At 45.6% G+C, this 72,089-nt stretch overlaps 1 protein-coding gene across 1 annotated transcript; it reads right to left on the reverse strand.

The window, feature by feature from the left end:
- Positions 1-19,760: 19,760 nt before the first annotated feature.
- VKORC1 (vitamin K epoxide reductase complex subunit 1) lies at positions 19,761-57,591 on the reverse strand. The gene is made up of 3 exons (XM_069651901.1): positions 57,340-57,591; positions 56,347-56,456; positions 19,761-22,353 (listed from the first exon to the last, which is right to left on the reverse strand). Exons 1-3 carry the CDS (start codon positions 57,507-57,509, stop codon positions 22,127-22,129), a joined length of 507 nt encoding a protein of 168 aa, XP_069508002.1. The 5' UTR covers positions 57,510-57,591; the 3' UTR covers positions 19,761-22,126.
- Between the last annotated feature and the right edge of the window lie 14,498 nt (positions 57,592-72,089).

The raw sequence follows: 72,089 nt of genomic DNA on the forward strand, positions 1-72,089 counted from the left end.
TTTGGTCTCAGTACCATACAACACAATTGGCATACATTTTTGCTTGTAGAAGGTTGAATTGAACATTTACAGAATCTGGCTTTCATAATCCTAGCTTGAGAGATAAGCATGTGTTGTTTAGTTTGCTTGTTCTCTTCAAAAGGAGCATCCATAGGGTGATTGCTTACTATCACACCCAAATAGACATAACTTGTAACGATGCTCAGATTACTGTTCTGCAGTATCCAGGAATGTGTACGGCATCTTTGCTTTGGGATGCCGAACTGCATAATCTGTGTCTTATTCACATTTATTGAAATGCAGTTTTTACTCGCATAATCATCTAGGGCCTTTAGCATGATTCTGAGACCTTAAGGTGTTTTTGATAGGAGGACCATGTCATCTGCATATGATAGCCACTTGATAGGAACACCCATGAGTCTTGGCGCATCCATAGTTAGACCCTCAAAACCATCTCCAAAATCCGAAATGAAAAAATTAAAAACGGCTGAGGCAAGCAGACAGAACTGTTTTAAACCACGCTCTGTCTTTATGTCAGTTGATAATAACCCATCTCTTCCTAATCGAATCTGGATGGTGATATTTGAATGAAACTAGATTACCCATTTTAGAATTGACCTGGGGCAACCTTGCTTCAAATGTCAGGTATAATAACTCACCGGGCACAGCATCAAATGCTGTGTGGAAGTCCACAAAGGCTACATAAATTGCTTGTTTCTTTTGTTTGCTTGCTTGAATAACAGCATTAAGAGCGAGTAAATTAATTGCAGTGCCTATGCCCGGAATAAATCATGTCTGGAACTCATCCCTTAGGTTCTTTTCCGATAGCCAGGTGTTAAAGGCCATTAATATTAACCTTGCGAAGATCTTTCCCGGGCAGTCTAATAGGGCAATAGGCCTATAAGATTTAGGGTCAGTCCTATCTCCTTTTTTATAAATTGGGACTAGTATAGATTTTGTTCAGGATTTAGGAATCATGCCTGTCTGAATTGAATGATTGAAGATTTTAAAAAGAATGGCTGCCCAAGCTGAGGGATTCTCTTTGAGCGTAAAATTACAAAGACCGTCCGGACCACACGCCCTGGATCGACTGAGTTTCGATATACAATACTCTATATCCTCTTTATCAAAGGAAATGTCATGTTTCATTTTCAACATTGACCAATCAAATTTTATTCCTGGGAAGGGGATGAGTAAACACCGGCATAATAATCAATCCATTTTTCTTGTAGAACTGGATTAGTTTGTAAACCTGTTTGACTCGATGAGTTATTTTCATTTAGCAAAGACCAAATGCCACCTGATGATTTTGCTATCAATTGATTCATCATTCTTTCTCCATCAAGTTGGTATTGAATGGATTTGTGACCTCTTTGCCAATTCTTATAAGTCATTTTCAAATGTTTTATTAATGCAATGTTGTTAGGACTTGGATTTTTGGCTAGGAGGCGAATGTCTTTTCTCAATTGTACTTTTCTAAGTTTTAGATACAAGTCAAACGCATGGATGTGTTTGATTTTATGCCGGTGATTGCTTCTCCCACTCTCTTTGAAAACTTGCATTGATTGTACATAACATGCTCCCTCCTTGAGTCTAGATCCTCCCAAATCAATTTGCTTACTCCATCTAATGCGATTTCCTGCTTGGTTTATTTCAATATGGGCCAATTCTTTCTGCGTAGGTAAAACCTCAGAGTTACTCGGCCATTTCCATAGCATGCATAATTGGTCATGGTCACTCATAGTCGTTTCTTTCACCACCAATGAAACAATCATATTTAAGAGTGACCTATCAACATAAATATAGTCTAAACAAGCAGATAAAATATTGCGATGCCAAGTTATTTTCGGAGGAATATCACCCTCTACGGAACCGTTTAACATAACAAAATTTCTCTCTCTCATCAACTCACACCACCAAAGTTCATCAGGTGAAAATTCCATGGTCTTACGCAGTAACATATGCAGATTTAAATCACCCATGGGAAGGGTGTGATCAACAGTTTTATCCAGAACCAATTAATTCAGAATCCCATTCATTTGCGCAAAGAATTTTCTAGATGTTAGCTGCTGTTTAGCCCAGTATATAATAATAATAGCAATTGAAAGGGAGCCTCTAGAGATTTTCACTACTTGAAAGTATGGTGAGGGAGAAAAGATTGAGGTTATTTTACAGTTCATAGATTTTCTAACTGTTGAGTAGACCTGCCATCGGCCGACCAAACAAATTCTTGATTGCTGGAACTGCTAAGATGTAATGTGAGTCCCAAGTTGGTTAATTTATGAGCCACGTTACCTGGAGTACAATGTCATAGGCAAATAACCCATCAATCGGTGCATTTATGAAGTGCCTATGACCCTGAGTATTCCATGAAAGAAGCCTCACGTTATCCTCGCTCTCGAGTTATGAATTATTTGATTTTGGCTGCCAGTTCGGTTGCAGATCTTTAGCTGACTGAGTATCATATTGGGCCTCTCTCATGTTTTGATACATTTGGGGCTGGTTCTGTGGCAGGGCAAGGTTCTCACTCGATGTTAAATCTTGGGTAATTAGAAAACCCAATTCAAAAAATTCTGACCTTGCCTGCCAAAGAGCATTTAAAGTAATACCCGATCTCATGAATAGTGTTACTTGGGATAGATCAGAATGATCTAAGAATTCAACCAGGTCAATATCAGAACTAGATAGATCTTGTAAGGTTGAAATTTCTCCACATATATTCAAGATGCTCATGCGATTCAGATCGTATTTTGGAAATGGATACTCACGGCATCTCATTACTAGACGGTGGCATTGTCTGAATTCTCTATCAGTACGAACTTGACCCTCCGGACCCAAAATGTCTTTAGGGCTTATTGTGTTTGTCACATGGGGGATCAAAGATGATTGAGTGAGACCATTGGTGATTCCCATTGGACCCTTCAATAATGAAGATATGTTTGGAAATGACATGGGGAGGGCCTGAGACGTCCCCATATCTTTGCTTTGTTCTTGGAACTGACCCATGTATTGAGCGATCGACTTCCTGATCTCATCACAAAGTTCCTGCACAGTCGGGCATAGTTGATTCACCATCTGGAGTTGTTTATTTATTAGCAGTGGCAACTGAGGCTCTTTTTCCTCTGTGGTGATTGATGTTTTCACCATGGCAAGGCCTTGGGCAATAGAGCCCCTGATTTAATTTTGTATTTCACTTATGATAGGATGCGTTAATTTCTCGTGTTGAATCTGATCAGATGTTAATTGTTTAGACTGCAACCCTTTTTCCGGCACCTTTGTGGAGGTATTCGGTGGTGAGATCATAGCTATCAAGTTATTCAAGGGTTCATGTTCCTGTGGGGGGGTGATTTCCCTAGATGCAAGGGGGTTAGAAGTTGTTATTTTTCTAACCGCTAATTTTTTTGTCTGAGGTATTTCCACCTTCTTCGACTTTGGGGTACCAATCTGCTTATTGCTAGAAAGCGATTGGTCCGTTATCACCTTCCCCATAAATGAGAAAGGATTTGTTTTGGAAAATTGAAAGGATAGAGTAGGCCCGGCATCTTTATTAGTTCCAGCAGATTGACTTACTACATTTTTTGTTGCTGGGACAAATTCACAGGCTCTTTCTGCATTAGGCCCTTTGCCAACAGCACCATTGGCCTCCTTTTCAACAATATTTGAGCAAGCCTTATTTGGAGTTGGCAGATTTGTTAATTCTGTATTAACACCACACTCGACGCCAATAATTGCCTCATTTGTGCTAGTACTAGAGGTGAGGCGAGCATCCATCTCCAACGGCATCTCATCAGCAGCCACTTGAGGAGAAATTAGGGGTGACAAGGGCTGTTTGCCTGAATGTTGACTATGTTTTATTAATTGTATCAACATTTCAGTTTGAGCATTCATCTTGCATTCAAGCACTTCATATAATTTAGCTATTGCCATTAGTGCGGTGTTCATGGCACTCAAAGTATTATTTAAAGCCGGGGCTTCAGGAAAAGATGGTCGACCGAACCGTTGACCATTTATAAAAAAACGTATTGTGCTCTTGTACCAATTCCCCCATACAACTGCCCCTAGGAGTAGGGGCTATAAAGGAAACAGAATTGTTTAATAAATGGTCCTGAGATGTATCAAACAAAATGGGGTATTTGGACAAACCATGGCTAGCAGTGATCACCTTGTTATCTACCGTCTGATGCCTAGGTTGAATTGTTTTTTCCATTGGAGAGGTTACATTTTCACACATGGATTGATTTAGGTCCCCAGTATTTGAGCATATATACATCACTTCTCCATTATCAGTTTCCATATTATTGCTTGTATTCATAAAACTTATCACGTCTTGATCAATTTCCCCTGTGGCCACTAAAAGATCATGAGCAACTCTAAGATTCTGTTGAGCCAATACTGAACGGGGTGGGGGAACCTCTAATAAAGGGGACATTCGGCTTCTAGAGGAATCAAACAGAATTGGAACTGATTGAGTTCCCTGTAATTCACCACTATTTAACGCACCTAGAATTGTCAAATCTGAAGCTTCCGGCACCTGCATCATCGCCGTATTCACTTCAGAAGGCATTTCATCAACTGGCCTCTGGCCAGCAGCCGCCACACTTGATGACTCCAAGTGTCCACTGGATGAATCCACCTGAGTTTGCTCCACATCGGACGGCATTTCTTTTGGTAACTCCGTCTGTTTGGTGGACAAAGCCTCGCTACTGATCGGGCTCACGAGGTTTTGAATCACCTGTGGGGCACACTCAGATGCATTGCCTTTTATTATAGTTGGTTCACACGCTATCCCCCCCCCCAACAAGGCATGTACCTCAATGACTTCCTTGCATGGTTCTACCACATCCGCATCATGGGTGCAAAATTGGCGTATGTCAGAGGCTAGTGACACTGACCGTTGTATTTTTATTTTTGGGAGGGAGGACCCAGTCTTACTTATTTTTGGAGTTGCTGATTTCTTTGTTAAGATAGGGGCCATAGGATTAGACTCCACTGTTGCTATATTACCAGGCATGCCTGTTTTCAATGTGTGCATGGACATAGAAAAAGCTCACAAACAATTATAAACTAAAAAAAGAAATGAAAAGAATATGAAGCGTTTGGCACACCACCACCTGCTGCCTACTACACAGCTAGACCACAAAACTTCCCTCTCAGAGACCAGCCTCTTAAGGCAGCACCGGAGTGGTACTTGCCTGAAAGCACTGTATGAATGGAGTATATCAACTTGATATGTATAACTAAAAGAGCGACTGGGATCAAAGGGACTAGCCCTACAGTCTCCCGCCGCTCGGTATTTGTAGGCGCAACACAGACCCCTGAGAAATATTATAAATTGCATAGATACTCAATTTTATGTTCTCGTTGTCAATTAATATCTTTGCTAGTAAGGGTGATGATACTATTGTGCCAAATCAAAGGATCTCCACAATCAGTACTTACGGGGAGCACGGCACCTCCCGTGACCTATTGCCTTCAATATGCGCTCCACCAGTGCCAAACAGCCGTAAAACAGTCAGCGCCCTTTACCCCGAAGGGCTTAACGCCGCAAGGGTGCTTCACGGCTGCTTAAAAAGGTCCAATGATGTCACGTGATAAGTCACGTGTCGTTGGTTCGCTCCGCCTCCTCCAGGAAGCAACGTGGACACAGCAAGAGCTATAGAGAGCTTGCAATGCTGTGAGAGACAGGTAAGCGTTCCTTGATCAAAACGTAACTTCAAGTAAAACAAAAACGCCTTTTAGTTTGGCCTCCATTTTGCAAACAACCAACCTGGAAAGAAGATTTATAGTGTAATCAGATGCCTCTTCCCGGCCCTTGGAGAAGTACTCAAACAACCCAATGACTCAGGAGTGGAATTCCTGGGTAGCTTATCTTGCTAAGACTGTGTTACCTTCAATATTCAACTACACTGTCTTGGAAAAATAACTTTTAGTGATCAAAAGGGCCTTCCAGGAATGGAGGCATCTACTCCTGGGGGCTAAATATCCAATCGAGGTTAGAACTGATCATCAAAACCTTAAGAGTCTTCAGTTTGCAGAGGTGTAAAACAGGCGTCAGGCCTACGTCTTCTATCCCTTTGACATAACATTCACTGTCATCCCAGGAAAAGTCCATTTGATGGCTGATGCTCTATCTAAGAAGTCAAATTCCTCTAATCCTCTGTTTCAAAAGGAGAGGATATTCCCTAAATCCGTGTTTATTCACGCGATTTTGGACTTCATGCAATCAGTCAGGGGAGCTACTAGTACACAAGAACCAATGCGTGGGACGATATCCAAGAAATACCCTCTGGTACGGTAGGACGGATGTTACTTTCTTGGTAAACAAGTGTTTATCGCTACAGCTACTGTGCAAAAGGAAGTTCTAAAGATGTGTCACGACAAATCGCTGGTCATAGGGGAATCAATTGTACTTTGGATCTTATAGAGGTATTTCTGGTGGCCGGATGTGGTCAGAGATGTTTGCGACTATCTCTCGTCTTGTGTGATCTGCTTACAGACCAAAGTCCCTAGACGACCTCCACTGGCCTTTTTGGTACAACCGCAACTGCCTTCTCATCCTTGGCAGATGATATCAACTGATTTCATTGTTGGCCAGCCGACGGAAAGACTGCAATCATGGTGACTATTGCTTATTTCACAAAATGTGCATAATTCCTTGCTTAACCCCAAGTCCCGACGGCTTCTCAGATATCTCAGCTGTTTGTAAACACCATCTTTTCCAGATATATTCTCCCAGAAACCATTGTATTGGACAGCAGTCCCCAATACATATCCCAATATTGGAAGCTGGTGTGTTCTTCATTAAACATAAAAAGATCCATCAGCTCAGGCTTTCATCCACAAACCAGTGGACAGACAGAGAGTAAAGCAGACTTTGGAAGGTTATCTGCGTTTCTTTATCACTGCAGCCCAAGACAATTGGGCAGACTTGTTACCCCTCACTGAATTTGCTTATAACAATGCCAAGCACTCAGCTTTGGGTTCCAGTCCTTTTTTCTGCTCGTATGGTTTCCACCCTACCAGTTACCCTTCTGCTTCTCCTACCTCCTTCCATTTCCCCGATGTGGATGCCCTGGTCTCTCAAATCCAACAGGGACATTAGTCTGGTTTGGCGTCCCTTACTGCGCCTAGGATCAGTGCACGTTGTCATCGCTCTTCAGCTCCGATTTTGGCTCCTGGTGACAAGGTGTGTTTGGCTTCACGTTTTCTGCCGAGACATATCATACCTTCAAAGTTGTCGCCCAAGTACTTTGGACCCTTTGAGATCCTGGAAGCTCGGGGACCTGCCGCTTTCTAGCTACGTCTTCCACCCGCCTGGTCTCGCATCCACCCAGTTTTTCATGTCTCGCAACTGATGTTTCCGGACCGTTTTTGGAGATTGACGGTCCCAAAACCACGTCTGATTCAGACTGACTTTGGACCGGAGTTTGAGGTTTCAGGCATCTGATTATTTTATTTATTTGCATCGCGCACTTGCAGCCCGGAGGCATCGAGGCGCTGTTACAAGAATATGTAAGAAGTTTTGAATTACAGGTTCATGAGCGACCATGGGCCTCTTAGTTACAGTTACAAATTACATGACATACAAAAGTGAACAACGTTGCAGACATAGAGAGAGTAATAGTAAGGCGTTTAAGGCTGTGAGTGTTGTACTAGATATTCACTTTCAGCTAAAGAGCTTAGTTTTGATGGCTTTGCAAAATAATTGGTGGGATTCGATCAGTCTTAGGTGAGAAGGGAGTGCGTTCCAGTGAGTGGTGGCCAGTGTAGGAAAGCTGGAGCCGCCTGCTCTGGCTTTTCGAGTTTTTGGCGTGAGAATCATGTTAGAGTAGCCTTTCCTAAGAGGCCTTGTGGCAGTGTGCCTCGTGATTCTTTGGGATAGGTATAGGGGTGCGAGCTAATGGAGGTATTTGTGGGTGAGGGCAAGGGTTTTAAAGACAATTCTTTCTTTGCCCGGGAGCCAGTGAACCTGTCTTCTTACTTCTGAGATGTGGTCTTTTCTAGAAGTTCCCGTGGCTGCCATGAGTGCGTTGTTTTGCACCAGCTGAAGTTTGTTGAGATTGTTTTGAGACGTTGCTATGAGGAGAGCATTGCAATAATCAAGCCTTGAGCCGATTATAGCCCTGGCAATGGTAAGGCAGTTCTGACGAGATAGGAAGGGTCTGGCTGCGTTAAGCACTTTAGAGTAGTACGCTGATGATGAGGCAATGGCATTGTCCTGTCTATCCATTGTCAAATCGGCGTCCAAGTAGACTCCTAGTGCCTTGACATTGTTAGAAACCTTGATAGGAATGTTATCAATGGTAAAGGATGAGTACTGCTCATCGAGGTTGCCCAGGGTGGTGGGTGACCCTATGAGCAGGAGCTCAGTTTTTTCACTATTGAGGCAGAGCCAATTGTCTGCCATCCAAGATTGGATAGTGCAGTAAATGGTGGCGAGTGTGTTCATATCTGCATCATAGTCCTCTGTGAGAGGGATGAGCACCTGCGTGTCGTCCGCATAGTTAGTATACGAAATGTGCATGGCGTCAAGGATGCCGAACAAAGGCCTTGTAAAAAGGTTGCAGAGGGTAGGTGCAATGCACAATCCCTGTGGAACGCCACATTTTATGTGGCTGGGGGTGGCACAGGCAGAATCAGAGAAGACTTTCATGACGCTGCTGAAGAAAGGAGGTGATCCAGTCACAAGCTTTGGGGGAGAAGTTGGCCTCAGTGGCTAGATGATGACACAGAGTGTTGTGATCGACCAAATCAAAGACTGTGGACAGGTCTAAGAGCAGAAGGAGCGCAGGTTTGCCTGTGTCTCCAATATCATCCATTTGGTTAAGTCTAAGAGGGTTGTCTCAGTGTTATGACGTGGGTGGAAACCAGATTGCCGTAGGCCAAGGAGACGATTCTCTTCCAGAAATACTTTGACTTGCAGGTAGGCTGCCTTGTCTAGAATTTAAGTAAAAATGGGACAGTGGTAATCGGCTTATAGTTCCCTGGAACCGTTGGGTCAAGGGATGGTTTCTTGAGGAGTGGGCAAACCCATGCTTCCTTGAGACCAGATGAGACGTATGCAGACTGGAAGGATGAGTTAATGAATGCAGTAAGGAAGGGCGCTAGGATTTGTGCAGAGTCTTTGACGAGTTGGTTGGACAGGCGTCTCCTTTGCAGTTTGAGGGTTTGATAGATTTGAGCAGAGTGATCACTTCCAGCTCGGTCATGTCTCTAAAATGGAAAGGTGGTGAGGATTTGGTCATGAAAGATTTAGGCGTATTCCTGTGTAAGTTAGTTATGGTGGCCTCAGATTTTGGTTTGGAGTGAGTTAAGTTTATCTAGCATGGCTGTTTGAATGCTGTTGCACCATTTCTCATCTTTGAGGAGAGAGGGAGGGGGCGTGGAAGGCTTTTCTAGTTCCCTAAAGATAGTGAAGTTTTCTTTGGGCCCTGATTTGGAGTTGTCAAACCTAGAGTTGAAAGATGAGGATTTGGCTAGGGTGATGTTGGCTTTGTAGGAAATGGAGATGGCTTCGAAGGCGTTTCTAGTGACTTCAGAGGGGTTAGCTTTGTAGGCGGAGAGCGCAGCCCTCTTCTGTGAGCGTTGATCAAGCAGTTCTTTTGAGAACAATGTATTAGAAGGTTTGACTTTTTAGCTTTTTTTTAGGGTGAGTGGTGCCATGGCGTCAACTATTTGGGTGACGATATCTTTAAAGGTGTTGGCTGGATCTTTGGAGAATGGGGCTTGAAGGTCTTGCACCTGTATGAACGGTGCTAGGTTTTTGGCAGTCAGTTGGCAGGAGCTCCTTGCGAGTGCTGCAGGAAAGGGGGTGATGGGTTGAGGAGGCCCTTTTTTCGTATTGATGTTGAATTGAAGATAGTGGTGTCAGACCAGGGGATGGGACTATTAGCGATGATTTGGATGGAGCAGTTATGTTGGCTAATCCAATCGAGACATGGGTAGGATCTGCGATAGATTGCGTGGAACCCAAGGTAGAGAGGGCATTCTTGAGGGATCTGGCATGGGAGCCCTAGGTTTAGATCGCCCAGGAGGATGACTTGGGATGTCTTTTTTGATGTTGTTGGACAGTGAGTGGATGAGGGTGTCCTGAAAGTCTGTGATTGGACCTGGAGATCTGTTACAATATGCATGTTAATGGTGCAATTGTGGGAGATATTGATTTTTAGTGGGAGGTAGTCAGAGTTGTGGACCAGTTTCCCTTCCACTTCTCTGATGCCCAAGGTTTCCCGGGCAATGAGGGCTACACCACCGCCTCTCTGGAGGGCACGATCTTTTCTGAAAATCGTGTACCCTGCCGGAAGGGCGAGAAATAGTGCTGGGCCTGAGCTTTTACTAAGCCAGGTTTCTGTAATTATTAGGAGGTCAAGGTTGTCATTGATTATGAGGTCATTAATGTCTAAGGCATGGGCAGGTACTGAGCGAGCGTTGACCAAGGTGCACCTGAGGGTCCTGTTTGTCATTGAAAGTGCGGATGCATCAGGCATAGGGGGCACCGGGGGCTTAGGCATAGTATGCAGTACATCATCACTATTAGGCATCACATCATCAGGCATAGGGGCCAAAAGGGGCTTGGGCATAGTATGCAGTACATCATCACTATTAGGCAACACATCATCAGGCATAGGGGCCACAGGGGGCTTGGACATAGTATGCAGTACATCATCACTATTAGGCAACACATCATCAGGCATAAGGGGCACTGTGGCTTAGGCATAGTATGCAATACATTATAACTACTGGGCATAGGGGCCACAGAGGGCTTGGGTGCCTTCATAGATGACCCAGTGTCTTTGTTTCTAGTGTTCCCATGTGCTTGGGTCTCTGAGTGAGGCGGTGTGACAGGCCGAGCCACGCTGCGATGTTGTTTGTTAGGTGGGCGTGGTGAGAACGGGGTGCATCTGAGATCTAGCCTTAGGTTACGATCAGCCAGGCTGAGGACGAGGTGGGAAGGCATATGGGGGCGGGTGCGTGACCGCAGCCGTGCGTTTCTGATACAAACAGGGGGAGGGGTTGGGCTTCTTGGTTGTCACTCCCTGGTTGGGGATACGTGGCTGACATGGTAGCTCTCATGCAGCAGCTAGGTGCCTTACCTTGTGACGGGGTGTTTGCCAGCGCCTCCTACGCCGTCGAGCAGCGGAGAGCTGCAGAGAGGAATCCAGGCCTTTTCCTACGGCCTTCCCCTAGCGGCTTCGCCTGCCGGTCTCCTCCACCTCCATTTATGCCAGGAGGGGAGGGGCTGGCAGGGTGCAGGGGCCAATGAACGCACTGTGCAAGTGCGGATGATTTTGCAGGCATTTTCCCGCTCACTGGGTTGTGTGACGCTTGTTAATTCAGAGTTTGCCTACAATTCTTGGTGGATTGGAAGGGGTACTCCCCAGCCAGTCGTTCTTGGGAACCTGCTTCTGCCGTTCATGCTACTCGCTTGATTCGTCTTTTATATCCCTTGCATCCTTACAAGCCAGGTTCCCCTCAACTGAGGAGGGGGCATACGGTCATGTCTCACCTCAGGAGCCCCTCTCTGTGGTGACGCTGGTGACATGGTTATTCTAGGAGGGTCGCTACCCTCAAGATGGCGATCATTACGCCAAGTGCAGGTCTAGTGGTTCGTGAAGGCGGATGCAGAAGAGACAGCTTCCCAGAACGATTTCCCAGAACACTTCAAGAAGGCTTGTCTCCACAGCAACGTTGCATTGCTACTGCTATCCAGAATACTGCGTAAGTTTTCTCGCTGTCTCCTCTTGCTTCTATCCTCCTTCACTTCCCTTGGCCTTGTTCCATCTACTTTCCACGCTAACCCTCCAATTCAATTTCCCTGATCTCAACGATTAGAACACCAACGTCTCCATTGGCACTGGGACGCTTCCATTGCTTCGCAAGCCTTGTGAGAAGGAGGAACTTTCATTCATCCTGCCACCCTGAAGTTGAATTCCTGTTCTCGCAGAGGTATTTGCCTCGGAAAACTCCACAACACTGACACAGGTCAAATCCTGTTCCTTATATGTATGCTTAAGTGGCCTCCTTCTCTCCTATACAACAGAACCAGAACGCAATTGATCTAGAACTGATTCACACAGGCACTGCCTCAGGAAAACACGCCTACAGACGTCGCTGTTGACTCCATTTGCAACCAGCACCTCAAAATTGGAGAATTAGGGTTTTTTCCCCACAGGGTTTCCCTAAGGTTCTTGTCCTTCCTCAAAACTTCATTTAGGAGGGATTAGGACTATCGGGCAATTCCTCGTTATCTTCTCTGCTCCTGCTGCCTACACAGGTTAGTGCAAAGTGGATCACACAGTATATTCTAACACTTGGTGAACAGTCAGTCTACTAAACAGAAGTTAATAATGGAGGCACACATTTCTCATGTAACCATGGGTCTAGGAGGATTGTCTCCCTAGCATCTAGCATTAAGCTCAACTAGAGCAGCAGGCTCCTCCATAAATTGATCAAGGGCCCATCCTCTAAATCATGCTTGAAGTGTATTCCTGGCCGGAATTCAGCAGGATTCCTCTAAAAGCCTTCTTTCACTGCACTGAGTGGGTCTTAGCTTAGCAATAAAGTCTCCCGCATTATAATATTTGGAGCCGATTCATAGATCGCTAATCCCTAGACCACATTCTTCAAACTGCAATTAATAAAACTATACTTTTTTGGGTGGAAATTATACATTGAAAAAGAATAGATCTTGAGTGCAAATAGAAGCTCTAGCAGATAATACTGTTATCTGTTCAGATTCAGCTGAAGTCCTTTCAATCTTAAATGGCAAAGATTGTCTCACCAATTTTGCAATTTCTCCACTGGCGAGTCCCCTTACATTTTTCTTTGTCCTGATTGAGAAACGAACAGCCGTATAAAATATACTCATCGTCCGCCCACGTTTTGTGCAAACAAATGATATAGTTCCTCCTGATATAGGTAGACCACTCCTAATCATTTACTTGTCTCTATGCCCAGCAATAGTCCACAAAATGAAACTCAATGATGTATGATGAATTGCTGTGTCTACAGATGTGAGGCCAGAGTTTTGATTCATGTACCCAAAAACGGTACCCCAAGCTTGTCTGCAGAGCTCTACAGTGCTTTGTCTTTGCTGTATGGGAACGACAAATGTTGGCAAGAAGTTTTTGTGTTCTCTGCACCCATGAGCCATCTATATATCGCTATCACGATTGATGGATCTGCTGCTGACTCTTGAGCGACAGCTTCAAATGTGAGTGCCGGGGGGATAGCGTTTGCTGTGACATAGCGAATCATCATACCATCATCATACCACCACCGTATCCTGCATTGGACGGACACACCGCTGTAAGATGCTCCGATTCCTCATGAGGAACAGAGCCTCAGGAACACTCCGCCTCACTGCCTGGCCTGGGTCCTACAAAGTCTGTCATAAATGTTCGTACTCCTGCTCTCCCTCGGCCCGTGCCTGCCATGCCAACAATCACCAACAGGCAGCACGGGCCGGGGCTTGACTTGAGCCGGCACACCCGCTCTCCTCCGGCCCAACTAGCACCAAGGATCATGGGAAATGTAGTCTTTTCCACATTTGTAGACAAAAACACTCTCCTGAGCAGCCTGCGCAGCCCTCTTTTCTTTACATTACCCCAGCCTTTAGGGGCCCTCCCAGGACCCGGCTTACCCGGATGGGACCGATGAAATAGTCTTACCAAATGGTCTGCATGCACTGCCTCTGCCGGTTCCCAAGATTCGTCCTCAGTGCCACAACCCACCGAAGACATCAGGTACAATAGTCTTGTACCCCGCCACTTGCAGTACAAGATACGCTGTACTTCAAATTCCTCTTGACCGTCCCCTTCATCACACCCGGAGCCTTTCTTGTCACCACACAACGTGCTATGGGTTTAACCAAAGAAACGTGAAACACTGGATGAATCCTCATATGAGAAGGCAATTGCAATCGTACTGCTGTATTAGACACATCGTACTATGGTATAAAGTCCAATGAATGGAGGCAGAAATTTACAGGACCCAAACAGCTTAGTGTGTTGAGTGGACAACCACACTCGACCCGCTTGCCTCTTGTAAGTTAACTTGGCCTTGTCCAGATATTGGCGTGCCTTCTCCGTATCTCCAGAAGCTCCCACATGTGCTCATGCACTGCCGGAATCTTAATAAACCTTGGAACCTCCTTGCGTAACATTTGACAATCTTGACCATACAGACAGAAATGAAGAGACATTTCCAAGGAATCGTGTTTGGCGTTATTATAACAAAACTCAGCCATCCAAAGAGACCAAGCTCACGAGGATCTGCCTTCGGCCAAAAAACATCTCAAATACTGTTCCACGGTCTGATTTACTCTCAGTTTGACCATCTGTTTGGGGATGGTAACTGGTGGATAGGAGATTCAGAGTAACTTGCAGAAAGCACACCAAAACCGAGAGGTGAATTGCGAACCCGGTCAGATACAATGGTTCTTGGCAAACCATGCAGTCTCGCCATATGCTGCAAGAATAAATCTGCCAGAACACTGGCGCTTGGAATTCCAAACGCATGGTATGAAATGAGCTTGTTTTGTCAAATAGTCCACTACCACCAACATTGTATCACAATTCTCATCTTGGGGCAACTCAGTAACAAAGTCCATAGGAACACATGCCCAAGGTTCCGTGGAAGTGGCCAATGGCTGCAACAACCCAGCCTTCTTCAAATGATCAGACTTCGATCGTACATAGGTCTCGCAACCTGCCACATACGCCTGTACCCGAGAGGCCCACCCCTCCCACCCAAAATACTGTTGCACCATGTCCTGCGTTTTCCTGACACTCACATTCCCCGCCATGGGGGAATTGTGGCACCAAAACAAGCCCTTCTTCCTCAACTATTCAGTTGGAAGAAACAACTTTCCCTTTTGATAAGGAAGACCTTCTCGTATGACTCAGGCCTCATCTTTTTGCACCCACTCTGCCCACCTTTCTTTTGGGAAAAGCAGATGCATCTCCCCAAGCACCACCTGTGTTACTGCACCCACAATCTTCTCCACTGGAATAACACTTTGTTCCACTTGAACCTGTCCATCCAGATTTCTCTGCCTGGACAATGCAGCTGCCTTTCTGTTGCTCCTGCCCGGCCTGTAACCACAAAATCAAACACTTCAAAAAACTGAGCCCATCTTAATTGTCTTGAACATAAAAGTGACTTGCTGACAGACATGAAAATTGACAAGAGCAAGCAGCACCAACTACTTGGCTTATCTCCATTTCCTTGCAAATGCCCCCAAATGTTCGTACGTTCAGGGAGCCAGGTTTCCACCGTTCAGCGAGCCAGGTTTCCACTTGCCACAGAATGCCTAGCAAGTTCATGAGATTCCTCTCTGAAGAGGGGAAGGCACATGTGCAGAATTACGACACCCGTGTTTGATATCAATGTGGGAAATGTTCTACGCACTACAAACTGTGCGAGTCGCACCCAAACAATGCCTGCATGTCTTCAAACTTACACACACACACACACTCCATGAACATTTAACCTGGGGGTGGGGGGCTCGCCGGCACAACCCCAGGCAACAGATTATCCCACGTTGGACAGACACATTGCCGTAAGCTGCTCTGATCCCCCAAGAGGGACAGAGCCTCAGGAACACACCGCCTGGCCTGGGTCCTACAAAAGCTGTCAAACGTCCGTATTCCTGCTCTCCCACGGCACGCGCCTGCCACACCAACAATCACGAACAGGCAGCACGGGCCGGGGAGTGTCTTAAGTAGCTTGACTTGAGCCGGCACACCTGCTCTCCTCCGGCCCAAATGTCACCAAGGATCATGGGAAATGAAGTATTTTCCCCATTTTCACACGGAAACACTCTCCTGAGATGCCTGTGCAGCCCTCTTTTCCTTAGAAGGCATTACGTTTTGCTAGCACAGGCCATTTTGAGTTGAAAGACACGGCTAAGACCGTTTTCTTTATTATTTGATGGTCAGGACGACTCACATCCTAATTATAGGGCAAAGTAGGTGGTTTTCCAAACCCCACGAAGTTAATGAATGTTTTACAAATTGTATCTTTTGTGTCAGTGTCATACTTGTGATACCATGCCTCCAATACAAAAGCCGATACATCTTGCTGACTGATGCCCACCTGTTCCTAGAGGGGCCGATCTGTCCTAAAAAGGGTGCTCACCTGTCCATGATACAGCCAAAAGAAATGTATATGCAAGTATAATATTAAGGGGAAATAATTCTGGAGGGGAGCGATACTCTAAAGGGGAATAGATTAAATCCCAACCTCTTCATTTTGTTAAAGTACAGAGGGGGCGAGGTATATAATTTGACTGTGCACTCTGGGAAATTAGTAAACATTTAAAAAGCGTATGTGCTTCTGGAATTATAGAGTTGATCAAATGGATCCCATGTTCAGCATATGACAAGATCCCCCCCCCCCCAATTCCTTTTCTGCACAGAATAATTAAGGTGAATCTGTGTGTGCACAACTAGAAAAATAATGTAATTTAAGTCATTCCTTGGCTAAACCATCAAGCAGATTTTTGTTATTAGTGCTCACGGAGTTAACTGCTACCCACTTTATGTTGCCCATTGAAAATGACAAATGTACACCCTTATATGGTAATGCAATAGAAACACCACTGAAGGGAATCTAGCCAACTTAAGTTATTTCATAAGTGAGTCACGTGCAGGAATGTTTAGTAGTTTGTCTTTCAATTGTGTTTTCTATAACGCTGTTGAAATTCTGACATGTCGATTGAGGGCTGCGGGGGTGTTTATTTTTCAATGAATAAGAAGAAGTAGAGAGACTTAGATAGGCAAGTATGTCTTGATTTAATTTGGTTTCCTATCAAATTACATTTTTAACCACGAGCCCTCAGACAGTGTTCAACGCATGGCAGATGCGTGCTGAGGATAAGCCAAATGTACATATGGTGAGGAGTGTGCTTTAAGAAAGTGACAGTAGAGGGATAATTCTTCATTGTAACCACCAACGACGTTGGAATTTCATAGATGTATAATTGGTTTATAAATTGATTTACTTATTTCTAATTTATGAATAAATCGACCTACTGTTCAATTTGGCGTGTTTGTCCCGAAAGGGGGAGAAGGCTGTAGGGAAACAATATTTTTAAATTGTGGGTCCCAGGTTCATGAAAAACGTTATTCAATAAAGAAAAATAGTGCACGCCTGGTTTGGGGTTGCTGGAAAATTCCCCCAAATTGGATGTCGCATGTTCGATTAAAATTTCCTACAATCCATACATATAGAAATGTTGGTATGAAAAGGTAAATTAAATAAGAAAACAGCAAAGGAAGGTGGGCGAAACAACCCCATTAAGAACAAATTAAATAAATAGAGACCAAAAATTGATTACAGAAAATTCAATTTTGTTTGTTTTCAGGGAGCTTGTGATAGTCAGAAGTCGGGAAACGACATACAACAAATAATGGCACTCTGAGAAAAAGGACAACTTCCAATATCCGCTTTGGCCCAAACCACCACAATAAAAGACAATTTAATGTATTGGGTTGTCTTCCTAATCATGGGAGAGCGCTCAAAAATGATTCAACTAATCCATGGTTTGCTCCAATACGTTTTGCTTGCATTGCCAAAGCAATCCGTTTACTTAGCTATACTCTACAACATATGAATCTTGACATCATTAACCTGCGTTTGTTCCCATTTTTCTCCATCTTGATTGATGAGACTTGGAGGACAGCTGTCATGCAGAAGTAAGCAAGAGCACCTTCCACAAACTGCCCCAACCAGTTCACCACTGTTAGGGAGATTATTCTACAGCCCTCAGTCGCAGGAGTGTAAAACTATTTAGCCTAAGGTCAAGATAGTGTTTCCAACCCAAGTTGACCAAACTCTCGAAAGTGTTGGCTACTGTAGAGCAGTCAGGCTTCACCCAAGGCAGGGTGGCAGGCAATTAAGTACGGTTAGTATCAATAGTTATCCATAGGTAACACACCACACTGGTTATTTCAGATGTCACTGAGCGTTTGTTCGCTCATTCAAATACTAATTCTTTGAAGACTCCATGAAGTGTCACTCCATTCTTTCCTGCTTGTTGACGAGGCTGCGGGAAACGTATTGAGCAGGCATCCACCCTTTTGGTTTTCATGTGTTCACATTTTTATCACACAGCAACCAGAGGATTGTAACCAGAGTTGTGTGTTGTGTTTTTGAAGGAGATGTCGGCTCCTGGAAATCTAGATTGGAGGTAGAAGATGGCTGAAGTCCATGTTTATTCTGATTAGGAGGCAATTAATTACTCTGTGACAAAATAAGGTAGGAAAGAGAGTTGTGGCAAATAACTGTTATAGATGGTCGGAATATTACAACATTCTTATGTGATTTTGTATTTTTAGAGCCAGTGAAGAATATTAGAGAATTTTCATGAGGCTCGAATCCATGTTTAAGAATATGGAGGCGGGCTGCCATCTGGCTACATAGGTCCTGAAGAAGACCGACAATGGTTACATTAGGATTAAATTCTGTTGAAACTAGTAACAGCGAAGGAATTCTACACGTTGTCTGGGGAAAACAATGGGAATATATGGTGTTGCGTTTCCTGTACCACCATCTAGTTGACCAGTTTCCACTACAAATGGTTTATTAGACTGTGTGCTGTACTGTAAGGTCCAACTAGATGATTGATACATTTAATGCTATTAAATGTGATGCTATATTTTGCACATGAATAATGTTTACATAGCTAGGGTGATATATGTTTGTTAGCACCTTTTATCTTTGCATAAGTTTGTAGTACGAGGTTTATGTACTATTGTAATGAACTCTGGGGTTTGTATTTGTTTTATAATAAATTAATTTGATGCGATTTAATTAAATGTTTCTATTGTTATTGGACCCATATACGTCAGTGAGGATTGATGTTTCTTACTGAGATGCATTTGCAAAACTATATTGAATTGTATATTGCACATTGTTCCCATGAGAAACCGGTTTGTTTGTTCTTATATTGGCCCCAGGTGTCTACAAGTTATGGGGTATACCATCCAATAGTTTTTTGCTCCGAGTACTCCAATCTGTCTTTATTGCTGCTAAGGCAGGAGTCTTATGCAATGGAGGGTGGGACTGATCTAACAGAAACATCAGCTACACAACCACAAAGGCTGCTTTCAATGTTGTGGGAAGCAAAACCTGAAGAAAGCCTACCTCTGGACAGCGCCCTGTGGGCCGCTCACCAGCTAGCCATGCACATTGATCCACTCAGACCTTGCAAATGCCTCCAGCAGCCACTACCTGCCGTTTGTCTACTGAATCAGTCGTTACATGCAGGCCAGCCAACGTGACCCCCAAAGAGCACACACACAGCCAACAGATAGGACATGACCAAGATGAGTGAGCTCCAGACGAAGTGGAGAAACATGATCTTCGATTTAGCCACAATGGTCCTATTGAGGAACATTTTTGAAAATCTCTTTGCAAAACGGACTGAGTTGAGAAGGGCAGCAGCCTTTGAAAAAACTCTTGCCAGCCAGGCAGTCTCAATGGCTCTAGAGCCGGCTCTCTGGGAAGTGTTTGCAAGATAAGCGTTGGGGGGGGCATATCATCCGACTTGGCATGGGTGTGTCGAATAGACCTAGTGGTTGGTCACCTATATTTACGTGGGTCTTATAAAAGGATGTCGTGGAGATCAGGAGTTTGGGTGGGGGGAAATGCAGAGTAGATTTGGAGACCCATAGCGTTCCCTCATTTTGTTTGTGGTGTCTTTTTATGAAATCACTTGATAAAATGGTTATAGAAAAAACAGGACTCAAAAGCCATTTGCTTTCATCTGTTTAATTAAAACGTGTATATGGTATCCACCTTTGTACCAAAAATGTTGCAATAAAATATAGAAAACACAATTGGCGTGTTAAGTCATACATTTCGGACAAACAACTTTGGTTCTACAAAACTCAGCAATGCATCTTTAATATCCCTCATTCATTCAATACTGTAAACTAAGGATTCAAGCCTGCACCCCTTTGGGCATCTAGAAGGTAACGAAAGAGAGGACTGTGGTCGCTGAACCGATTTCACATATAGAATACACCAACATTCGCTACAAATAAAAAGACAGTAAGGCATGACAAGGATTTGATTGAACTGGTGCAATTTGTATAATAATCAGAATGCCCTGTGCATCAACAATGTCAATGCCCAAACTACCATGGCAATTGGTTAAAAAAATTCACTCATTAAATCCATTGCTCTATGAAACATATATTCACTCTTTAAAAACAGATCATGAACAGTAACAATTCTAGTGAGCTCAAGAGTCTGTTGATACTTGTCCTCTGGTTAAAGTGCTTGCAGGTTAAGGCCCCAATGGAAGAGACGACGTTAAAATGGCACCTGTGCAATCAGGAGAACAGGGTTTTAGTAGGCATTGCCAATTTGACCTAATTGCAGGTTTCGAATGAACGGAGATCTAGCGATAAAGTGATTTGCTATGGATCACTCAATGTGGCCAACTGAGGAATCCAAGATACAATCTTAGGCTTCCGTGTTCCACATTTGAAAACTTCACCATTCAGCCACATCTCCACCATAATAAAGCATTCATCAACCTTCATAGGCTGAGGTAAGCAAATAAAACACAAGCAACGATTCCAAGTGTCTCTTTGTCAATGGTGATAACCGTTAGTCAATCATTGCTTTTTAGCCACCAGCACTTCACATTTCAGAGCCAGTAGTCCCGCTCATTTATAAATATGGGCATAAAAATACCCCTATGCAAACTGCCGTCCGCTAATCAGACAAGACTGGGTGAAGGGGGTCACATGACGTGAAGCCAGTTGGCAGGCAGCTGTGCACAAGGAGCTTGGGATTCCGAAATAGGTTGTCATGCTTCCTTCTTGATATGAATTACATTGCCTTGTTTTTACTCAATCTTGGCAACTTGTTATGTTATGATGTTAATTGTTAGCATAGGCACTGCCCTGAACACTGCGAACAGCACGCAGCCAGGTCCAATTGGAACTGGACAAAGGGTGTTTCTACAGGATTGACCCTTGATGAATTCTGCCAAAATTGACAAGCTACAGAACCTAGAGGTCCGACTTGCTAGAATAAGAAAGCTGCATTTTTCTTTAGATCACTTTAATGGGTGGTCACAATACAAGACTGAGTTTGGGTCCGATATAGGAAATATTGTTTTATGGCAATGTTCATGAATTAACAAAACCATCTCCAAAAATAAGTGGTGGTGAGAAAAACAGTATTGTTTAAAGGGAAAAAATTATGCGCAAGGAGCCGATGTGTGTGAACGTGTAACGTGAAGCATGGAAGTGGGTAGCCGAATGAGCCTTGCGGCATCGAATTCTGCATTTCTATGACATGCCTCTAGAATATAAAATTCCATTATGCTTGACCTGCATGAGCAAACACTGAGAATGCAGCGCTGTGAATTTTACTTGCCCAAAAGATTCCAAAACACGACTAACTGAAAGACAATAAAGCATAGAAAAGGAACAATTGAAGGAAGGCATAGACTTTCTCAAGACAAGACAAAAAAGGAATGGTGAATCATGCACAATTCGGTTTCAATCGCTTCACTTCCAGGCCATTCCTTCTGCTCCTCTTCCTTGGAAGAGGAGTTTTGCAGTGTTTCAGAAGTAGCATCCCGTCCATTTTGCACAACAAAATGGCAACACAACTCCCCGTTTCTTGTAGTCCACGAGGGTTGTGTAGATGCACGATTGAGGCGTGACTGGCAAGTCTTAAAATCGGGCATGTAGGTCACTTCATTAGGTCTCAAGAGGGAACGTTGAGCAAAAGCCCCAGAGGCTTTGTTCCCAGGCAGGACATAGGTGCCATCTTTGCTAGGGATGTGCAGCCTAGGAGATGGTGTATGTGTATTGGATTTACCTTTAGAGGCGAGAGGTGGGTAATTTGAGGTTACCAAAGAGGAGAGCTGGGGATTAATTCGATGTTATACCTGGCAGTGGAATCTGCAGGTCCATCCCCATCACCTTCACCAGAGATGCAAAGGACGCCTGGCAGTTCCATGGATTCAAGCATTCTGGGGTAACCGTGGTTTCCTGCAATGATTATGGGAAGGCACCAGTTTTCACTCACTTAGGTCAGTTTTTCAGTGTTTCTTGGGCAGATGAGGCAGCATTGGTGAATGTGCCTGATGACACTGTCACTTGCTTTTGTGTTTCTGATTCGGCTTGCCAGATGCTTTGAGGTATCCAAGTCGCTTATAGTTCAGTAAGAAGAGGGAGAAGTTCAGGGCGTAAGTGGTGACACAGATGACGCAGAAGTCACTAAGCACAAAGAAGAGAATGTAGGCCAGGTAGAGCGAGCCAATGAGGGACACCACGGAAGTACACACTAGGGTGATTGCTGCCCTTGCAGTCCCAGAGAACCCTATAAGAGAAGACAAGAGAAAGAACAGCTTCATTTTTCAGTTATTAGATGACATTGCTTTTTCAACAGCGGATTAAGGGACATTACAATCCAAAACAACATAAAAATATGAAAACCCAGTTCATCAGTGAGAAAACGAAACAAACAAGAAATGATTGCCCACCAATTGACTTATGCCCGTGGTACGCATGGGTTTAGACAAAGCGAACCAATCTGCTACAATTCATTCATTGGAAGGGATCTAAAAGGAGTCACTCCGCGGAAGGGCTCTTCTAGACAAGTGACTTGGAGAAGCACCCCAAGAAAAGAATTCTCCTGTACAAATGTTTAAAAGTAAACGGCACTATGTGAGTCTCTTTCAATCGTGCAACGTCCCTCTCAGAGTGATGCACATCTAGCACATTGTTAGATGATAAAACTTTGTGAATCTAAGGTCAATGAGCAGCTACCGGGGGTCTGCAACCTGTGGCTGACCAGATGTTTTGGACTACAAATCCCATGACCCTTAAAACAGACATGGCTTTCTATGAGGTTGAGAGTTGTAGCCCAAAACATCTGGAGATCCAAAGTGTGCAGACTGTCTTCAGTAGAAGGCCAAGTCACTGTGGGATCATTAATGACCACAAGAGTTATGGAGTATGTAACAACTGCGACAATCTATCATACAGTGATAGGAAGAAGTTATAATTGGGAGGGAATCATTTACAGAGTGAGAGGGGTTCTACCCAGTTGAAGATTAGAAAGAAAGTTCACTGCCACATTTACCCTATTCGCAAACGTTAGAACCTTCTGCCAGTGGGAAGATTAAAAACAGATTCTTCATTATTTTTGCATTTCTGAGGAGCTCACAACTCAACCGCTCTGGTAAAACACGAACAAACCACAATAAGGCAGGCTTAGAGGGGGAGCATCTGGATTACACTGAAGATGCAGGCTATCGATTGGGTTCTTACCAACTCTGAATAATAAACAGGGCCGCTGCAGATGCCTGGGGCCCCCCTTGTCGATAGCTGGGAAAATCCATCTGAGGAAGCTGTGTGGGGCATAGATTACAAATGGACAAGTTTCTGAATGCAAATTCCAACAATTGCTTTCCACGATTTAATCACTGAGGATACGTAACGTGAGCCCCACGTTGTACTTCATGAATCTCCAAGCATATTCACTGCCCCACACCAAAGAGCTGAAAGCGTGTAAAACTAGTCTGTGATAAAGTAACACCTTTTGCAGTGGTCCGTCTTTGGCCAGTAAGTACACTTTTAAAGTGACACAGGCTTTAAAGTTTGTGGAGACGGCTGCCACTTTAAAGAGTATGCCCATGCCATCAGCCCCACTTTTAAGCTTCCTTCTGTGGCAACATACTACATAAAGCAATGGAGACAAGGGGTGGGTGGGAGTTTGCTGATTACCATAGGGCAGGTTCATCAGCCTCCGTGTGGCGGAACAAAAAGCTTAACCACTTAAAAAAGCTTTCTGAGCAATTGTTTGAGTTTGCATTTGGAAACTTGTCCATTTGTAATCTATGTCCCATGTTACAAGTTATGTTGATATGCTTTTATACTGTGCCCATCGCCAACGCCGTAGTTTCAATAGCAGGTGTATTCAACATGGGTTCCAACCGTCCTCTGATGAAAGCCAATTTTATTTGAAAACTCTTTTTATTGAACTTTTCAGATTTTAACATCAAGGCAACAATAAAAGAAAGAACATTTCCCCCCCGTCACCCCTCCCCAGGACGACGAGCATTCAAAATCCCTCATATTCCCTCTCCCTGACAGTTCCCTCACTGTATTGTAGCTCACGAAGTCTCAATCGCTGAGGACACCATATCACTCTGTAGTCATCCTTGAGAAAAGACATAATCTCTCCCCATTCGGCAGCAAAGCTTTGCACTCTATTTTCCATGGCATATGTTGCCCACTCCAAGGCCACTATGTCCCAAACTTTCCGCAAGTCTTGTTCCCTTGGAATCTCAGGGCTCCTCCATCTTTGGGCTATCAACAAAAGGGCTGCCAGCGTCAAAATTGCTCTTGCTTTCTCCCTACCCCCCCCCCCCCCATCGTCCCCTCATCAGAAATCCCCCGGACGCCCAGGAGGATCTTCATCGGAGTCTGTGCGTCTCTTGGGCCAAAAAGCCTTTCCTGCGCCCTTTGTGTCTCGGCCCAAAAAGATGCAATCTTGGGACGTTGCCACCAAACATGTTCTGCCGTGCCTACCTGCCCACACCCCCTCCAGCACCCATCCGGTCTCGTGGGAAATATCTTATGCAGTTTGGGTGGGGTGTAGTGCCATCGGAATAGGAGCTTATACCATGCTTCTTGGAGCTTGGAGGCTCTGGCTAATTTGGGTATCTTCTTCCAAAGACTTTCCCACTCCTCTTTACTGATTTCCCTCACTAGGGCCTTTTCCCATTTCTGCATATATGGCCACTTAAGATCGGATTCAGAACTATTCAGGATCTTATAGATATTGGAGATAAGGCCTTTCGCACCGTCATTGGTCAGCAGAAACTTTTCAAATTTTGTCGGCTCCCTAGTTGCCGCTTTCCTAACTCCGGGATGTAGTACCCAATGTCTTATTTGAGCGTAGCGCAATCTTTCCTTCTCCTGTATTGCAAAAACCCTCTTACAGTCCTCGAATGATAACAATTCCCCCTCCCGGAACATGTCACATAACTTCCCACATCCCCCTTCCTGCCAACACTCAAAAGTCCCCCCTCTCCAAGCCCGGTGAAAAATCACCATTTGCAAATAGCGGCGTAAATGGAGACGGGAAAGAAGCAATTCCCTTGGCCCGTACCATGGCATCCCAGATGTCCACCATTAGTTTGGTGATAGTGCTTTCATATAGGTGCCGCGGCCTATGCTCCTTCGGGAGCCATAGGACCTCCGAGAGACAACGGTGGGCTACAGCTCTATCTATTCTCACCCAAATTTTCTCTCGCTGGCTCTCTTCTCCCTGCAGCCATTCCCTGACGATTCGTAACTGAGTGGCCTCATAATACCGCCGAAAATTTGGCAAAGCCATGCCCCCCTCCTGTCTAGATGCCATTAACAAACCGCGCGCACTCTCGGTCTTTTCCCTTCCCACACGAAATCCCTCGTCAGAGTCCCCAATTCCCTAAAGAAGCTAGGTGGAACAGGTTGCGGGATAGCCTGGAATAAATACAGCAGCCGTGGTAGCGGAACCATTTTCACTGCTGCGATCCGCCCTAGCCAGGACACTCTAAGGCTCCGCCATCTATGAAAGTCACTGCGAATTGCTCTAAGGAGCGGGGGAAAATTCGCCGAGTACCACCCTGAGATTGTTGCCGTAATCTTTACCCCAAGTATTTAATCCCACCCGGACTCCACAATAGGTGAGTACCTCCCCATATCTCCTCAAGTTCTAGTCCCCTAAGCGTTAGATTGAGGATTTCTGACTTGGTAGCGTTAACCTTGAGACCCGAGGCCTCCCCAAATTGTTCCAATAGGGATAGGCTAACCTGAAGCGACTCTTTGGGCACCGTCAACATCAGCAGCATGTCGTCAGCAAAAGCTGCGACCTTCTGTTGTTCCCCCCAAACGGGATGCCTCGTATATCCGGTTTTTCCCTAATCGCTTGCAGAAGGGGTTCCAGGTACAGCGCATAGAGAATAGGGGGTAGGGGGCAGCCTTGCTTAGCCCCCCTCTGTAAATTGACCCTTCTAGTAACTGACCCGTTAACCATTATTCTAACGGATGGTGCTTGATAATTGGCCTGGACCATCGTGAGAAATTCTCCCCTAATGCCCATCCTTTCCATTACGCGAAACAGAAAAGGCCACTCAACACGGTCAAAGGCCTTTTCCGCGTCAAGCGCCACCAAAACCGCTGGAGTAGATGTCCTTTGGACTTTTTCAACTAAATGAGCCACCCGTCTGATGTTATCTGCTGTCTGCCGGCCCTTGACAAAACCCGTCTGATCGGGATGCACGAGAGAGGGCAAAATGGTGTTCAACCTATTCGCCAAGATTTTAGTATAAATCTTGGCATCTATATTAATCAAAGCAATGGGGCGGTAAGCCGTTCTCTCTTCTGGATCCCTATGCGGCTTGAGGACGAGGGTCACCTTTGCTTCTTCCATCGACGGGGAAATTTTACCTGTCCGTCAAAACATGTTGAATAGGGAGGTCAATTGCAGGGCTAATTGTGTAATAAACATTTTTATAAAAGGCAGCGGTATAACCATCAGGGCCGGGGGCTTTATTTACTGGAAGAGCCATGACCACCCCCCTTACTTCCTCTTCCGTAATTACTCTGTTTAAGGCTTCCCTCGAGTCGCTATCTATTTCCCGCAGCTGGACGGATTGTATCTTGCGCCTCACTAAGGGGGTTCTAGGACGTATAAAGGGAGTCATAAAACTGCAATAGCCTCCTTCAATTCTTCCTTCTCAGTTACCCTCACCCCATTGCCCAGTTTCAAGGCTGTGATGGCATTTTTCGCCCTTGCTCCCCTAAGTAGCCGTGCCAGAAACGTACTCGCTTTATTCGCCTCTGCGTAATACTTTTGTCTCACGGCTAGGAGTGCCTCTTCCGCCTTCTTGGTATGTAGTAATGGCTTTCCGGGATGGAGTTGCTCCTGCTGCCTGCCTAGCTGCCTCAACCTCCGCCTCCAATTGTACCTCCAAAGCTCTTAACTGCTTCACTCGAAAAGCAGATGCAGCAATTAGATCCCCTCTGATCGTCACCTTAAAGGCGTCCCACCGTATCCCTTCTCCCGTGTCCTCTAGCCTATTTATAGCAAAGAAGGTCTTAATCTTCTACTCAATTTCTCCCCGAAATACCAGGTCTCTCAAAGGCGCACTAGGAAACTTCCAGCCCCACACACCCCTCCCCCTCCTACCCAAATCCATCACCACTGATACTACCTCATGATCGGCTATTCCAATCGGTCCTACCTGTACCTCCCGGATATAACCCACTAGCCCAACCCAGACCCATATATAATCTATTCTAGATTGAGATCCATGGACCCCAGATAGGAAGGTGTACCCCTCCGCATTTCCCTTTATCTCCCTCCACACATCCCGCATCCCCAGGTTCCTAATCTTATCCTTCAATTCTGCCGACAGCACTGCCCCTCCACCCCTGGATCCGTAACCACTTCTATCCCGTACCCCATCCCATGCGATATTCAGGTCTCCCAATAGGACAATTTGCCCCCAGGACTGTTCTTCCAACACTTTCAACACCGACAGTAGAAACTGCTCCTGACCAGAGTTGGGACTGTATACCACCACTATTGTGTAAGGGGCATCCTGGCATTCCCCTCTAACCACCAAGTATCTCCCCTCTTGATCTCTCGTGACTGCCTCCACTCTGAAATTAACTGTGCCCCGGATAGCCAGTGCTACCCCCTTCATTTTACTGTGACCTGAGGCATGCAATATCTGATCAAAGCCTCTCAGCTTCAAATCGACCCTGGTCTTTGGATAGCAAGTGCGTTTCTTGGAGTCCCATAATATCAGGTCTCTCCTTTCTCACAAAAAGTTCCAATTTCTTCCTTCTCAGGGGAGAGTTTAATCCACGCACATTATGCGTTATCCACTTAAGAGGTTAAGAGTTACGACTGAGATCTTCCTTTGAACAACTGTCTTCTCTCCTTTCTCCTCCTTGAATGACTCGCCTCCTTCCCACCTCCCCTTCCACCTTCCCTCACCAAACCCCTCCTCCCCCTTCCTGGAAGACCCTCCCCTTCCCGCCTGCTCACCACTCCCATCCCCGCCCTTTCCGTACCCAAAATGGTTGCTCCTCCTCCGACCCATGTCTTCATTTCTCCTTCTAGAGGCCCACCGCCCCTCCTTTCGAGTCAGATTTATAAGATATTGGGAGAACATACCATCTTTGCCACTTTTCCTCTTCTTCTCTCCCACAGTCGACCAGCTCCATGGTTTCGGCCTGTTGCGTCCTACTGCTCCCCTAGCTCCTGAGCTCGTTGGAGTTTCCTCTAGTTCAATGTGAAGTGTGTCGGCCCCTTCCTGCAGGGTTGTCACTCGCTTCTGGGCTCCCTCCCATTCAAAGAGTAGCCCAAACGGAAAAGTCCATTTATATCGAATGCCCTTCTCGTTCAACACTTTCACTAGCCGTCCCATTTGCCTCCTCTTCACGAGAGTGCTAGTTGCCAAGTCCTGAAACAATGCAATCTGCTGACCTTCAAACATAAGGGGTTCGCTCCTTCTCGCCACATGGAGGATTGCTTCCTTCTGGGCATATCTACCAAACGCTGCCAGAACATCTCTGGGTCTCGCTGTCTGGCTTTTGACAAACCGCCCGGTTCTGTGAACCCGGTCCAACTCAATCTTCTCAGGGTTCCCTTCGCCCAAGATGCCGCAAAGATGCCCTGGAGAACCTCCTTTAGATCCTTATCTGAGACAGATTCTGGTAAAGATTTCACTCTGATGTTAACCCTACATGATCTGTTCTCTAAGTCCTCCAGATTCCTCGTAGCCATGTCCAACCTCTCTATGGCTTCACTGTTGGCTGTGGTTTCCTCCTCTATCTCTTGGAGGCCCTTTTCCAGGGTATCTGTCCTTTCCCCCAATTGGCGAGTTCCCTGCCTTATCTCTCCCAGGGCCCCATTCAAATCTGTTCTCATTAGTTGAAATTGATCTTGAAAGGTCTTGGCTAAATTCGGTTGTAAGGCATGGAGCTCACCCAAGAATTCCTGTCTAGTCATCATCGAGCGCTCCTCCCCCATCTCCTGATCTGCATCTTCGCCCGACTTCTCCCAGCTGCTCCAGGGCCCTCTCTTGGGGTATGCGCCAGCCAAATTGCAGGTAGTGTTCCAACCAAGTCACCTCCGGCTGGTGCCCCCTTCCCGCTTTTGCTTTTGGATTTGGTGGCCATGTTGTAGCAGTCCCCGCTGTCCCCTCTGTGTTGCCGGACCCAAACAAGGGATCGTGGATGAGCTAGAGTCCACAGATCCCTCCGCTTAGCTCACCGGGGGCCAGGGGGTAGTGTAGTAAAAAAAAAAATAATAACAGGCAAGAGACCCTTCAAATCCTTAAGGTCGCCAGAGGTGCTGGGCCGAAGCCCCCCCTGCTCCCCCTCCAGTAGGACCGCAGAACTACCCGGGGCACCACCGATTACACTGACCCCTGTGGCAGCCTCCTTCAAATGCCTCACTGAAGTCCACACAGTTCCCTCTGAGGGAGTGCCGCTCTCCCGCCCGTCCCTTGTAGTAGGGGCGCCTGTATCTGCGGGGAGGCAAGGGTATCGCCAGGGGCCTGTCCCCCGCGGGCCGCGCGGCACCGCAGACCGCGATCCAGGCTCACTGTGAGGCGGCCTCCGTCCCTCCACCCGCCACTTCTGGTGCCAGGGGGGTAATTCCACCAGGGGCAATGCTCCAAACCCCCCCCGCCCCTTCTGCAAATGGATCCTCTGCAGTGACTGGGAGGCAGACACTTCCCCAGCCTGCTCCCCCTACACCGTGTCCACTCTCTGATTATGGCGACGTGGAAAAAACACTGCAGCTGCCGCCTTATCTTCGCAGCGCCTCACCGTTGTCAATCTTCTTCCGGGTTCCGTTCCTTCTCCTTGCACAGCACCCCGTTCCGACTCGGAGCCGCTCCTCTGCTACTCGGTCCGCTCTTCACTCGTGAGAGGGGGGTTCCGCGCAATCACTCCCCTGCAGCTCCTCTCCCGTCCTCCGTAGAGCACACAGCGCGAAACCCCGATCGCGGGTCCCACTCCGAACCGCCCCCAGCTCCGATTCGCGTTGCCACGCGGCTCCCCCTCGTGAGCCCCAACCAACGGCTGCACCCGCGGCCCCCAACCTCTTCCGCGGCTGGACTCGCGGCTACTGACAGCCTCACACCGGAGACCGCCAAGGGATGCCGCCTAGGCTTTGCGCCGGCTCCAAGTTATTCTCCGCTCTCCCCTCACTCTCCGGGGAGGTGTCTTGATCGCCAAGGACACTAGTGAAAGGGGCGGTGGGCACCACTATGCTGCTGGGTCCGGAGAGTGCCATCGGCACGTCTACTCAGTGCCGGCGGCCATCTTGAGTCGAAAGCCGATATTGATTGGTAACAGCTGAAACTTTTCGACAAACGATTGGGCAGACATTAGCCCCCCCGCCCCAAGTCCTTCGTCCCAGTCCGAATCAAATCAAGGCTGCCTGCCTTCCCCCAGATGCTTTCACTAAATCTGTACAAATAAAATTAGTTTTCCATCCCCTCCGGACCCCGAGTAAGATTAAAATAAGATGGCCACTGACACAGCCACAGTCCTGTTTTGTCTGCTGACCTACACCCACAGTCCTGTTTTGTCTGCTGGACTTCGGGTAGCTGTTCCATTTTAAGGGAAAACCTGTAGAGCTGGTCTCTCTCATCTCCATACTGATCCTGCCGCGTATACTAGAAACTGGTCCCTCCTCAGATGATGGGCTAGGGATATGGTGGAGCACATGATTCGAGGGTATGCTGGTTAAGTAGGCGGGTCCAAGTACAACGAGCTGGCTGTAGGGGCAAGATTCCCTCAGACGTAAATTGGTGGGCACCAGATTGGGTTATCACTGGTCAGTCCCTATGGCTATCATTGCGAAATTCTCAGTTTTGCACTGCACAACTACCTTACAATAAAGTGCAGTGGGGATATTTTGAATCCATTTCTCTTTGTTTTAAGTAACTTGATGGTTACTTGCATGAAGTGTCCAGGAGGGGCTGGTGGAGGCAGATATTTTTCTACAGTGTTTTGTTTATATTCCCGCATGCGCTTTCGCATTTTACTGCATAATGCCTTTTAGAGTACCATGTTTTCTAAAATTGCCATGCTGTGAGATTTTGTCCCACCCTTTGGACATTTTGTCCTTTCTGCCCTCTCATAGCTGGATTTGCCATATACGGTAAGCTCTTTCCCAGACAAAGCCTCAGCTTTCCTGGGCAAAGCGACATTGTGCGTTTGTGGACGGATGCGGGGGCTCAGAGTTTCTGGTCCCAGTCCACAACCTGGCCAAGTGCATCTGTTGGTGTTCAGATATGGTGGCTGAAGGCTGTCCAGGATTGAACAGCTCCTGCCAGTTTGAATGGTGCCGATACTTGCCATTGGTTGGCTTGGGGGCAGCCCCAGCTTGAATTTGAGATAAAAAGAGGACTCCTGCAGCCATTCATCAGATTGTGTTGGAGCCAAGCCATGATGAAGACCCAAAACTCGTCTTTGCACCTATTCAGCATGGACTTCAACCATCCCAGCAAGGCCTTAAAGTGATGCTTCAACCCTGTGAACTGGGAGAAACAACCAGTGTTCACCCCCCTGCTCCATGGTTCTTCCTGTGAAAGCCTTCAGAGGTGCCCTGGAACCACCCTGTGGACTGGCCAGTTTCATCCTGGGCTATCTCGGCTTTATCAGTTGCCATCCAGTGTTTGGACTTGGGGACCTCGAAGACCCTCGACTTGTGGAATAAGTGGCCTACTCCTGTAGTTCTCCAGTACAAAGATTGTCCTTGCAGGACCAGCTTCTTGCTTACCACAAGGGATGACTTCTGCCTTCTGATCGTGGCGGCCATAGTGGTTTTCCACCTGCATCGTGTCCTGGCAGTCCTCGGAGGTCACAGATATCGTAATGGTCCTTCTCCATCATGCCAGGAATATTCTGGCCAGAGCGAGACCACGGCTCACCAGTTCTAAATCTCGATGTTGAAAGTGACCTGTGCACCAGCTAGCCCCATTCAATGCATCATGACACAAAGATAGGGGGCCCTTTGAATTTAGGAGCCTCTAAAGTGGTCCCTGTGGGAACCTGAACACAGTGAGTGAGCTACTATACCATTTTCTACTCCCTTAGCTGCAGCGGGCTTGATATGCTCAAGTCCTTGCCCCAACGCCTCCTTGTCCGACTGTGAAAGGTGGAGTTCTGGGATCCCCCTAGGCTTCCCCTAAGGTGGTGCTATTGGGAGAGGACATCCTACAAACTTTACTTCTACTGTTCTTAATCTTAAAACATTTACAAATTGCCCGTTGGCTTTGCCAACACTTATTCAGCTTACTCCTCTCCTAGCCTACTGCAAAGGGTTTAATTGCAACTTTTAGGGCAGTAGGCCATCTCCTTTAGCAAAGTACAGACTTTTAAAGTGTATAGCCGTATAATTATAAGGCTATGTGTTGTATTTTACCTCGTTATTTTAACTACATATACTCAACTTGGTTTGATTCTTAACCTAGCCTCTCTCTTCACTTACTTTGCTACACTATTTTGTTGATCTTAACTGTGTCTAAAAGTAAAGTGTTGGTCCTCTGTAGCTAGAGCCCCCTAAAAGGGAATGTATATATGCTACTAGTGTATGGTTTGGGATTTACTTTCCTCTGATGTTCATGATTTTCAACTGATAAAGTTGTTCAAGGCCTAAATAAATAATTGCATTTTTCTAAATTCTGCTCAACTTACTTGTGTTATTAATGCTATTTGTGTTTAAATGAACCCTTCACCACTCTCACATATTACCTATTGTCTAGCCTCGGTGGTCGTCCCTCGATGTTGACGGAGGGAGCCGCTGTGCATGATCCTACCAACAAGGAAGATTGCTGCAGCTCTACGCAAATCGTATGCAGGAGACCATCTATCCCTCCAGGTCTCAGTTTACTCTGCTTACTCTGCTTGATCTATCCTCCTCGATATGGCAATGGCTCCTCTTCACCTGCTGTTCAATCTCTGCAGGAAGCACAAACAATGGGGAGTCAACACAGACTCCCCATTGTTTATGCTTCCTAGCCTCCCTCAACTCACAGGCACCCCCCCCGCCGCTGATATAAAAAAAATACAAAAATAAAAAAGAGGGTACTTGCCCATTGTATTTACACAATCCCTGCAGGAGACCTAAAGCTGATCAACGACTAGCAATAGGAATCCTGGTATTTGAGAGCAAGGGCCGAAAATGCCAGGGACTTTCCTCTCCCATTTTGGTACCTGTTCAGGTCCCCAAGAAGAGCTCTACACTACATGTCGACAATAGGCACGGAAGTACCTTTGCAGCATGGTTAGCAGTACCATTCCCCTGCAGCTCAACTAAGGTTTCGCTCACATTGCTAGGAATTTTCATGACAGATGATTTCAGATGGGCCTATCGGTTTCCACTCTTAGAGCTCAGTGGGTGGCTGGATTAATGTCCAAGAGTCAGACATTGTCATCTCCAGGCTCCTGCAAAATGTAGCCATCTTTCACCCCAGGATTAAATCCTCGACTCCCCCTTGAAACCTCCTCTGGTTCTCCGTGCCCTGCAAGGGCCTACCTTTGAATCCCTCCAGTCCATGCACCAGAAGTACTTGACTTTGAATACCGCCTTCTTGGTCACTATCACTTCAGCCTGTAGGGAAAAAGGTGCTGGGGGCACTCCAGTGTTTGCCCCCTTATCTTTCCATCAAACCAGAGGCAGGCACCCTACATTGTGCTCACAATCTGCTCAAAGATTGTCTCTACTTTCCACCTCTCAGAAAATTATGCTACCTGCCCCTTCATTGGCTCTACTCCAGAAGGTCAAAGTCTGGTTGTCATCTTTGGATGATCGAGACGAGATTCTAGCTGAACAGGACAGAAACGTGCACTTCTGGTCCTCAAACAATCTCTTTGTGACTTTAAGAGGCTACCAAGGGTCACAAGATCTCACAATCCATTACTTGTTGGATTAAAGACACAATGCCCCTGGCCTACTTTATCAGGGATTCCCCTCTCACGGGTCACCAGAGAAATGGCCTCTTCTGAGCCTCCGTTTCACATTTGCAGGTCTGCTACCTGGTCTTATCCAAACACATTAGCCCATCGCTACCAGTTAGGAAAGATTTCTCCTTTTTCCATCCATAGTTTCTATGGACCCCCATTCTTTTTGCTCTGTTTTTTTATCCCGATCTGACTTTTTGAATGTACTTTTCAACATTGTACACAATACCTTACAGCGGGTGCGATGGGGAAACTTTTGTATCACCCTAGATTTTTACACTTGGGATTTTTAGTTACTTTTATATGCCCCAAAAGACAAGCTGGTGGCAGTAGATACCTTTTTAGTATTTTTGCATTGTTTTTGGAGTGCACATTCGCATTTAGTACATATGGTTTCTGAACAGTACTAGTACCCTAAAATGGCGGTGCCACAAGATTTTTGCTTGCTTCTTTGGGTGATGCCTTTCTGTGTGGCCCAGGAAGAGGGTGGTACTGTCTATTCCCACTCTGCATTCGTGGTGCCAAAAAGTCTAGGTGTGGGGCAAATGTGAAACCAGTAGTTGTCCCCGATAGGACAACTACCGGCTGTTTGAATGGTGGTGTTCCTTACTATTGATGTGGTTGGACTTGCTCAGATTTTGTATATGTTACATCCAGGGCTCATTACGTTCCGCACATCTTGCGGTCTCATCCTGTTAAGGAACGCGTTTTTTTCTAAAAACATTGTGCATCTCCTTTCTGGCAATGTTGGAGGTTGCCTAGGAAACAGAGGCTGGTGTCCAAAGGTCAGCCGCGTCACGCGATTCTTCAGCTGACCACGACACAGGCTTTCAAGCCATACCCCTTACCGTAATAAAAGAGCCCAAAGCCTTTACGGCAGCACTTCTAATTAGTGTTACTTTGACACATTTCAATGTACTTGCTGATTCAAATTCGTCTGACCTTGGAATTACAAACCAACTTGTCTTCGCCTCTTCCTTTGGATTTGTCCTGAACTGCTGTTACCGACCTGTAACTCTGAACCAATCCTCTATCTCCTATCGTTTTGGGTACCGCGGACCCGATTTCTGGCAGAGCTCAGTACGGAGCGTGTATATTCCGTTACACACCTTCCTCTTCAGCTACTCCTTTTGATTGCCAAACACAGAGCTTCTTTTCCGACTCAGCGGGACTCGGCTGAGTTCTGCTAGTTGCTTCTGTGTCCATCTGCAACCGCTCGCTTACCTGGGATTCAGCTGCACGTCACTCCATCAAGCTACCCGGTAAGCCAAATTGTATTCTTGTAAACTACTACAGTTTTGGGAACCTGTGACATCTATCTCCTTTACACCCACTGATGTGTTGACTTTGAACATTTGATTTGGAACAATACCAGGGCATATTCCGAACGCTCTGCTGCCTAAATGCACCATCCCGTATCTAGTTGCAACCCGCGTTCCGCCCGGGGAGACATACTTATTTATAGGTATCCATCGTTAAGCCCTCAGTATTTAGAATAGAGCTAAACGTATCCTATCATTTTCCCTAAGCTCATTGTACCAACTAGCACCATTCAGGTAATTACTGTACCAATAGATTAATACTCGTGTCTTGTTCTTTTTTGGTATTGTTTGCATTCTCTTTACAGCCTGGTGCAGCGGTGTGGGTGTTCCCCGCTCTTTTGGGTAATCTACTGCTCTGTCTGTATTCCCATATGCAGCAGAAAGGTCTATTACCAAGAAGAGTTTCCTCAGTCAGAGGAGGTCCAGTCTGGGTTATTCCTTAGGGGAGAATTCCCAGAAGTGGCTGAAGTACTAAGTCTTGAGAAGCTTACTCACATAGAATTCTGAGCACCGCCCCGGCCTGCCTGCACGGTGGCGAATAACAGTATAAGAGGGACAATATGCAGCCATTTCTTTAGATCACTGTTGGAGCCAAGAATCCCTCAAAGAAGCACAGCCTGCTGAAGGGCCGAAGAAGACTCCTGGAGTGGCCCAACATCCTTCCCTGCATCCGGCCCGGTGAAGCCATGTGCGACTGCTGCATCTCCGAAGACCCCGAGTGGTGCTTCAGCCCTTGGGCTAGAGGGGCCAACTAGTCTCAAAGGATTCTTGGCAATTCTGAGCATTCAGAAGTGTCCCTGGACTGCCCAGTGGACTGACCAGCTCTCTCGAGGGCTACCTTGCAAGAAGCTAGCATGGCTGTTCCTCGTACAAGGCCGGAACTTTGGTGGTCGCCAACTCGTGCTACAAAGTGCCTTCTCCCCGAATTTCAGCATTCAAGCATCATGGGATCCTGTCCTGAAGCAGCTTCTGTGACTGCGACTGGAAGGACTTCTGTGGTCACCTGTGTGCGGAGACCAGCCCTACAGATAAAGGGTGTATCGGCCACTTCTACTCATAAAAATACAAATATTCCCAACTAAAAAATAGGAAAAAGACAAGTAGAATCTTGCACCCGTGCAGCTCAATGGATATGTTTGGACCAGTAGTGCACGTAGGACCACAGGAAGAAACTACTATTGTAATGGCCTGGTTGGAAATGCATGAAAATGCATCTTTTAATAGGTGCAAAGAAAAAAAGATTACAAAAACATTTCCATTTTTTTCAGGTAGAACATTTTTACTCACTGATAAAATACTCATTGGGAATATGACATTTTTACTCCCTAAAAATAATTTTACTCCCCACTTTAAAAAAAAAAAAAAAAAAGAGGGTGTAAAATACTCCCACTTCCAAATCTCATCTGGAGCACTGGCAGAGACAGTTATTGGAACTCGCCTTTCTCCAACCTGTGAAGTGTCCTGAGGTCTGCATCAGTGTTTCTTGCATTTCTTCATTGCCATAAATTGCATTAGAATCCTCAATCCTGCCACTCCTGGGCACCACTCACCGGAAGAACAAGCCCTCAGGACCCCCAGGCGATCAATGAAGACATGGCGATCAATCAAGACATCTGGGAAAATCTGAGTCAGGGGGGTAAGTAAACACAGTGGGCCTCATTATGAGGTTGCCGGTCCGGTAACAATGGTACCGTTGATACCAGACCCGCAAACTACGAGTTCTACTCGCGGGGGCATTTTGGCCTGCCACCCGCGAGCAGACCATGTCGGATGCACCAACACCATTCCTGAATGGTGCCGGTGCATCCGGCCTCCCCAGTCCCAATGAGTCCAATAGGACTCAATGGGAATGGGGAGCATTTTCTTTCCGGCGCCCTGGAATAGGCAATTACCGGGTTCGCCGGGGCTGTACCGCCCCAGTAATTGCCCATTCCTGGCCGCCGAATAAAAAAATAAATAATAATAAATCACTCTGGCACGGCTATCGCTAGAGTCATAATGAGGCCGAGTGCATCTGTTCCTCCCTGTCCTCGATAGGTAACATTAGGAATAAGTCCCTTTGTCTTCTGCATTCCTTTCCACTCAACTTTTGGTCATCGAACCTGGGTAGAGCAACCTGAAACATGAGAACACATGTACAAACCTTTGTAAAATTGTTGAATAACTTTTTAGAACTAGCTCCAACATAAGTGAATTGCAACCTACCTGCAGAGACTCCCTTCTGGGGAGAAACATTGTGGCTCCTGTGATTTGGGTACAAGGCCCTATTCTTCTTAGAGTTTGGACTGCTTAAGATAGGGAATTAACTTGTGGCTTGGCTCCATCATTTAATCAACTTGCATGCTTGCTGAATAAGTGACTTTTAAGGCATTTATAAACCTACAGTGAATGTATATATTTGTATCAGAGCATTGTGCGATAATATGTCCTGTTAGATTACTTTTTCATTGTGTCCAAATGTCGATGATAAATAACTGTTTTATACTTATTGGCTAAATTGAATTGTGTGCCGTACTGCGTGTACTCATTGGTACCCCTGATCCCACTCACACGCGTTTGAGAATAAGCCTTGACTGGTTTCCATTGCTACCTTATTGGGCTTTGGCTAATCTCTCGGAGTTTCCGGTTTATTATAATTAGGGTGGCCACCTAAAATCTGTCCACCAGGTCAGATTCTAGAAATACAGCTTAGCACTACTCACTTCCTACTTGCTTCAATGTGTTCTTCCACGACTGTCATGTCTTGTTATGTACAGGCATTAAAGGTTCACTGGGTTTTTGTGCTATCCTGACTGCCTTTTATTGTGACAGGTCACTCACATTAATTTGGAATTCTTCATTTAATGAGAAATGGGACAAGGGGACATTTCAGTGGTACAGGGTTCAAGTTGCAAGCTACTAGCCAGTCGCTAAAATAAATAAACCACCTTAATTCTAGACATGCAGGCAGCACACCATTTCTTATTCGCCTAGAGTCAGTTGTTACTAGCCAGTGGCGAGGGCAAATTTTGAGCCCTGATGTAATGTTCAGATTACTTACCCGATTTTCATTTCCTCTCCCTTATTAATTGCTCAATTTCCCAGTCTCCTTGTTTACAATGACAAAATTATGCGAGTGCTGGCGGCCATCAACTTATACCCTCTGGCCTATTAACTATCCGTTAACACATTTTATTTTAGAGGTCTAGTGACGGGGTCTGCCTTTTTTATATTAAGGACAGTGACGAGGAAGGATTGTGAATAGATTAAGGAAGATCACTGGTAAGTAATGTGAACATTATATTCATAGATATCAGTCTAATGGGCTTTAAATTGTTTTACGCAATGGCGATGGTGCAAAGACCACCTCTCCTAAGGCACCCTTTATTTTGCTATTTTGTGTCATATCTAAATACTTTGTTAGGCGGTGGAAATACACAATGGTGAATAAGTGGATCGTACCAGACCTTTGATATGATATGGCATTTACAACGCGCCTATTCACAAGCAGTGGTCGAAGTGTATGAAAAGAAGTAGTGGAACTATGTTCCCTGCTGGCCTGCCCCAGCTTCCCACAAACCCCATCACCACGCACCCTCCCACACACAATACAAACCCCCAAACACATGCACCTGCTGTTTAAGGGAAGGTTCAATGCACTGCACTGAAAGTACACGTTTCAACTGTTTCCTACACTTTTATTTTAAAACAAAACCATTCCGGAACGGTTGCTTTTTAAACTAAAAGTATAGTAACAGTCAAACTTAATTTTAAAAAGTAGAGGAGCACTGCTCCCAACCACTCCCGCTCACTTCGACCACTGTGCACAAGTGTTTCAAGGCGCGACGAGGCAAGGGAGGGGAAGAAAGGGAGGACAGACAACGATCCTACTAGGCCATGTGCCATTCAGTTGGCGCAAGTGCGTGGGAAGGGGGCAGGGACAGTGCAGTACATGGGAATATAACAATAAGTAAGTAATGGCCAGCAAGTGCATGGATAAGTGCAGACATCAGGTGTCAGGCTGGTATGGGGACTGTAGGGATACAAAACAGTCCCAAGTGCGGGGGTTGCTAGCTGGGCAGTGCAGGTGTGTGACGCTGGCGGGGGAGGGACCTGGGCCCGAGATACGAGGGTGTCCAAGTTACAGCCAGTAGGTCAGCAGAGGAGAGGAGGAGAAAAGGCAGAAGCAAAGAGGAAGGTTTTGAGCTGCTTCTGGAACCGGAGATGGTTCTCCTCAAGCATAAGGGAAGGAGGGAGGGAGGAAGGGAGGGAGGTAGGCTGGCTGGCTGTTCCAGAGGGAGGCACCAGCCAAAGAAAGATCTACCACCAACTTGTTGCTTGGAGAAGCGACTGACCCTGAGGGAGTTGGAGGCAGATGAGCGGAGAGCTCGAGCAGGAAGATATTTAGGGAGAGAGAGTTGAAGGTATTGCAGCCCCAGGCCCCTGAAGGCCTTGTGGACGATGCAGAGGGTTTTGAACTTGATCCTTGCAGCCACTGGGAGCCAGTTCAGAGATTTAAGTCCTGGAGAGATGCGATCCTTGGGCTTGAGGCCAAGGACAAGTCTTGCAGTACTGTTCTGGATAAATTGCAGAGGGCGGAGTAGAAGCAGGCAGATTTAGAAAGAGGCTGTTGCAATAGTCCAGCCTAGAGAGAACCAGTGCTCTGGAGACAGTGAGCTTCTGCGGGAAGGAGAGGAAAGAGAATACCACTGATGAGGTGCAGCTGGTAGTGTGACTTCCTAGAGATGTCAGGGATGTGAGGAGAAAAGGAGGAGTGTGGAGTCGAAGAGGACCCTGAGGATTTTAGCCTTGCAGGTGGGAGCAGGAAGAGGGCCAAGTGAGGCCGGCCAGAGAGCTACAGGAAAGGAGGGAGCGGGTGTGCCGATGAGGAGAATCTCGGTCTTACTGGCATTAAGGCAGAGGTCATTGGCGGCACACCACTCCTGGATAGCAGACACAGTCAGAGATGAGGGAAGGAGAGGAGGAGGCTGAGGGTAGTCTGAAAATGAGCTGGGTGTCATCCGCATAGCGCTGAAAGTTGGGGCAGAGAGTGGCAATGCAGTAGGCAAGGAGTGCCAGGTATTGGATGAACAGCCAGGGGAGAGGTTAGACCCCTGGGGAACACCACAGGTAGAGAAAAAGATAGCGGAGAGGAAGGACTCAAGTCCTGCCTAGAAAGTTGACACCCCAGTGCGGTTTTCTAGGGACATCCCATAACTAGGAAATAGTCAGTTCTTCCCCACTACCCAAGTGGTACCATAGTTTTTAGAATAGGTCTCGTTCTTTGTCTTATGTAACTTTCAAAAACTAAAGAGGCCATATACACGGCAAAGCCCAATGCAGGGTAGGGATGTGAAATGCAGCACAATCAGTACCATCCTTGCATATCCTTCCACACAGCCAGCCATCTTTCGGGCCCAGCTTCTTTCCCTTTCCCCTCAAGTTACCCATTACCTTCTGAGGGAATCTGGCAGCTCGTGCTTTGAGTCTATGGTGTAACATAGGGCGTGCCCATCAACCCCCCCCCCTTTTTTTATAACCATGTTTATTTTAAACTGGAAGCACAGATGAAAATTATACAAGCATAGCAACATTTAGTACCTTTAGATGGGACTAAGCAGCTGTAGATGGGAACCCTGAAGCTCACTCACCCCCGACCAACGATGCCCTTCCCCGACTCGATCTTCCTCCAGGTTCGATTAGCCTGGCGCGACTGAATGGAGGGCCCCTCTGGCCAGTTGGGTCATTGCTGGAAAGTTCCGATCATAGTTTAAGAATGGAGCCCATATGTCCGTAACACTATGCAGGAGGCTTGCCTTGGCTGCTGCGACTCTCAGCGACCACAATGTCCCAAAGTTTGATCCACCAAAGAGTCATTAAAGGGCCTTCAGTAGTCTTCCAGGTGCGGGCTACTGTAATTTTCCCGGCCAGCAGGAGCTGTGTTGGAGGTTTGGCTGTTTCCCGGATCTCGGGTACACCCCTGGTGCTGGGGAGCCTAGTAGGATGGTTTCCGGCTCCATAGGGATCACCACCTGTGTAATGTCTTTTACGGCGGCGATGCACTGAGCCCAGAAGGTTTGTACGATAGGGCATGACCACCACATATGCAAATATGACCCAGGCTGACCACATTAACGCCAGCATAGGGGATCAAGGGCCTGGTTAAAGCGATGCAGGCGTAGCAGAGGTTAATACCATTGCAGAAGCAGTTTATGAGCACATTCCTCATTGGTGATGCAGAAGAATGAGGAGTGAGTCCTAGACCATATGTCCACCCACGTCTGGTCTTCGAGGGGATGCCCCAAGTCTGCCTCCCATTGTGCCATGTAGGGGGGCCTCGTGGTGAGTGCATCTCCCTGCAGTAGTTTATAGAGCATGGAGATTTTCCCCCAGTGGGGCAGGCCCATTAAGGGTAAGCTCAAGAGGGCTCGGAGTGCGTGTCGCTGCTTGACGAGTTTGAGGGTGAGTGCACAAGTGTCAAAGCTGCATATAAGAGAACCTGTCAGCTGAAAGACTACCCTTGCATTGCTCAAAAAAGCGGGGCGGGTCATTCTCAAAGAGTTGTCCCAGGGATTGAAGCCCCTCCCGCCCCCCACAATCCAATTGTTGAAATGCAGTGGATGGGATCCAGGAGAGAATGCTGAATTATGGAAAATCGGGGAGGAAGAACTCAACCCCTGTGGGATGCCCTTGTGTTTTAGCGCCCAGTCCCATGTTTTAAGGGTGTGCTTAGTGGCAGCCAGTGTCCCATTCCATGTTTGGCGCAGTGAAGACGGGATATGCGGAAGAAAGCGCAGGGGGAGGGAGAGGTGAGATTGCTCCAATTGTACCCATTTTGGGCACCCAATGGTCATGCCCCATGCTCGTACATGTGCAAATTGTGCTGCTACCTGGTATTTACGTAGGTCGGGGACCCAGAGCCCTCCCAGTCTGGCGCTGCCTGTCATGGCCTTCTGAGAGATCCTTGCCTTCCTGCCCTTCCAGATAAACCGAAGCATTTGTCTCTTTATGCGTCTAAGGTGGGGCAATGGAATGGTGGTGGGGAGGGAGGGACATATCAATCCCTTTTTAAACACAACCCAGAGGCTCCCGAAACATCCTGAGGAATATACATGATCTCCAACACTTTTTCATCAGACTGCTTACTAGACATTAAAGTCCATACCCAGTCAATGGCAGACAATATTCTGTTGCAGACCTACAAAACTCATACAAGAAAATGTAAGGGGTCTCCATAATCCTTTATCTAAATTCGATAATAGGATCAATCCTAGCCTACCCCATCCGCACTTTGTTTCCTGACATATTGGATAAAGCACTATATTGAAAAGTAGAGTTATACATACCCTGTGTCATGGTCCCTCGTTTCGACACATGCGCATGGTGCCGGTCTAGTGTTTCACCTACATTAAGTCATCCAGATGGCACTCATATTCCCAGCTCTGTTGCAGCCCTGCACATTGCAACGTCTTCGGTTGCAGGTACGCTGTGTTTCTTTCTGCCCCGTACCTTCTGAATTCTCTTCATGCCCGATTCCCTATCAGCCTGATTTCACTCTTTCAGCCTTCCTCTTCGCTTCTCTAAGTTTACTCCCTCTTCCTCGTCTCAGTTGTCCTCCTGTCAACTGCCTTCTTACGGCCCTGTGTCCTCTGCATCCCTCCTTCTGTGAGCCTCTGCAGCTTTTCCTTCTTGCAGGCTTGCATCCCCTGCAGTCCAGCATTCTTACAGATCTGCTTGGAATACTCTTGCCTCCGTTGTGCTGGCCAGGAACCTTTACCATCCTTGGAACGTGTTCGAGATTACGCCCTTCACATCACCACCAACAATGTACGTTATGTAATTTCCTGTGATGTCATTGTTATGCTAAGTATTATTTTTGAAACTTGAAAAATCCTACATCTTTTTGGTAACAGAATGTTGGCAAGTATGTTTCTGTTGCTACAAATAGTGTTAAAACAGTTTTTGACACCCTGTCTCCCAATTTACTTGATATATCAACAAATATAAAATCAGCAATATTTTGTACTAAACCACCATTGCTTTATTTACCGATATGCAGAGAAGAAAATCCCCCATCAATTATAAAAAAAACAATATAACAAATAAGTGAATGTGGTTATTTGCATAACAAAAGACATTGACAAATTCATAAAAATGAGAATGTGCAGGACGCTGCATTGAAGTTACAGATTTGTCACAATACACATAGTACCTATGTAGATACAGAACAATTCTTTCTGATTCCAATGGCCCAGCCTTGTACCAATGTTATATCATCATTAAAAAACACTGAGGATACCCTATGCAGTTACAGGAAACTCCTCTGTCCCACCAAATTAATCTCAACGAAGGCACTTATCAGGGCACATGAACTTCATTTCACAATACATCCAAGGTTTCCCCACTAGCACAACGTGGCTAACATTGCTGCAGATTGAATCTCATTAGAATACAGCTCATTGCAAGTGGAAAAGTGGTGACAAACAGGGTCAAATAATTAAAAACAACAAGCGTCTATCTGGTACCGTTGTTCATCCTGAAACTCCAATGATATTAATCTAAATACAGCAGGAATAGGTATTGTCCAATGGTTATCATAATTAAACAAATATATATATATTTATAAACAAATATATAATCAATGTGGCTTGTCAAATCGCTTCTGACAAAGTTAGTCACAACATTATAAGGCTACAACTTCTTATGCATTTTACTATTGGTCCTTTTCATGATTTCAAATAATTGGGGTAAAGAAAATTGAAACGTAATTGAAAATGTACATGGACTATATTTCTGGGGGAAGGCAATACCGTCATCCCAAAAATCACAGCCTTTCCTTCCCAATTGCTGAAACAATTAATCAAATTGTGTCTAAATATAATGACCGTCCAAAGTCTGAAATGTCAAGGGTGAGCCTAATGGAGAACTAGCCACGACCATACAAGGGCTCATATGTTAAAAGTGGCCTCTTTTTTTGTCAGGCACATCACCAATCCATTGTTGCGACAAAATGAGAAACCCTCTGAATCCTTCAAAACATTTTTTCAGTCAAAATAAATAAAGCGGATACATGTGATTATTTCGTTTGTGAAAATGTTGAATCCGAAAATTACGAATTAAAAAAAAAAAACATTAAATGAAATACTAAAATCACACACATTGCCACCGCGCCATCCCCCTTCCCTCGACCTCCCCAACCCTTAATACTACCATACTTACCTCTGGCGCCCAACTTACCCGTTCTCTTTCACTGCTACGCTCACTCTGCAACGCGAGTTCCACCTCCTTCCACCACAGCCTCCTTTATAAATTTGTTTTAATTATTTATTTTTGTACACTTTGTCCCCCGCTTTCCTTTTAACAGAAGCAGGGGACACCCCTATAGTACCCTCCTGCTCCCATTGATCGACAATATGGATTTACGTATTTTTTTTCAATGGCAAATTCCGCATTTTTGGCTATACGATTTTGTTTTATGACTTTCTTCCGATTCCAAATAAAGCAAGGTGATGAGTTGCCGTGGGCACACTCCAAACGCTATAGCTTCATGGATGATCCAAGTTTGATATAAGACTTCAGGGGTGCGACACGCAGTCTCAGTAATCCAGTGCTCGTCTGACTGCGGGGCTCATGCACTGGTGCGTAGCTACAACCTACAATTATCCAAATGGTTGCCATTTTAAGAGTTCCCACTGATTACATGGCAGATGTTCGTGGCTGTAATATAAATTAGAGTCTTCCTTTCATATACTGTGAAATAAGAAATAGCATTTAAAATTATGCGACTCCAATCCTCAGACTGGCACCCTCCAACATAAAAGGGTCATGAAGATACCAAACCATCAGCCTGGACACCATATTCAAAATGATTGTTTTATTGATCACAAGATTACTAAAATGTGATCTTATTCTTCACCATAATCTCGTACCCATATATTCCTATTCTGCATATTTATGGCATCATAAATAGATCTGTTCTCAAAGTCAGCCACACAGAGATTTGCAATGTCGTGGACAAAAGCGGTCCACTGCTGGCCACTTTTATCCGTTTGTACAGTTGATTCTTGAACAGAAAATAAATCTGCTTTGCTGACATTTATTTACTTCCTTCCTTTGATGGTCATGTGTATCGTTTAGTATGGTGCTCGTTTGTATTTAGAGTTATTTTCGAAAATGACAGTCTTGCATTTCATTATACAAATGCAGAATTTAATTTGACATAATAACTGCAATCTCCGTACAATCTCAGCATGCACATACAGTCCATTGTCCTCTCAGGATAGCTATCGGTTGCCTCTTGTGGTAAGACGTCCCATGCAGGTGAAGGAATCTGTGCAAATCATTGACTTTTGTACATCTGCTATAAGACTGTTATATTAGTAGTGGAAGTACATATTACCAATACAGTGTCCCATCATTGGTGTCCCAGATTTCATGTTGTGTTCCGCAAGTACCAAGTTTGATGGGCTTGTTGTTTGTAGCAATGACCATTGTAATCTCCATTTTGCAAAAAGGCCGCAGAAAGTAAATGGACTTCAATCCTGCACTAGCACTTGGAGATCTAATGACGTAAAGTTCATTTGCACATTGTTTTTAATGTGGCACTAGAACTTTAGAAACAGCTAGCAACGAGCGGAATAGATGTTTTTCTATTCCCGTTGCCTGTGATATTACAATATTATATGTATATTTCTTTGAGGTGTAACTTGACTGTACCAATTGTGGCACTGGCACGTTATTGTTAGCTATCGATTGATGCAACAGTGGTCTCTCCGTTGCCTACGGGTTGTGGTACAGTAGCAAGGACATAATTTCTGATTGGAATTTTTCTGAAAGTGGGGGTTTTAGAATTCGAGGAGGCATGAACATCCTTGTGATATCTGTGCAATAGGCACACCATGGCCTGATTTTAAATGATCTATTGGGTTTTGTATGGTGTTGCACTAGCACTTTACAAGCAATTTTGCACACTGGCACTTTACTTAATCTTGCATAAGCCTTACCGCCCAGGAATCAGAACCATCACGGGACACAATGGGACTAATAATACAAACAATGAGATTTTAAGAGATGATAGGTGACACCTGGGTGTTGCCGCCATTACGAGTCTGCTCTCTAAGACTCTGATTAAGCTGTTTCGGGCCGGTCTCGTATTATATGAGAGTCCCAATTTTAAATAGGTTTTGCATAAAATTGCATAAATAAAGCGCAATATGGTTTTTAATTAAAGTGCAACCACAGTGCCTGTAGTGGGCACTAGAGAACTGGTGTATGAGATTAACGTTCCAAGCACACAGTGAGAATACTAGGTCGAAATGGCCCTCCTGTTCGGAGAAAGGACCTTGGTATTGTACTAGTCCTTCCTCTATGTTCAGAGTTGCTGCGAACTAGCACTGTGTGGACACAAAGTTTTAAATGGAACGCTTGCATACTATGTTATGTTATTTGGCATTTATATAGCGCTCTATATACCATTGGTATGACCTCAAAGTGCTGGTAGGTTGAACGCCCTCGGGGATCGCAGTCCAGGTCAGTTGAGACAGAAAGGTATCATAGGGTGCTTGGGTGCACCAATTATGTGCGCAGCTGATCCAATTGCCTGATGGTAGCTGCAGCCTAGCATTAGGTGTGGTGGTATGGATATCAGTTGAATGTGTGCAGTCTGGAGGATGGACACCAAGAATGGGTTCTGGCTGTGTTAGGCCTATGTGTGCAGCTAGGCCGGTTGACATGGGATGTAGCTGCTTATTATTAGAATGACGAGGTGTTCATGGAGTAATGTTCATATGTGAGCAGCTAAGCCGAAATTAATCGAGGGGTGTAGCTGAACTCTAATTGTGTGTTGGTGTAGATTAGAGAGTAAGCATAGTGATATTGGAGGTGAGAGTTGGGTGGAGTTATGATCTAAGGAGTTCGTTACTCCGGATTTCAAGCACGCGTTTGCTTAAATAGTGACTTAAGCGTATTCAGTGGCGCCATTGCTTAGGATCTCATTGAGCATTTGTCATCGGGTTGAGTCGCCTCAGATGGTCATAGTCCGCATTACGGAAAGAGCCACGTTTTTAGAGCTTTGCGGAAGGTCATATAGTCTTGGGTGTGTCAAATATGTGGGGGGAGCGAGTTCCACAGAGTTGGGGACAAGGTTGAGAAGGCCGATCCTGACAGAGTTAGAGGTTGGAATCACTAGAAGGAGGGCATTGGCTTGATTTTAGGGTGCAAGATGGGAGGTAGAGTTTGATCTTCTCTTGTAGGTATGTTGGGCCGGTCTTGTGCACTTGTCGGTGAATGATGCATAGGGTCTTGAAGGTGGCCCTTCGTCCGAGTGGGAGCCAATGAAGGGTTTCTGAGAGCGGGTGAGATGTGGTCTCTTTGACCCAGGGCGAGGAGCAGTTTTGCGGCAGCGTTTTGTGCTCTTTCGAGTTTGTTGAGTTGGTATGCCAGGGCTCCCAGGTATAGGGAATTGGCATGGTCCAGTCTCGACATCACAATAGACATAACAACAGCAAGTCTGTTCGGGTAGGAGAGGTAGGGAAAAATCTGTCTGAGAAGTTTGAGGTAGTAGTGACAGCATTTTGCCACGTTGATCTTACGGGAGAGGGTTAGGCCTGAGTCCATAGTGCAGCCTAGCTTTTTTACTATATCGGGTGGGTGGGGGCTATGGGAGCGGATGTAGGAGAAGGGCAGTATTGCAGCACACCATGATTTCAGTTTGATCAGGGTTCAAAAGGAGGTGGTTTTTTGTCATCCATCGGTCGATTTCGCGGAGACAGGCATCAAGGTCGAGACGAGGGTTGGTGCTTGTCTTGGGGATTCTTAGGATAAATTGGGTATCATCAGCGTAGTTGTAACATGAGAGGTTGTGCGTGTGAATAATTCCAGGAAGAGTGGTCATATAAAGGTTAAACAAGAGAGCAGAAAGGCATGCACCTTGGGGTACTCCAGTGTTCACCGAGCGAGCAGTTCAGACAAAAGGGGAGAGGAGAGTTATTTGTTTCCTGTTGCTGAGGAAGGAGGCGATCCATTCGAGAGCAGTGCCATGGATTCCTAGGGAGTGAAGGCGGTCAAGGAGGATTGAGTGGTTAACCGCAATACAAATAAACAAATACAAATACAAACCGTGTCAAAGGCTGCAGAGAGATCGAGGAGAATCGGTGCTGCACAGCCTTCAGAGTCTACAGTGACCTTGAGATCATTCCAGATCGAGATCAGGGTGGTTTCTGTTCCATGTCGCGGTCTGAAGCCTGATTGTGCGAGGTTGAGAAGACCGTTGGATTCTACAGAGAAGTTGAGCTGTCCGGTGTTGGGAGATCGGCCTATAATTCTTGGGGTCAAGGGATGCCTTTTTTAGAAGTGGCTTGACACGTGCTATTTTGAAGGCTTCAGAGAAGATGGCAGAGGTGAGGGAGTCGTTTAGTATGGCTCTCGCATGTTCTGCTGCGCAGGTAGATGAGAACATTTCTTTCAGGACAGAGTCGGGGCAAGGGTCGAGGGGCAACCCAGAGGGGTTTGCTGGCTGATAGGTCAAGGAACTCGTCTCAGGAGATGGGTTTGAAGGAGTCGAAAGTAGGGAAAGTGGGCGTCGGGGCAATGGGAACAGGAGGAGGGGGAGGGGGTAGGGGGTCGGTGATGGGATGGGGCAGAGCAAGGACAGTTTGGTGTGAAGGTTTGCCATCCTGTCAAGTGCAGTGTTGTTAGAGGGTGTCGCAGAGTGATTGTGTGGGGTTGGATAGAGGTGCACCTAGGTTTAACGAATTCTGAAATAATCATGTGGATTTCTTTGCTGCGGTTGCCACAGTTGAGAATGAGTTTATTGTAATAGCCTTTTTTGGCCTTTCGGATTTGTAGTTACGGTGGTGCAGGGTGAACATGGATCTTGCGTTCAGGAGAGTTTAAGAGAGTTATTTTGCATTCCTTAGGTCAGGCGTGAACCATTTGGGGACGGTCCTTTGCGCAAGGATGCGGGGCGCGAAAGGAATTAGTGAGTCTTTAAGCCAGGAGTCGAAGGAAAACATGGTTAAGGGTCTATCATGGCGCAGCGTTGCAGGGGGATGGAGAATCAGGGCTTCAGCTAGATCGGGAAGGATATTGACTGGCAAAGTGATTGTTCCAGATGAGCGGTTTGGGACAGGATATATAAACCAGGTCATGGGAGCTGAAAATTGCATCAAGGGTTTTCCCACCTGAGTGGGTTGGACCAGTGGTGTGTTGGGAGAGGTTGAGCGCATCAAGACTGTCAACCAGAACAATAGACTAGCCTGACGATGCGATGGTTAGGGTGGAACGCGTGGCAGCTTTGTACTCTTTGTGAGCTTTTCTCATGCACTATGGGTTTGTGATTCATGTAGCAAGAATCCAATAAATAATTCCCCAATTTTGAAGTCAGTTGAGTGCCGCTCCTAGTTTTTCATTCTACAGTACGTGGAAGCAAATTCTATTTCGCTGCAACAGCGAAGGACTTTGTAAACATATACATATATACAGGGAGTGTAGCAACATTGTATACATTTAAGGAGGGACTCGCGGCTGTGGTAAGTGCGTTGGAGTGAACTAGAGGGTGGAGGATGGTGTTTAGTGGGATTATCAACACGCCCCTGGATCATTATGTAATAAATTGCCCCAGTATCAAGATAACATTTTTAAATACCACTTTCAGTGGGTGCAGGACACCGCTGGGCAGTGTTTGAGAATGGCCAGGAGAAGGAACGTTAGATGGTGACACAAAAGAGAACAGGTTTACATATTTGTTGGCGACATATAAAGGCGGCAAATTAAAGAGGAGGCACAATATTATAGGCCTATGGAAGCTCTATGAAGCGAAAAAAGGAGGAACCGCCAAAGGGGTCGGGAAATGTAGCGACACGACAGGGTCACCCACTCCACTGCCCCCTCCCTATAGGCTGTGCCCTACGCTGAAGCCTGCACCGAAGTACACAAACACACCACGGGTGTCCCTAAGTAGGGACAAAACAAAAACAGGAAAGTGAAAGCCAGAGGTTAGAGTCACTACTGCTGAGAACAGCCACCAGCAGTAATACTTGTGTATAGGCATGTTATAAATGCCATATCATAAAAAGAAGTACTTGGCAGACATAGAAAAAAGGATTAGAAACTGTGTTCAAAGCAACCGAAAGTGTGATAGAGAAGAAGGTCTGGAAAAAGGAGGATGAGCAAGGGGCAGTGGGAACACCAGGTGGCTGGATGTCTGTGAAAATAATGTTTAAGTTTGATAAAGAGACTCTGAAAGAGGAGGACAGCTCTGTAGGACAGAGGATCAGGGCCCAACAGAGGGGAGATATGGGACGAAGACTAGTAGGAAAGGGAAGAGAGAAGACGAAAGAAAGAGAAAGAGGGAGAAAAAAAGGGAGATAAATAGGGGACCAGTAGGGAATAGTCCCAGACCCTCCAAAACAGGATAGTTAGAATGCAAGTAGCTGGTGATTTGAAAGGCGGGTTGCCCCCATCCTGCAAACAAAGTTGCCCCCTTTACAGAAAGGTTGGGGAGGAGCGCAGCATGTGCCTTGGCAGAGCATGCTATTCAAACATTATGTATCAAAAATATTTATTTCAATTGATACATTTTTTACAAAGATGCATACATGATGTATACATCCCAACTCTAAATCACATTGGGGTTGCAGGAAGAACAAAATTTAAAACATTGCAGATAACCAAACTCATCTAATTTTTTGTATGGCTTTATAGCTTGCCATCCATCGCAGCAGGGGCAGGCAAATGGATATATACTCTCGAGAAAGAGACCGCAGGGTTTACCCTGGCGTGGCGACATGAAGAGTTTATTTGCAGCCATATTGGGCGAAGGGGGGGGGGGACAAAATAATGGGTTACAGGCAGGATATGATGGAGTAAAATTGAGCTGCAACATACACAACGGTTCATCCTTTAACAACTGCTGTGCACACATGTGTAAAGTATTAAGCAATATGCATCCAGGCACATAAGATATTGGTGCCATTTTGGCATACAAAATGAAACCAGACTAGAAATATATAAGAATACATACACAGAAACTGGAGATGTGGACATTAGACACGCGACAATCATGGGACGTGAACATACCAATGTTTCATTACATACTGGTCTGAGGAATCCCTTCATATGTGCATACATCCCTAGAGAAGGTGGTTGGGATTGAGGAGAAAGGATGGGCAGGAATACAGACCACCATAGTACACTTTTACAAAAAAGAGAGAAGGTTACGATAGATAATGCAATTAAGGCAGGGGCAAAATTGGTGCAAAATAAATTAGCAAAAATATCCATGGAAGGGGTTGTGCTTAACAAAATTGTCCCAGGACAGCTCGAGGTTGCCCCGCCCAACAAGGGGGTGGGGGGGGGTTACCATTGGTGGGGGGAGGTGGCCGTGCCAATGGGAGGAGTGTATCCACAGCAGGAGGGGGGGGGGTTCAGCAGCAGGGATGGCATCCACAACATGGGGTGAAGTTTTGGAAGAGTGTTCTTGGTCTTCCCAAATCGATTCCAATTCAAATTGTAAGAAGAGAATTGGGCCTAATTTCACTCATGCCATCAGTCAAATGGAAAGCACTTCTTTCTTCAGGAACAACACAACACCTGATCCAGCCGCAAGCTTCCAAATTATTAAATCTGAGATATCTAAGGGAAACAACCCAGCAGGCTCAGCGTGGGAACACTCTTGCAAAAAGCTTCTAGAAGAATCAGATGCCTCACAAGAAGAGCTTCTGACAAACCAAGACAAAAATCAAGCAGCAGCTCTGGGAAAAAGACTGGATATTCACTGGTGAAGACGCTAACAAATATAAATGCCACTATCATTTGGCGCATGAGTCTAGAGCCTATGGTCAGACGTTGGGGTACATAACAAAATTCCCAGATCCTGCGTACAGAAACCAGCTGATGACGATCAGGTTAAACCACTATGGAGATTCTGTCGGCCAGATCAAAAGGGACATTCGATCACACCTACTTGTAGGTTCTGTAATACAATCCTACTGCCGGAATCCTTACAACATTTTCTTACAACCTGTCCAGCCCTAACAGAACTGAGATTGAAGTTCTTTGGAAAGTTCATCAAGGATGCAGGGTCTTTATCTGCAGCTGAATGGTGGTCAATGGTTCTGGGAGGTGATCGTGTGGGTTTGACCATCACTGCAGTAGATTTGATAAGAGAATGCCTGGACCTGAAAGGCCTTGGATTCTAAATAATTTTTAAACAAATTGCAACTCGACTGGCCGAACGCAAAGTACCCTTTGATGATAATAAGCGAATGCTCCTTTTCATTTTTTTGTGAATATAGGATGAAGTAACTTAAAATGTATGCTAAAGGTTTTGTATTGAACTAATATGCAACAATAAAAAAAAACAGGGAATATATCCGCAACAGGGATATTACCAGCAAAGGTGGTGGGGGTATTGCCCGCAGATGGGATATTACCAACAAGGCAGAGGATACTCAGAGAGGGAGGAGGTGTGAATACGGTGGGCGGGACCCAGATTTGGAAGACCATGTTTTATGGGCAAAGGGGAAACTTTGCAAGAATGTGCCCACACGGACAACAGCAGAAGTATGGACAAGGGGGGGCCACAGGTATATGTTCAACCCATGCAGCCAGAAAGGCAACCAATCCATCCACAGGTGAAGCCCACACAAGCACAGATGCAGCCACTCCAATCACAAATGCCATCACAGCAGGCGCCCTTCACACAGGCAACGCAGCCTGTAGGGTCTGCAGTTGCCCAGACACCACAGGTGCACACAGAGCAGCAGACAACAGTACCAGAGAACGCCTAACGGGCTCAAGCACAAATACACATGCAGGGGGGACAGCACATTGCTTGCTCAGAACACAGTACCACATTACCTCCTGCCCAGCTAACAATCGCTCAATCTCTATCACCCCCTTCCAGGGCAAGCTCCTGGAGAAACTGGCCATCTCCCAGCTTAATCTCCACACTGAATCTGTTGGTTGTCGTCATGACCATCAGTCTGGCTTCAGAGCTGCCAGAAGCACAGAAACTGCTCTCCTTGACATCTGTGAAGACCTGCTCTCCAACCTTGACTCCAACACCCCTTGCGTCCTCATCCTGCTTGATCGCTCTTTTGCCTTGGACACTGTCAACCATGCCATCCTGCTCAACCGTCTCCATGATGACCTGGGTATCACTGGTCAGGCTCTGGCATGGCTGACCTCTTTCCTCTCTGACCGACCCTCCCAGGTCCAACTTGGGTCCTTCCTCTCCGCTATCTTTTTCTCTACCTGTGGTGTCCCCCAGGGGTCTAACCTCTCTCCCTGGCTGTTCAACCAATGCCTGGTACTCCTTGCCCACCGCATAGCAGCTCTCTGCCCCAACTTTCAGTGCAATGCGGATGACACCCAGCTCATTTCCAGGCTACCCTCGGCCTCCTCCTCTCCTTCCCTCATCTCTGACTGTCTGCTATCCAGGTTTGGTGTGCCGCCAATGACCTCTGCCTTAATGCCAGTAAGACTGAGATTCTCCTCATATGCACACCTGTTCCCTCCTTTCCTGTAGCTCTCTGGTCAGCCTCTCTTGGTCATCTGCCTGTTTCCACCTGCAAGGCTAAAAACCTTGGGGTCATCTTCGACTCCACACTCTCCTTCTCTCCCCACATATCTGACGTCTCTAAGAAGTCAAACTACCAGCTGCACCTGCTCAGAAGTATTCTTCCTTTCCTGTCCTCCTCCATAGCGCTGGTTCTCTCTAAGCTGGACTATTGCAACAGCCTCTTTCTAAATCTATCTGCTTCTACTCTCCACCCTCTGCAACTTATCCAGGACTGCAAGACTTGTCCTTGGCCTCAAGCCCAGGGATTGTATTTCTCCAGGACCTAAATCTCTGCACTGGCTACCAGTGGCTGCGAGGATCAAGTTCAAAACCCTCTGCATTGTCCACAAGGCCTTCTGGGGCTTTGGGCCTCAATACCTTCAACTCTCTCTTCCCAAATATCTTCCTTCTTGAGCTCTTCGCTCATCCACCTCCAACTACCTCAGGGTCAGTCGCTTCTCCAAACAACGAGTTGGTGGTAGATCTCTTTCTTCGACTGGGGCCTCCCTCTGGAACTGCCTCCGTGCCTCCCTTAAACTTAAGGAGAACCATCTCTGGTTCCGGAAGCACCTCAAAAACCTTTCTCTTTGCTTCTGCTTTTTCTCTGCCTCTCTTCTGCTGACCTTCTGGTTGTAACCGGTACTGTACTGGCTACCTGGACACCCTCCGATCGTGGGCCCTGGTCCCTTCCCCGCCAAGCGGCACACACCTGCACTGCACACCTAGCAACCCCCGCACTTGGGGACTGTTTCTGTATCCCTACAGTCCCCCTTCCAGCTCTTGACACCTGATGTCTGCACTTACCAATGCACTTGCCACATGCTGGCACTTATTGTTATTATTTATTCCCTTCTACTGCACTGTCCCTGCCCCCCTCCCATGCACTTGCACGATCTGAATGGCACCTGGCCTAGTAGGATCATTGTCTGTCATTCCTTTGTTCCTCTCCCTTGCCTCGTCGCTCCTTGAAACACATGTGTATAGGCACGTTATAAATGCCATATCATATCATTATACGGGAGTGACAGTTCTTCGAGGTAACCTGTTCTCATTCTCAGGACAAGGCCCAAATGCCCAATAGGCCTGCCCACAGGAGAAATGTGTGTGCACAATCATTTCAGTAACTGAAGACCTACAAGGGTAGCAGTGAAGACTGGACAAAAAGATTTCTCATTTTTGGTCGACACAGGGGCTACCAAATCCTGCGTGAAGGAGGGCGTTTTCCCCGGTTGGACAAAGTAATGGACACAGGGATTTTCTGGGCTGTTGTAAACGGCTCCTATCAAAGAAGATGACCACTCACAATAGGTATGCAGCAAATAGTAGTGCATCTTTTGTATTCAAAAGACACGCCCATCAACATATAATGAGCAAACTAAGTACGACAATTTCATTTCCAGAGAAGGGCATAGTATGCTCGATGCCCGGTATCTTTTATGATCGCGTTGCAGCCATTATAAAGGGATTTTCCGCACACAGTACTTTACGCAGGTCACCACGCCACCCAGAGGTATTCATTTATGGGGTACAAGTATTGTTAGGGTGGATACCCAGAATGAAAGACAAGGTATTACGACTGGCCACAGAATTTATGTTCAGACCAGCAGTACACAAATATATAGTACCAGGAACAACACTTGCAATACATTTAAAAGCAGCACTCACAAGGATTTGGACATGGTTATTTTGTATGGGACAGATGAATGAAGAGGGTACAGAGTGGCACACGGTCATCTGCACTGATCCGACATTAAGATGAAAAGACTTAACAGCTGTTCTCAGAGGACAAAGCTAAGGGGGAGGTGGTATTTCAGATGTACATCCCATGTCAGGTAGACAGAGGAGAGACTGGATGCAGATAGTGAGCACGGCACCAGCTCACGTGAGTGAGTATTTGAAAAAAGTTCCAATTTCCCCTCGCGTGGATCATCATTTGACTCTGCACGAAATGTCACTAGCAGGAAAAATGTATGTTCCTCTAACTCCAGCACTTACAACTTCGGACACAAACAGCTTAAGGTGAGCTCACAAAATACCTCAAATACATCTCACGCCAGGTGCAACCATGTATTACTGCAGCAAAATTGAGCTTTTACAGCCGTGTCTAACTTGCAGATTCAAATTGTTTGGCCTTCCATCAATCTTAGATTGGTAAACTGAGTACCCTTGATCTGGGTAATAATGCCACACAAAACATTTATTTATTGTGCATTTGTAAGGCGCTTATACATCAAGAAATCAGGTTTCAAAGTGCCCACAGGTCAAAGGGGAGGGAAAAGAAAGGCAGATTAAAATAACAATGATGTTCAAAGATAGAGGCGGTCCGACTAGGCCTTGTGAGCATGCAGAACGTGCACGTGCAGAGAGACAGAGAGAAGGACCAAGGGAAAGGAAGGGGTGGTAAGTGCTAGAGCAAGTTGTCTTTGAGCAAGTTCCCAGGGTCCCGCCAATACACTCGACATACCCAGTAATATCTGCAAACTGTAGAATAGCACACCAAAGACACTGTTGGGCTGGTTCACCAAACTCTGCCTGCCGAAGAGGTGCTCTAGCAGCCCAAAGCCACGTCCCCATCTGAGAAAGAAGAACAAAACATAAACATCTTTAGACACTGCTGGCGAATCTGACAAAGATCTGAAGGTTTGAAACGTCCGGAGTGTCAAGTTTAGCCAGACCTGCTGGAGCACTGAAGTTCTCATAACCAAGGGCAGACCTGCTATTAAACCCATTGGCCATTCGCCCAGCAAGCCAGCTGCATCAAAGATTCACGGGGGTGTCCATTGATGTTATACGGTTGACTCTGGGCACCACCCTACCCTCTGCAGCCAATGCCTGTCTCACTGGAGACCAAACAATTAAAAACACGTATTAGCATAACTAAAGGGCATGGAGATGTTCTGCAGCACCTTCCTCCTACAGTCATCAGTGTAAACAAAGGCTGGTCCCTATATGTCACATCTACATAGTTTATGTTCACATCTTGACAGATAGAGGACTGTGTGAGGTCCTTGTTGCTTAGGTATGTGATCAATGTTCAGATAACATGTTCAATCCCAGAAGGGGTCAAACAAGTCTTTTTCTGGAGGAAAACGTATGCTGGTACACGGTAAGAAGCACTATAAAAACGATTAAGTTAGGTTTAATTTTCTCATGGCATGTACACAGCCTGTGTATGCTGCATCAAAATACTTGAGATAGGACATCAATTAATTCATTAGATGGTGGCACAGCCATTTTAGCAATGTTTAGATGTATTTGTGTGGCAGCGTTTCTTAGCACAGTTGGTGGTGTATGGAATGCACTATTTTAAAAAAGGTTTAGACAGGGGTGGAGTCCCATACTGCCCGAACTCCTGGTGGCCCCACAGTCCGCCCATACATAACGCGGTTCTTTGTGCATGAGCTGAGTGGAAGGAAAAAATAATTAACGGATGAAACGGGCTTTACTAGTTTCTCACCTGGAGGTGAAGACCTTAGAGCAACTTATGGATGGGTTAATGTCACACAATGCACGGTAGCTGGCGTCGCTCTCTTTGGAGGTCTCCACATGGTAGGCATAAACAGAGAGTACTATGCCGAAAGTACAGAAGACAAGTCTAAGGCACAGATGCCACCGTGGAAACCCCATGCTGCCAGCCTGGCTGTCTGTATGACGCTGGTGGTAGGCTTTCAGACAAGTCTTATCGACAAAGAAAAAGGACTGGAATGTGTGGCCTCATGGGGGCCATCTTGGATTGGGACTTATTCAACGCGACTGATCCCTTCATTGGCTATATAACGAAGACGCTACACTCTATTCGGTGGTGACTTGGTTTCTTTAAGTGATTCATTTCAAATGCCGTGATTTCTCTGAGTTTTAGCATTACACCACACGGTTCCTGATACGCACTTTTATTACAGAGGAATGAGGTAGGCAACGTCTCCATTCCAAGATGGTAGTCCAGCCCGCGAGCTTCTGATGGGCAGGGCAGAATCTAATTGGATAGGGCTCGTAATTGATTTGTGCGCCCGGTTAAACGCGCGTGGTCCAACTGGGATTGCAGTTTGGCAACGGGGCACGCAGTGAGAGGCTGTAGGATGGAAGAGGGCGGGAAATAAAAGGAAAACAATGTTAGTGAGTGGAAATGGACAAATGGGAAAATTACGCTGACAAATAAGGCAGGCAAAACAAATTAGAAGTGTGTCAGAAAAACTTAAGAAGGGGGAAATGGCAACTAGGAAGGATTGGCAATGACAACAGTTTGGGCTTTGTGGAGCCATGGGAAAGGCACTTTTGTTTGTTTATTTATTTGATAATGCGCGCCAAGCCCTTTGGGCAGCTGGGCGCAGCAGTACAATTAGACTCGAAGCTTAGTTACAGTGCCTGACACAGGCTATTACAAACAGAAGTAAATTACAACAAATGATACAGTACATACAGGGTGATATTGGGTCAGCAATAGAAGAAGACGATCTTAGCATATGCATAGCGGGATCAGACTGAGGAGGGGAAGTTACATATCGTTGGTGTGCAGCCATTTGAGAGTGTTACTTTGAAAGCACCTCGGTAATATTACCCATATATGCCAGCATTCTGAAGCACAAAGAAGGGAGATTTCGGCGGAGAAATTAATTTCCCCATAGGAATGCATCATGGTTAGAATTATTTTAGGTGTGGAAAAAGTATCAATATTTTTAATTGAAATAATGGAAGTTTCCTGCCTAAATCGGAAGGATTGGCATGAATGCTATTAACTACCCATTGTTGGTAGCAGGTGCAAAATGATGCCAGTACCTCAGCATCTAATAGCAGTGACTGGCAAACTGTTAACTCTTTTGCACAACCCAAAACTGTTGGCTCTGCCAATGCTTATTTTAAACTGTACTTCAGTGGCTTTGCCAATGCTTGTTTTAACAGGACTTCACATGCATAGTGCTTATAAATGAAGTGATCGAAGGCAGGCCTGGTAAGACATTTGTATTACACCAGTACAACTCCAATTAAGTAATTAACTCTCAACAGACTGCGTTGAAAAAACATTGACAGGCACGTCTAGTGCAAAGTTTGATGTTAAGGTTTGAGTAAAGAGAGCTGAAAGAGTTCCCATGAGGAGGTGTGTTGGGCAGGCAGAGGCAGGAATGGCCATATGTATTAATATGGTCATGATTGAGCAACGGGTGGCCACATAACCAACTGAAACACCTACAGACTCTGTGTCCCTCCTCATATGTCAATCCTCCCTTGTGTTCTTCAATGCAATAGTTTCGGCTTATCGATGTCGCAAGAGACCCCTAATAGCCCAAACTAAAAAAAACAGAACCACAAGTCCCAGAACGCAACCGCTGGTATCTGAAAATGCAGAACTGGCTTAAAGTGTTTACTTAGCAGCCCTGCCATTTCCGACCCTGCTTGCAGCATGGTAATACATAGAATATGAGCAGTGATAACAAGTAGAGCTCGCAAGGTAATTGGACGGATAAGGCATGACCTTTTAACAGAACTTTGCAGATTGCCACATGTGGAAGCAGGGCCAGCCCTAGGATTTGCGGGGCCAGCCCTAGGATTTGCGGGGTGCTGGGCTTCAAAAGATATGTCGGCTCCCCCTAATTTGCATAGTGACATCAGTGATATCACAGAATGAGTCTTCAATACACAAAGGTATCATGGGAAGTTAAGTTAAAAACATGTTGCCATGCGTAAGGTAGCAGGCAAATACACAGTGACATCCAGTACAATTACAACTCATATAAAAATGACACAATAAAAACTACATATTCCAGATATAGTCTTTTTGTGTGTAGTCCATTTTTGATATGTCCATAAAACCACATGACATTCTAAACCAATCTTGTCACGCTATGTCCCTTATCTTCCTCTACATTCCTCTGTTCTTCCTCTTTCTTTGCTACTCGGACAGCCAGTTAAGTGATTGCATTTTATTTCTGAGGATTATTGTGTTTGATGAAAGAGGAAAGGCTTGGAAGGCCTAATGTATATGCTTGAGTGCGAGCACTGCACGTAGGGGCCTGGCAGAGCATATCCAGAGATAGTAGTAGAGTGTTAGGTGACAGTAAAGGAATTTTGCGACGGGGCTGACAGCTCCGGTGAGCGAGCGCAACGTCCCCAGTGTGTCAGAGGGGGCAGTATTGTCACGGTAGTGATCCTGAACGTGACAGGACCATTTAGGTTCCCGTGCTCAGTGATCACATTCTCAACTGTTACGGAGAGCGAGGACACAGCTCTTCAAGCATAGGTCCGCATAAATATCTAAGTTAAAGATGACGAACATGAACGCACACAGCGTAACTGAACGAGATCCGCTCACAGACTGACACGGAGAGTCAGCAGAACTAACTCAGCGCCACCCGGTGGCCAAATAAATTACCGACAAAATCCGGTTGCTAGAAGCGAAATTCGCTTACATTCTGGCAAAGAAGGCAGCAGCTTGCATTTTGAAAAGTGCTGAGCACAGATTACGAGCACAGACCCAAGATAAACTGTCACAGGGAAGTAACCCAGGCCCACAGAAGCTGCAGATTTGAGACGGGTACAGGCCCAAGAACCCTGCAATAACCCACCAGCATAAACAAATGCATAGCTCCAGCGAGGAATTCGAGGAACCCCATACTAGCAGGCAGTGGACAGCGTCCGACAAGGACCAAGCAGTACAGTGTGTACTGGGAACAGGTTTGGGGGGAATTCCCCGTGGTAGGATTTTGGTGGAGGACCTTATGTTCACCACGCAGGAGGAGAGTTGGTGAGAAAAGAGTAAGGTCATGGGTAAGGAGAGGCAAAGGATACACAGAAGATGAGCCCTATTCAGAGGACTTAGAAGAGGAGGAGTGGGACAAGACATCAGAGGAAAGCTCAGAAGAGCATAATACATCCTCCCCGAGCCCTCCAGACAAGCGTAAGGCTGCCAAGAAAAGGAAAAGACAGAGGGAGGAGAAGGAGATGGGTGTGTGTCTTGATATGGGCAAAATCTTCCTCGGGGCCAGCCCTTTGAGAGCAAAAATACCCAATTCAGCCCAAAATACAGGTTCTATTGTGCTGAGCAGTGATCTCATGCTAGTGACAAATGACACCCTCAAAGTTTTAGCATATTTATTCTAAGCAGTGAATTTCATATACATTTGGGATTCAAGTTAAAGAATATTACAAAGCATAAAACATAGAGCAATGCAAAATATAGTGAAACATGGAACTTAGATAAACATAGAGAAATATAGAGAAATATAGAGAAACATAGAGAAACACAGTCTTACGTCCCTTTAATCAGCACTGGGAGACCTGGCTTTTCATAAGCTAGCTGTAAAACAAGCCCCGCTCATAGAAAAACAATGCTGGAGGACACCGTGAGAGCCAATTCCGGGCACCTGTTTCTGCACGAATCAAGTCCACAGGACGATCTCCCCCTGATCCCATGTGTGCATGGATATTTTATAATCTCTTGCTGTCAGTCACCATGACGCATAGTTCCAGAACTTTCCCTGTGCAAAAATATGGGCTGGTTCATGGAAAAAACCCAGCTCTCTCTGAGATGCTCCCTGCTCGCTCCTACCCCCTCCCTTGGAGCCCTCTCCGCGAACACTGGAATGTCCTTATCAGTGCCTTCCCAGAGAAAAGCAAGATTAGCTTGGAGCCAGGGCTACCGTTAGTGAGGCTGAATATTCTAAGGGAAGCAGGGATGTATTAACCCCATCTGCAAGCTCTAAAAGGCATGCACTCATATCTTAGTGTTTATAGCGCTTAAGACTGGCTATCTAAGCGCTATATAGGTGCCATGATGTTCCAAACACTCCAAAAACCTATTAGCTACATAGCTGGGGCCCTCTCCCTGCCGGTCTATCAACAATGCATAATGTGACCTATTTCATACTAGGCCTGCATATCCCTTGTAGCTCACTACTGCATAATGGAAGTGCTACAACAGACTACTGTCAGCATTTTTAGCACATACCTTGAATACACTATTGGCTTTCAGCGGCTAATGCTGTCATCTAAAGCCCTGATTGGCAAGGTTGCAATTTCGTGTATCACTACATTCCACCCCTATTCAACGTGTGTGCGACAAAATGCTGACTAATACCTATCAATATAGTATTTAGTGCAGTGATAAAGACCTTGGGGCTTTGCAAGAGGTTTAAGCAAACTATCTTCTAGCGGTTAGTTAGCGTGGCATGCAAGGTAAAACACTACCTAAACAAAAATGTACACAAAGTGAACAGTGACATATACCCTTGCCAAAACCTGGCCTACACAAAGTGAACATGGACATTTACTCTAGCCAAAACCTGGCCTACACAAAAATACCTACACCAAGTGAACATGGACATTTACTCTAGCCAAAACATGGCCTACACAAAAATACCTAAATCAATTTTGTATAACTGATTGTCAGTTAAAAAGCAGCATGCAGTTAAAATGTCAAGGCAATCCAGTGTAGTCTAATCTACAATGCACTATTGCATTTATGTATGGTTACCAATTCTAAAACCTGGCAGCCTTTCACTCTAAGGGCTTACCCTCCCCCTGATCCCAGGGCATTCAAGCGTGACTATGGGCTGTGTGACTAGACACTTCCCCCATGTAGGTGGAACCCAACCAGAAACCATCTAATTTCGTGAACAAGGTGAACCCATGGGCACCAGGTTATCTAAATAAAAACAATTCTGCTAATTTACATCAAGCATGGCATGTGTTATTCATGCAATCAAAAGCAAGCAATTCAATCCATATGTATGCTGGTAACTGTAGCTCTGCGTGTCAGTGTGTGGAGGATGGTCGCCCCCACCCAGTAAAAAGCCAACACCTGCTGATTAAACAATGTTTGCCATACAATGCATTGTGTGTATTTAGCAGTCTTGTTGACCTGCCCTATGGCAGACAAAAATGTCTTCATACCTAAAATTCTGCCATCTTCAGTGGTTGTCAATACGTATAGCAGTGCTGGGCATATCAATGGGCCCCACTAGGCCAGAGGTTCTATAGCAGAGCTGGCATCAGAACCCATAATGGCTAGCTTATTGTGCACAGTTTCTATGTCACAAGCATATAAAGCTCCTGCAATTAATGAATCTAGCTCCCTAGCTACGCGCACTCTAGTGATGGGCCATAGAAATGGACTCCATTTGTAGCAGCTTGGTAGTACTAAGGAAACATTGCCTCATGATAAATCTATGTCTAAGTGTATCACTGTAATAATGAAGGTGTGCATTACCAGTCTACCTATTGTGACTTGGAGAATACTCTTCTTCAAGTGGGATATCTACCATATACAATATTAACTTTAGCCACAAACACCATACTACTATCCGGCTGTGGCTGTTTCATCACACCATGGTAAAATGCCTTAGTCAAGTTATAATCCATAAAATCTTGGCGAGAAACTCGCTGCAGTTCTTGGTCAGAAAAACATCACATTAGACAAATTAAACAAATGGTATCCATTCAGTGACAAAAGATGCCCGACAATGTGCCTGGCCAGTACACTAGCAATTCCATGTGGATACTCATTTGTAGCGCTTTTCCAAAGAATTATTCCAAATGTCTACAATCAAAAGGTGACTCTTTGCATTAGTGTGCTGGAGACAGCTGTCCCCACAAAAACATGAAACTGGTTGGTTTAACAAAAACCGTGTCACACTCTGTGTCATAAAATCAAACATCAAGTCAGTCATGGTTTCATTTACCTGCCTTAAGCTGGCTGTAAAAGTATCCAGTGTTTCAAAGATTACCATTTCAAATTATAGCTCATACACTTGGCAGCATTACTTCAATTAAGAATCTTAACCTACGCACAGGTGACTTTGATGTGCGCATTCATCTTATCTCAAAATAAATTATGCTCCTACTTGCATAATTCTGCTGCCCCAACAGTTCATAAATCATTTTCCTGCCTACGTGCAATGTAGAATATTTTTTTTTTTCAAAAAACAAAACATCTCTGGTTAAAGCAATTCAGTTGGAAGAGTAAAACCATTTCGTTTTTTCAGATTCATCTCAACAGTGCATTTAAAAACCATTTTTCAATGTGTTAGCATTCAATTGCTGTGTCACACATCTGTTTGTGGTGCCTGATGTTACAGTCCACCACTCATTGTCCATAGTCCTTTAAACAAGAAAGGGCAAACCATGTCATTTAAGTTATTTCCAGCAACTGAGTCATTTGAATGTGTAGCATCAAATACTTGATAATTAGCCAAGTCTGCATCGTGCCAGTTCAGCAAGAGTTATTACTCTGTTGGACACCTTTCGCAGGTTGCAGCATTGAGTGCGGTGCAGGGCACGTTAAAGTTGACTCGCATATCAGTAACTCGCATACTCTATGAGATCAGTGTCACCCACAAACTGCATACATCTATTTCTGATATTATGAAATGCCTTGTCTTGCTTTTATGCCTAGGCAAAATACAAACAGAAATGTTAGGATGTCATCAAAACTTCAATATCAGCGTTATCCACCCCTTCCCATAATACCACCCCCATCTTCAAAAAGTCTCATCAGGTAACTACACACTTTGTCATTGCTACTGCAATTATTTATCACCCTTCTGCATGTTTCTGGGGGCTTATTTACACTCAACCATACGGGGTGTAACTGCCTAATCACAAACTCATTTGTGCAATGCAATCATAGTTGGTCAATGGTACCTCAGACTGATCTGTGCTTTTACAAAGCCATATAGTAAGTACCCAGGTCGCACAATGCTTTTCTTTTTTCACCAAAGCGATCACAAATGCCAGGCGCCAACTTGCTTCCAGTGTCCCATGATCTTGGTTTAGGTTGCCCTGCTGGCATCACTCCATTTTTCAAAGGTAAAGTCTTTCAGTCCAATACCGCCTACAGTTGTACAAGCAGCAGCTTTGTTTATTCTTCATACAGGCAGTGTTTTTCAGGCCTCTGGTTTTTTCACTTGTCATTTTTTCCAAAGGGTGTTTGCTGTTTCCTGGACCACCCCTTTGAGTGCGATAGTCTAAGTCAGTTTCTTTTGTTGCTTCAACAAATCATTCATTCTTGCACTAAGCCGTATGGCTTCTGGATCATGGCTAATGTGCAGTGTTCATGTTGTACTTCAAAGCCCCGCTCTGCATGTTGTCTCTTGCAAAACGGCTAAGCACTTTTTGTCAGTTTTGCTTCCATCTGGAATGCCATAATGTCTTTGTCAGTTACTCCATCCCTGGCAATGTAGCTTGCAGTTTGCCAGATGTGTATTTTCTCTTCTCAAAGCGCCTAGAGGTTTCTTCTCCAGTGCACAGCGCTTTACTTTAGTTCACATCACATGGAGCATTGGAATGCAGCTTGCACAGCAATAGCGTTTCACTTCACTTCACATCACATCACATGGGAATGCGGTTTGCACAGTAATGTCTGTTGGAATGGGCAGCTGTCTTTTCTTGGCCCATTCACAGATGCATAGGTAAATGTTCAGATGTGATGTGCCCGTCTGCCATCCTGCATGAAGCCTTTGCTCCGTACCACAGTTTACTGGGCAAATTCTTTACTTCTGAACAGCTCTCTCTTTTTGCTCCCCCTTCCTCAGGAATGCAGGCATTGTTTATCTTTCGTGTGCACCTGGCAGCGCCATGAGCACGCAGCTTATCTCTTTTGCCTATAACTCTTATACTGTGGCGGCTTCAATGGGAAGCACTCGTTTCAGACAGTTCACCCAGATTAACTCTTTCTTGTACTGTTTCTGCTTTTGTTTGCCTTCCTTTCGCGCACCTCGCCCGAAACAGCTTCAGGGCACAAGCTCTGCACACACAGCAAGACTCTTGTTTTCAAAAGCGGCACTTTTCTTGTCATCAGATTCTACTCCATGTAATTTTGCAAAATGTCAAAGCGTCTTTTTTTTTGTAATGTGCGATCTTTCAAGAGAACTCACAACCCATTAAATCTTTGTGCTATCTTATCACACACAGATGTCAATTCTGTTGTACCATTGCCAAACTATAACCACTAAGTTCAGTGCATTTAAAAAATAAAAATGCCAATGTTTAGTGCAGCTCCCTGCACGTTTTTTTTTTTTCTGCAAGAACAACCCACACTCTATTGCTTGTGGGCTGTTTAATGTGTCAACAACATTTTTCCCCATGTATCACAGTCAACAGGACACTATTTCCAAATCATGCATCACTTATAAGGCAACAGCACAAATCCATGGCATAGCATGGGATCAAAAATACTCCAGGGGCAATTTAGAAAAATATAAATTGTTTTTTCCCCCAAACCATTGCAAACTGATTCTGCAAATTCAAATCAATACACAAAAATCGAAAATCCAAATAACATTCACTCACTTTCCTTTTTAAGTGAGTCTCTCACCCATTAAAAGCATGGCACAGCTTAAAATGCAATATAATCATTTTAGTGTGTTTCCTTTAAACAGAATTTGCCACCATTAGCACATGGAATTTTACAGTTGCCAAAAGAAAAGAAAAAAACTTTAGGCTCTCAGCACAGATGTTACTCATTCTCCTAAGCATGGCTCATTCCCCTTCCTCATTATTCAGGAATGCCAACCCTTCAAAAGCATATATCAAAAAAGCGAACCTTCGCCTCCGAACATTACAGCCCCCACTCGCTAGCACACTGGGGCTGAGTCAATGGTTAAATCACTATTCATAATTTGCATGTCAAATTCTTGCAATTATATTTTTTTTTCCTGCCCTCATGACAGAATAGAGATGAGAACTCCGTCTCACTATGCATTCCAAATTACAACTTTAAACTGGGGAAACCGCATGATAAAATTCTTTTCTAATTGAGCATACATCTTTCTTAACCATTCATCTGAGTGCTTTAAACAAAGCCATTTCCCGCTTGTTTATCGCCTTGTACTCCCTGGCACCAATCCCATGCAATAAGTCAGTCACGACTGATTTACTGAAGGGAGTCTTAACCACACAAGCTATCGGCCACGGCAAGCCGACACAACATTGCTGCCTTTTTGAAGTCTCAGAGCTGCAGTGAGACCACCAAGGAAATGCGACAGCCTGCTCCCCACTCTACACTGTGTTCTCTCACACACTTTGTCATGTCATAGCATGGCACTGCTCTTCACAAATCCCACAAAGCTGCCACCAAATGTCTTGATATGGGCAAAATCTTCCTCGGGGCCAGCCCTTTGAGAGCAAAAATACCCAATTCAGCCCAAAATACAGGTTCTATTGTGCTGAGCAGTGATCTCATGCTAGTGACAAATGACACCCTCAAAGTTTTAGCATATTTATTCTAAGCAGTGAATTTCATATACATTTGGGATTCAAGTTAAAGAATATTACAAAGCATAAAACATAGAGCAATGCAAAATATAGTGAAACATGGAACTTAGATAAACATAGAGAAATATAGAGAAATATAGAGAAACATAGAGAAACACAGTCTTACGTCCCTTTAATCAGCACTGGGAGACCTGGCTTTTCATAAGCTAGCTGTAAAACAAGCCCCGCTCATAGAAAAACAATGCTGGAGGACACCGTGAGAGCCAATTCCGGGCACCTGTTTCTGCACGAATCAAGTCCACAGGACGATCTCCCCCTGATCCCATGTGTGCATGGATATTTTATAATCTCTTGCTGTCAGTCACCATGACGCATAGTTCCAGAACTTTCCCTGTGCAAAAATATGGGCTGGTTCATGGAAAAAACCCAGCTCTCTCTGAGATGCTCCCTGCTCGCTCCTACCCCCTCCCTTGGAGCCCTCTCCGCGAACACTGGAATGTCCTTATCAGTGCCTTCCCAGAGAAAAGCAAGATTAGCTTGGAGCCAGGGCTACCGTTAGTGAGGCTGAATATTCTAAGGGAAGCAGGGATGTATTAACCCCATCTGCAAGCTCTAAAAGGCATGCACTCATAGCTTAGTGTTTATAGCGCTTAAGACTGGCTATCTAAGCGCTATATAGGTGCCATGATGTTCCAAACACTCCAAAAACCTATTAGCTACATAGCTGGGGCCCTCTCCCTGCCGGTCTATCAACAATGCATAATGTGACCTATTTCATACTAGGCCTGCATATCCCTTGTAGCTCACTACTGCATAATGGAAGTGCTACAACAGACTACTGTCAGCATTTTTAGCACATACCTTGAATACACTATTGGCTTTCAGCGGCTAATGCTGTCATCTAAAGCCCTGATTGGCAAGGTTGCAATTTCGTGTATCACTACAGTGTGGTATTGGACCCAGACTCTCTCATACATCCCAGGTCGGCGGAGTGGGAGCCCCCGCCAAGATTGCCACTTACATAAGGAAGAGAATCCGTAGCACCCTGGCTAAAGGAGCCAGGAGCAAATTACGGACAGTATGCCCTAGGCCCCAACTGCCAGAGAGCATGGAAATGACAGAAATTGATGATTCATGGGTCGCTACGGCAGGCACATCAAGAAAAGGATAGATGGATCCTGGAGATCGTGCCAAGATAAACTTCTAGATGTCCTGGGCCCGATAACAAACATTTGGCAGTTGGCAGAAGAGGCAAGACAGCCGGAACTAAAAGTAGACCCGGAAATACTAGCAGGCTGGGCGAAGAGAGCAATATGCCGGCTCGGCACCAGCAACAATGCCCTGACAACTGAACGGCGGAGATCCATCTGAGATCCATCCTCGTCAAGGTAGACCCCAAAATGATTGAACTAGCTACAGCAGAATCAACATCCAGTAGTAGAGGAAAACTGTTTGGGGATGTATTTATTAAGAAAATGGCGAAGTTTGCAAATACTAACGCCATGATAGATAAGGCACATCCCCTTCTTTCAGTCAAGGGGAAGGGGTAGATGCAGAGGCTGGAGTGGCAACAACAGAGGCCAACAGGCAAACACAGGTGAAACTGGGCACAGGCTTACACAAACACCCGGCAGTAGCAGGGACCCCAGTGATAGGGGGAGAACAGCACAGTTCTTAGAACAGTGTGGAGAGTTGTTAGGAGATACATGGGTCAAAAAATAGTACAGGGTTTCCACCTAGAATTCTGGCAAGAACCAGTACAAACAGAATACCCGAGACCTATAAGGTTCACCCAAGAAGACGAAGAGTTACTAGGCAAGGAAATAGTGGAGCTAGAAAAGAAAGGTGCCATTGCTCTAGTGTTCAGCCCCTCGAACGGGTTTGTGAGCAATAGGTTCTTGGTCAAGGGCAAAAAGAAACAGAGACGAGTGATAAACTTGAGAGTTTGAACAAATTCATAGTATATAGGTATGTTAAGATGGAGGGAATCCATCTTTTAAGGGATGTGTTGAAAAGGGATATTGATATTTTATTTCTATCACGCTTGTACACAAGTGTTTCAGAGCGAGACAAGGCAAGGGAGGGGGACAGGGGAGAACAAAACAGCGATCTTACTAGACCCAGTGACATTGACAACGCGTAAGTGCATGGGAGAGGGGGAGGGGAAAAGTGCATGGAAGGGGGGAGAAGTGGAAAGTGCGAAGCAGAGGAGAAACAGATCAATAACAATAAATAAATAATAAAGGCAACAAACAGTGGTAGTGCAGCCAGCAATTTGCAAGTGCTAAGTTTAAGGCAGCAGACAGGGTAGGTCTGATAAGTGCAGGAAGAAAAAGGGGGCTGTATGGGTACAGATACAGATTCCAATGCAAGGGGTGGCCCGGAGGCAGTGCAGGAGGGTGGCAGGGTGAGCAGGTACCTGGGCCCAGACACAGAAGGTGGCCAGGTGCAAGGGTGCCAAGAGAGAACAGATCAGCAGGGGAGAGGGGCAGCGAAGGCAGAAGAAAAGGGGAAGGTCTTGAGGTGCTTCCGGAACCGGAGATGGTTCTCCTCAAGTTTTAGAGTGGCAGGGAGGCTGTTCCATAGGGATACCCCAGCCGAATACAGAGATCTACTCCCAGCTCGTTTTCTTTGAAAAATGACTGACCCTGAGGGAATTGGAGGTAGAGGAGCAAAGAGCTCGAGAGGGGAGGTATTTGTAGAGGGATAGCTGAAGGTATTTTGGACCCAGCCCCCAGAAAACCTTGTGGACAATGCAGAGGGTTTTGAATTTAATCCTTGCATCCACTGGAAGCCAATGGAGAGATTTCAGAGCTGGAGAGATACGATCCCAGGGCTTGAGGCCAAGGACAAGTCTCGCAGTCCTGTTCTGGATTAGTTGCAGAGGGCAGAGAGTAGAGGCAGGTAGATTTAGAAAGAGGCTGTTACAATAGTCCAAGCTAGAGAGAACCAGAGCTTGGGATACCATGAGCTTCTGGGGGAAGGAGAGGAAAGGCAGAGTACCTCTGAGGAGGTGCAGTAGGAAATTAGACTTTTTAGAGACCTCAGAGATGTGGGCGGAGAAGGAAAGGGTGGAGTCAAAGATGACCCTGAGGTTCTTAGCCTCGCAGGTGGTGGGTAGGAGGAGGGCCAAGGGAGGCCGGCGAGAGAGTGAGGGGAAAGGATGGTGAAGGTGTGCAGATGAGGAGGAGCTCTGTCTTGCTGGCATTCAGACAAAGATAATGGACGGCACACCAATTTTGAATGGCAGTTAAGCAATCAGAGATGAGAGAGGGAGAGGAGGTGGCAGAGGGCAGCCTGAAAATGAGTTGTGTCGTCAGCGTAGCACTGGAAATTTGAGCAGAAAGGGGCAATGCAGTGGGCAAGAGTGGCCAGGTATTGGTTGAAACGCAAGGGCGAGAGGTTAGACCCCTTGGGGAGGTAGAGTGGAAGATAGATTAAAGGAAGGACCCAAGTTGGACCTGGGAGGGTCGATCTGAGAGGAAAGAGGTCAGCCTGGCCAGAGCCTGATCAGTGATACCCAGGTTTTCACAGAGACGGTTGAGCAGGATGGTATGGTTGACCGTGTCGAAGGCAGAAGAGAGATTGAGGAGGATGAGGACAGAGGGAGTGTTAGAGTAAAGATCGAGGAGGATGAGGACAGAGGAAATGTTAGAGTAAGTGACATTGGAACTTATGGGGCGCATTCCGTAAGAGGAGCTATGGCGTCTAAGGCCTATAACGCAGGAGCTAGGTTGGAAGACATCCTAACGGCAGCAGACTGGCCTAGGGAGTCAATGTTTAAACAATTTTACTTCAGACCAATAGAGGAGATGTCTGCGTTGCTGGTAAGCAAGCTTTGAAAAAGCATAATTTGAACCTCTGGTCTTGACATAGAATACTGATTTTCCATACTAACGTTATATAAAGTCAAGATTCTATTAAAGACACAGAGACAAAGGATTCCCACCCGAGCAATCGTTATATGGAATTTGACACAGAAATGTAATGAAGTTCGGTATATAGAATTGGTGACAAGTGATGCGTATTTGTTATAGAGGTTTGGATCAGACATGTAATGCATATGACTTAAGAGATAATAAAGTTGTGCAGTTTTGCGGTGACATAACAATTACCCACCCTATCACAGCTAGCCTCAGCTCGTTGTTTGATTACTCGACAGGAACGGAGGTGAAGAATACATGAACATGAACAAGGAAGAGAAGGTCAAGGATTAATGCAGCGTCTACTGGTTGGGGCGCAGAAGTTAAAGTTGGAGACAGACAAAGAAAGAGGAAGGACAGAGGAATGTAGATGAAGATAAGGGACATAGTGTGATGAGGTTGGTTTAGAATGTCACATGGTTTTATGGACATATCAAAAATGGACTACACACAAAGAGTATGGGCCTCATTCCGAGTCTGACGGTAACCCTGCCGGTGCTACCGGCGGGTTGCTGCCGGACTCGGAATAATTTACTGGTGCCTGAACTCCCGGTGCCACTGGGGGATTACTACCCTGGCGGCCTGGAAAGTCAGGCGCCGGTAAAATGTTCCCCATTCCCATAGAGTCCCATAATACTCTATGGGAGAGGGGACCACGGAAGTACCTGCACCGTTGCTAATGATGCCGGTGCTCCCTTGAAAACTCTGCGGGTGCCAACCCGCCCAGCATGTAAACTTACCGGCACTGTTGTTTCTGGACCAGCACACGTAGAATGGGGCCTATATCTGGGAAATGTAGTTTTTAATGTGTCATTTTTTATGTGAGTTGTAATAGTTTTCTATGCTCCTCGAGATTCAATTAAAGAGAGAAAGCATAATCCTTTGCCTCTGTGTCTTTAATAGAATCTTGACTTTCTATAATGTTGGTATGGAAAATCAGTATTTTATCAGATAAGGCATAGTGTGACTCTCAGTTTGGTTAAGTGGCAAAGCTGGGATTTGAGAGCAGTATGCAAGTCGAACTTGAACACATCTCTTGCCAAATGTAATCGGTAGGAATACTGTTTGAAAAAGTATTTTT

This window comes from Ambystoma mexicanum, chromosome 3p, assembly GCF_040938575.1.
Source record: "Ambystoma mexicanum isolate Mex_15411 chromosome 3p, UKY_AmexF1_1, whole genome shotgun sequence".
Lineage (NCBI taxonomy): Eukaryota > Metazoa > Chordata > Amphibia > Caudata > Ambystomatidae > Ambystoma > Ambystoma mexicanum.

What these genes read in the sequence shown, in the direction of transcription:
- VKORC1 (XM_069651901.1), bottom strand. Translation starts at nt 57,509, where the DNA reads ATGGGGTTTCCACGGTGGCATCTGTGCCTTAGACTTGTCTTCTGTACT. An exon ending in TCTAAGGTCTTCACCTCCAG is followed by an intron (nt 56,457 to 57,339) that starts GTGAGAAACTAG and finishes CTTCTTTCTCAG; the next exon opens with ATGGGGACGTGGCTTTGGGC. An exon ending in CAGTTTGCAGATATTACTGG is followed by an intron (nt 22,354 to 56,346) that starts GTATGTCGAGTG and finishes CTTCTCTTATAG; the next exon opens with GGTTCTCTGGGACTGCAAGG.